At 33.8% G+C, this 72,089-nt stretch overlaps 2 protein-coding genes across 3 annotated transcripts; both read left to right on the top strand.

Annotated features, from left to right (window-relative positions):
* The first annotated feature begins 42,687 nt into the window (after positions 1-42,687).
* LOC100815329 (protein RRP6-like 2) lies at positions 42,688-53,908 on the top strand. Its single transcript, XM_003551051.5, has 15 exons — positions 42,688-43,484; positions 44,944-45,099; positions 45,889-46,047; positions 46,124-46,207; positions 46,422-46,501; positions 46,641-46,691; positions 48,727-48,844; positions 49,559-49,641; positions 49,830-49,875; positions 50,703-50,790; positions 50,879-51,048; positions 52,440-52,505; positions 52,594-52,731; positions 52,824-52,922; positions 53,042-53,908. The coding sequence occupies exons 1-15, from the start codon at positions 42,804-42,806 to the stop codon at positions 53,690-53,692; spliced, it is 2,670 nt and encodes an 889-aa protein (XP_003551099.1). The 5' UTR covers positions 42,688-42,803; the 3' UTR covers positions 53,693-53,908.
* An 11,895-nt stretch (positions 53,909-65,803) lies between these two features.
* LOC100819405 (2-aminoethanethiol dioxygenase-like) lies at positions 65,804-69,807 on the top strand. Of its 2 annotated transcripts, none has more exons than NM_001399824.1 (5): positions 65,804-66,490; positions 67,536-67,657; positions 67,764-67,923; positions 68,238-68,441; positions 69,429-69,807. In NM_001399824.1, exons 1-5 carry the CDS (start codon positions 66,208-66,210, stop codon positions 69,557-69,559), a joined length of 900 nt encoding a protein of 299 aa, NP_001386753.1. In that variant the 5' UTR covers positions 65,804-66,207; the 3' UTR covers positions 69,560-69,807. The 2 variants fall into 2 exon arrangements, with proteins under 2 accessions (NP_001386753.1, NP_001241359.1); NM_001254430.2 differs by having other exon boundaries at positions 69,423-69,807.
* Positions 69,808-72,089: the final 2,282 nt, after the last annotated feature.

Raw genomic sequence — 72,089 nt, 5'->3', positions numbered from 1 at the left:
GAAGTGTTCCGTAAACTTTCCAAAAGAAGGATTCTTCCAGATGACCCTTTGGTTCTTCCAAAAGAACCCTTCTTCCGGAAACCTTCCGAAACAACGTCTTCTAGAACTTCCGGAAGAAGTCTTCTTCCAGAAAGTTTCTAGAAGAGGGTTCTTCCGGAAGAAGCCATCGTTACTGGTCCGCGTTTTAACCATTTTTTTTGGCGTCTTCTACCCTAAGGTTCCACTATCCTAGGCTAAATGCTACAACAATATTGGACATTAAAAGTGGAGGGGAGTTAGGGAGACCAACCTCGAAGGCAAAACGCACCAACAGCGTCTGATCGGAGCAGACGAAGCAGACGGGGCTCGCGGGGAAGAAGAAGCAGCAGGAGAAGAAGAAAAGGAACAAAGAAGGCGTGGATCTTCCGGGAAGAGGAGCGCTTATATTTTAAATTTTTACTTAAAGGGCAAAATGGTCCATTCACTAAATTGCTGGGTGCACCAGTAATATTGCTGGGTGCACCTAGCATGTCCCCAGTTTGTCCCAATGATAAGTTGGCCCAATAAGATTTTATCCTAACCCAAAAGGACACATAGGCCCAAAAGGCTCCTGGGTTGACTATTCTCTGTTTGCATAAGGTTCTATCTTGTCTTTCACTGAGTTGCTTTCTTTTTCCAAACCACCTACCTCCCCATTTTGCTGCTTATTTTTTAAATCTCCATGCCTCTTCTGTATTTGGTACTCCATTCCCTTCAATGCAACTAGTATTGTTCCTATCATTCACAGAGGCTATAGGTGTCATAGACTCCATAAGTGGTATGAAGTGGGCAATACCCAGTGAGTTTTGTACTGTAGTTTCCTCCATATGGACCGCTTGTCGAGGACTCTGGTGTGATTGTTCATCTTCCTTTGCCAGATCGTCAGAGCATTCCGACATCATAGAGCCGATGTCCAACTCTATTTCGCTTCCTTTTACTTCAACGTCAACTAGCGGGGAGGATTCAACTCCATCTCGGCACCCACAGTGGTTAATGAACAAGACGTTTTCCTCTTCCATCCTTACTAAACATATGGCACCATCAATCTTCACTCTAAGAGAGCTACAAATAGTTTGATTAGAAACAGTGGTAATCAGAACTCGTGCATAGTTCAGTCTCAACATGTCCCTCATACTTACATCCAGATCTACCAAGTAGCCAACGCTGTTTACCAACTCTGAGAAGCACTCGTCCCCCCATAACTCAAAGGAATCCCTCTATATCTTAGTCAGGCTAACCTGTTAGCCCACACCAGGTTGTTATTCCACTTCTAAATAGAGCTAAAGATCAAAAAAAGATTATCCCCCTCTTTATTAGCTATTTCATCAACCTTCTCCTCCGATAATACTGTTATAAGAACTGCCCCCCCATATGCCTTAGCTTGATCTCTTCTTAACCCTCAATCACGTTAATATTCATCACCTTATCAAACATTGTTAAATCCTTAAGGGTGTCTGCCCAACTTTGAGAAAGCCACTTATTTTCTTCGGTGCTAACATTGACAACCATGCCTTTCTAACCATCATCGTCCTCTGCTTGTGGTTGTGTTTTTGTTGGCTTTACTTTCCAAACCTGTTTTGGTTGACGTTTTTGAGGTCCCCTATTATCCAAAGCTAAGACCTAAGAGCTTGGCATTTAGATTCTGGTTGACAATACTAGTGCCTTAGGGCATCTTTTTTGAACTATAGGGATGTTGTCATTGTCGCCCTTCTATCGATGCATAACTTCCTTTGTCCTGAATAAAGCTTCCCACTTCTCATGTATTTCGGCAAGTTCACATGAATATTTTTGTCTTCTATCCTTATTGAATCAAGTTCACATTCTAGAGTTTTTGACCCATGAAAATCTTACAAAACCAAACCTCTGACCCCAATGATTTCTTTTCTTCACAATAAAGACCTCCATGATTGTTTCGTATCTTCCAAAGATACTCCCAAATTGTTGTTGTATCCCAAATCGATCCGAAAAGCTCAATAAAAAAAAAATATGTTATAAGGCCTACTTTAGTCGACTTTCTATTGCAAACTGTTGTCCACCCTTCCTCTTCCTCCAGAACCTCCCCTACTACAGGATGACCCCATCACCTGAAGCATGTCTTTTAGAGCTTTTAGCGACATACTTATGGTTCCTGTCTTTCTCCGTCTCGAACTATTTCCCCTTTCCCCTCTCAGGTCTCTCAGTGTCACTTACTCCTACGCTCTCTCGTCACTTAAAATAAAATTGATATGATATTTTTATTGTGTTATATATTATTCTTTTAAATCTTAAAATAATTGTTGAAAATTAGTCATAATTTTTATATTTCAATAACTTATTCACACAATTTTTGGTTAAATATATTTTTTTAAGAAAAGTTTGGTTAAATATTTTGGTGTATATTGTTAAGATAACCACATTGCTGGAAAACATATTTAACTTCAAAAGCAAATACTCACATTACCACATTAACTTTTATCAATATTTCTAATAAATTGATTTACTAATTATAATATTTTCGTATATATGATAATTTCAATATATTTAATTAATTAATTAATTTATTAATTTAAAAATCTATTAGAAAAGGTTTTGACACATGTACAAATATTATTTTTGACAAAGATTAATTATCAATAAAATTACTAGATAAATGTTACCAATAACATTAAAACAAATAAAAAAAATCATTTTAAAAAAAATCAAAAAAGAACATACAACACAACAGTAAAAGAGATCCCACCTAAGATAACACTTTAATAACACTTTAATGATAAACAATTCCTTGAACCTCTCTCTATATATATATATTAAACATACATTTATTAAAATTTATATATATATATATATATAATTTATAAATAAACTAATAAAATAATATTTTTAATTCAAAATAATATACTTCATCACGTATTCCTGCAAAATAAAGTAAAATACATTCTTTATAACCGTTTTCTTATAGTTTTTTAAAGAAAATTATAACTTAAGATTATTTTTTTAAAAAATTAAGCATTAATAAAGATATAGAGATGCTGAATTTTTTAATTTAAAATTTTAAAATATTTATTGTTGCAAATATAAAATTCGATCAACTTTAAATTTTCCATTGATTACTCTAATACTTTTCTACTACCTACATGGGAAAATATTAAGAAAATAGAAATAAATACGCTACCCTACCCACACAGAATAAATTATTGATACTTAAACATTAATTATATTAAATAATTTTTTAGTCATCACACACATATTTTTTCAATCATATGCTTTTTGTACAATAAATTTTTGGATATTTTTTTTATCAAATATCTTAATAAGAAAATTATTTTGTTCAGGATAATAAAACACAACAATATGATCAAATAAAAGGTAATATGAGATTTCAAACACTCAATATCAACTTTTTATATATAAAAAATCGATTTGGGTGAAAACAAATTTTTATTTTCACCGTATTTCCTTATGTGTACATTACATTAATATCCCTAACATGCAACTTGTCTCTATAATAGCGTAAGAGATTTGTTGGGAAGCATATTTCTTTATATATCCACAAAATTTATAATTTAGATTAAATAAGGCATAAAACTCAATGAAGATTCATGTACACAAAATCTATAATTTTAACCTGTTGCGAGATGAATTTGACAACAAAGCTTCTAAACCAATTTGTGAACTCCATATGTTGAAGGTGTAGGTAGGTTAACCTCGAAGCAAGAAAATGTAGAAGAAAGTTTCCAAATAATGAAGAAAAAAATAGAAGAAAAATAAAGTTTCAAAAATGTGTAATTCCACGTTAGTTAAAAAAAACACATCTTAAACCATATTATTTATATAAGGCTAAAATCATATTTGCATTCAATGTGTAGTTTTGATTTGAATACTAAAATGATTTAGATACCAAAATTATGTAATGTGTAATGTGCTCTAATGAATTTGCCTTCATAGACAATTAAGGCTAAAATCATATTTGCATTCTACGTGTAGTTTTAATTTGTATACTAAAATGATTTGGTTACTGAAATTATGTAACATGTAATGTGCTGCAAAAAAAAAAAAATGTAACTTGTAATGTGCTCTGTGTAGTTTTGATTTGGATACTAAACTATGTAATATGAAATGTGTTGCAAAAATCATGAATTTGCATTCAATGACAATTAACTTAGTGTAATGTGATGCAAAAAAATGTAATGTATAATGATGGCAATTAACTTAATGGAAATTTATGATATCACGCTACAAGAAAAATGTCAATTTTCGATGGACAAAATTCGTCGTTAAGGTTACAATTCCGTCAATAAATATGAATTTTCAATAGACTAACATCTGTCGAAAAAGTTGGCGTCAATAAAAACTTATGTCAGCGTTCCATCAGAAAAGTAGGCGTCAGAAAAAACTTCTCGGAGTTTCGTCGATAATTTCCAACAAACTATCCATTGAAAATTATCGATGGATAGTACCCATCAAAAATGTCTAACAGATTATTCGTCGATAATGATGTTTGTTGCTTTCGACGGATCATCCGTTTGTAATGTTGCCTTTTGTTTTCAACTATGTCTGTTGTTTCTAACGGATAATCCATCGATCATGGTGCCATTTGTGAAAGTCATTGTCTCAGCTGGATAATCTCTTCAGAATCTGGTGAACAACTACTTTATGCTTTCCTTTTTTGCATGAGGTTACTATCTCCAACCCCGTAGAGTGATCCCATGGTCTTTCCACCAATAGCTTTGGCCCAACACCTATACCTAATACTCTCTTCCAAAGTTGGGTCAAGAGGGCTAGTCTCTGATTCGCTAACAGATGATGTAGCCAAGACCTAGCTTGAAAATATATTCTTTGAAATTCTTCTTGATATTCAAGCAAAGGTAACTTTTAATAATATAGTAATGTGAATAAAATGAAGGAAAAAAACAACTAAAAAAGCTAACATGTGTTCTCCTAGATCTTTCATCGACAAATTCACCAGTATCCTTTCTTATATGGGTCTGCTAAAAGACCACATCAATATGTACAGAATGACCAAATTTCATAGCTTGCAAATAAAAAGCATTTATGATAAATAAATAAATAAACATGCAATCTTAAAATTATTAAGTTATAAAGAAATATCAAACAAGTTTAATGCATTCACCATGCGAATGGAGCCACCTATATGAAGGCCCCACCCTTTTCAAAAGCTTGATTTATTACGACTTGTGCAGCCTTTGCACGGTAAGCTTTTTTATTCCAATGTTCTAACAGACGGTTCCACATGCCATATCCAAGTCATCTTGGCTTCTTACAAGTCTTTCGAGAATCGCCAAACATATCAGACAATCTATGAATGGCTTTAGTATGAAAATTTCCCCTAATCCTATCCTTATGTTCAGGTTTCCACATCACCAACCTTTATATGAAGAGAAAAAAATGTTGCTATAGGAAAAAATATATATATTTCAAGTCATAAATGAGATGGAAGGGAATTAATCCTCCTCCCTCTCTAGGGTCATCATCAAAATGATCCCTTAAGATGACATTACCGCTTGCACATCCATCACTATCGAATCAATAGTTAATCCATCACAAGACATCTAAGTAAAATTAGCCGAGGGTTGAACATCCCCAGACCCAATCCCAAAGCACAACAATTCAAGATCAATATCATAACAATCCATATCATGCAACATGCATTGCCAAGTGGTCACACTCACTTAGTCTTACACATTTAATCATAACAATCCAAATCATGCAACATGCCTTGCCAAGTGGTCACACTCACTTGGTCTTACAATCATTAAATCATAACAATTCCACATAATAATAATCAAGCAAGCAAGCAATTAAGTACATAAGTTATATCATAATTTTTTATACAATTCTACACAGACACACACTTTCTCATTTGGAATTATGCCTAACCACCCACTTTTAAAGAGAACATTCACATTGATGTAAAAATCCAATTAAGACAAATCATATATGTTTCTCAAGGTTTTTAGATGTAAGGAATTCAGTTTTGGACTCAAAATCTTCCAATTCCACTCCCAATTTGTTAGATTTCAAAAATTCCCTGCACTTAGCCTCTAAAGTTCACAAACTTGTTTACTAAATTTCAAGAGTTGTATAAATACATTTCCTGCAAATTATATATCAAACCATATTTTTTTAAATATGAGAAACTCAATTTCATGGTCAAAATCTACAAAAAAAAAAAAAAAACCAAGTCCATATGCACACTTCGTTCAAAACAGTGCAAGATTTACCAAAAGAGCACAAAACTTGAAATCATGGTTCTATATGTTATACTAACTCCAATGAGGTATATTTTATGTTTAACCCAAGGTTCTTGAACATAAAAAGTTCAATTTTAAGGTCCATATCAATAGATTTCAACTCCAAATTCAAAAGCTACAAAAACAAAACATGAAAATCATATATATTTGCCTTAACTTGAAAATTAATTTCCCAAGGCTTCACAAATCCAAATGAGACATAATATATGCTTTCCAAGGTTTTTGGGATCAAGGAACTCAAATTTGAACCTAAAATTCATAAATTCAATTCACCATAGTTACAGAGTTACGAGATTTGTTTTAAACATACAAAATCATCATATAAACGAAGTTTGAGTGCCTAGCAACATAGTATAGGTCCTAAGAATTGAAATGCTCCTCCCTTACCTCTTTGTTGACTCAATGAAGCAAAGAAAAGAGTGTGGGTTGAGCTAGAAACGTGAATCCTTCCTAGTCATGAAAATGGAGAATGAAAGAGAAGGAGATGAGCATCCAAACTTCAAGAGAAGAAGAAAATGGAGATGAGCATAATAAGAGAGACTCACCTACACCTCCAAGGACTTACACTTCCAACAATGGAGGAAGAGAAGAAAAAAAAAACAAAGAACTCCCTCATTTCTCCTTGGACAACCAACACGCAACAAGGAGGGAAGGGAGTTTACTCTCTCTTTTTTAGAGGGAGAGTTAGGTTTAGAGGAGGCCCCAAATGTAGGACCCCTAGGTTTTTTCATCTATTTTTCTTATTCGAACTAACTATACTTAAAGACTTAAGCTTTAATGACGTAGCTCCATGTGGAGCATGTAGGCCTTGGATCTTATTCATCAATGGAGTCCTTTGCTTCTTGAAGATCAATGGCAGCGAAATGGAGATGGAAGAAAGATGATTGGAGATGCCACTTCAAGAAAAAGATCAGTCAAGAACAAGCTCACCACCATAGGAAGCCATGGATAAGACCTTAAAGGTAGGAGAAGATGAGTGGAGGAAGAAGGAGAGAAGGAGCACGAAATTTTGTGCCTCAAATGAGGTCTAAACTTTGAAGTGTAATTCTGAAATGATCAAAGTTGAAAAAATGCACACACATGACCTCTATTTATAGCCTAAGTGTCACACAAAATTGGAAGGAAATTTGAATTTCTATTCAAATTTAACTTGAATTTGAAATTGAATTTAGGGAGCTAAATTTTGGAGCCAAAATTTCACTAATTATGATTAGTGAATTTTAGCTATGGTTCAGCCCACTAATCCAAGATCAAGTCCAAGATTCTCCACTAAGTGTGCTTAGGTGTCATGAGGCATGCAAAGCATGAAGAACATGCACAAAGTGTGACTATATGATGTGGCAATGAGGTGTAGCAAGCAAATGTTCACCTCCCCCTCTAAAATTTAATTGGATTGGGCTTCTCCCAATTTAATTAAATTTATTTCCTAACACACATCAAATATTCACTTAATGCATGTGAAATTACAAAACTACCCCTAATACAAAAACTAGTCTAGGTGCCCTAAAATACAAGGGCTGAAAAATCCTACATTTCTAAGGTACCTACGTACATTATGAAGTCCTAAATACAAGGCCCAAAAATAATAAAATCTTAATATAATATGTACAAAGATAAGTGGACCCAACCTTGGCCCATGGGCTCAGAAATCTATCCTGAGGTTCATGAGAATCCTAGGACCTTCTTCAGCAGCTCTAGCTCAATCGTCTTGGAGCCTCTTGCTCATGAATCTGGTGACTGGTCCCTTTCTAAGGAGGATTGCATCATCCCCTCCCCTTGAAGAGGATTTGACCTCAAATCTGTTGGTTCCTCCTCCTCAATATCAGCTTCACCTGCAAAAGGAATTAAATCAGAAATGTTAAAAGTGGTGCTGACTCCATATTCTTCTAGGAGGTATAGCCCATCAGTTTGTGGATGACACAATGGTCCTAGGCAAACCATGGAATCTCACAACTTCCCTGAAAAAGAGTTTTGAGATGTGGGAAGCATCATCCACCTTGTGGCATGGTATAAAGTGTGTCATCTTGCTAAACCTATCCACCACCACAAAGATAGAGTCTACACCTCTTTGGGTTTTAGGAAGCCCAAGGACAAAGTCCATACTAATGTCTACCCAAGGTACAGATGGGATGGGTAAGGGTGTGTATAGCCCATGAGGCATCACCCTAGACTTGGCTTGTAAACAAGTCACACACCTAGTGCAATGCTTATAGACATCTTTCTTCATATGGGGCCAATAGAACTTTTCTTTGAGTAAGACTAGCGTCCTGTCTATCCCAAAGTGGCCCATGAGCCCACCCTCACGGCTCTCTTTCACAAGTAATTTCCTAATGGATCCTTGGGGTATGCAAAGTTTTCCCTCTTTGAACAAATACCCCTCAGCCAAATAGAATCCATCTTTGGCCTTTTGCCCACAACTCTCATAAATGGGAGATAAATGTTCTTCTAAAGCATAAGTCCCTAATGTTATCAAATCCTAAAATTTGAGTTCCTAGGGAGCAAAACAATGTGTGCCTCCTAGAGAGAGCATCAGCCACCACATTTGTTTTTTCCTTTTTTGTATTTGATAACATATGGAAATTTCTCTAGGTACTCTACCCATTTTGCATGCCTTTTGTTTAACTTGCTTTGCCCTCTAATGTACTTAAGTGATTCATGATCACTATGAATGACAAGTTCCTTGGAAACAAGGTCATGTTCCCAAGTTTGGACGGCTCTTATTAAGTCATAAACCTCTTTATCATAGGTGGGATAGTTGAGGGTGGCACCATGAAGTTTTTCACTAAAACAAGCAATAGGGTGCCCACCTTGTAACAATACAGCTCCAACTCCCACTCCAGAGGCATCACATTCTAGCTCAAAAGTTATAAAAAAGTCAGGAAGAGTTAGAACAGGTGCCTTAGTGAGCTTTTCTTTGAGCAAAGTAAGGGCTTGCTCTTGTCTTTCACCCCAAGTAAATGTCATATTCTTCTTCACCAACTCATTGAGAGGTGAGGAAATTGTAGAGAAATTAGGAACAAACCTTCTGTAGAAGCTTGCTAACCTATAGAAGCTCCTAATATCTCCCACGCTTTTTGGGGTGGGCCATTCCGGGATGGCCTTGATTTTCTCAGGGTCCACTTGGACCCCATTTCTACCAACTGCAAACTCTAAGAAAACTATATTATCTGCACAAAAGGTACACTTCCCTATATTTCTGTAGAGGGTGTTTTTCCTAAGGACTGAAAGAACTTGCTTGAGATGTCCTAAGTGACCATCTAGGCTCCTACTGTACACTAAAATATCATCAAAATAAACAACTACAAATCTACCTATGAAATCCCTTAAGACATGATGCATAAGCCTCATAAAGGTGTTTGGTGCATTAGTGAGCTCAAAAGGCATCACTAGCCATTCATACAAACCAAATTTGGTCTTGAAAGCGATTTTCCACTCATCACCCTCTTTCATCCTGATTTGATGATAACCACTTTTAAGATCAATTTTTGAAAAGATGTTGGCACCATGCAACTCATCAAGCAAATCATCAAGTTTAGGAATGAGGTTCCTATACTTTACAGTAATGTTGTTGATGGCCTTGCAATTTGTACACATTCTCCACTTACCATCCTTTTTGGGTACCAACAACACTGGCACAACACAAGGGCTTAGGCTCTCTCGGACCCAGCCCTTCTCTAACAATTCTTTAACCTGAGACTCTATCTCCTTAGTCTCCTGAGGGTTAGTCCTATAGGTTGGCCTATTAGGAAGGCTTGCTCCTGGGACTAAGTCTATTTGGTGTTCTATTCCCCTAAGAGGAGGCAGCCCAGGGGGTATCTCTTTGGGAAATATATCACCAAATTCATGTAAGAGTTCTTGGACCTTTGGGGGTAAGGTCTCAAATGTAGGAATTGTGGCAGTGCTAAGGGAGGTTTCCCTTGATAGGAGAAGATAGAAGGATTGTTTAAGAAGGAGTGCTCTTTTGATATCAGCTTTTGTTGTAAAATGAATTTCCTTCTTAACAATCTTCTTGGAGGAATCTTTTTCCTCTTTTTCCTTCGCCTTGGCCTTTGAAGACAAGGCCTTACTATCCTTCTTTTTCTTTTGTTTTTCTAGTTTTTCTTCCTCATCCCTCTTATTTTTCATAGTTATTTGATCTTTGGCCACCTGTGAAGGTGTTTGAGGATGCAACACAAACTTTGTTCCAAGGTGGGTGAGGGTTATCTCATTAGTTAGGTCATTATAGATGATTTTCCTATCATATTGCCATGGCCTACCTAAGAGAAGGTGTCATGCCTCCATAGGAACTACATCACAAATCACTTCATCCTTATATGTTCCAATGGAGAAGGGCACTTTCACTTATTGATTGACTACCATCTCCCCTTACTCATTGAGCCATTGTAGTTTGTAAGGCTTTGAATGGGAAGTGATAGCAAGGCTCAACTTAGAGACTAATCTTGTGCCAATTGCAATATGAACCACTATCTACAATGAGAGAACATGTGTTATAAAAAATTTTACACCTTGTGTGAAAAATATTCTTTCTTTGAGATTGGGTCAAGTCATAAGATTGACCTCCTAGAAGCCTTCTGACCATTAGAAGGTCCCCTTCTTCTTGGGGGTAGATTTCTTCACTAGATTCTTCCCCTTTTGCTTCTTCACTTTCACTAGAGAAAGGTGAAGTAGTAACCTCATCTTGGCTACTATAAATGTTTTGGCCCCTCATAATGATGGTATTCTTGGTGGGGCATTGAAAAGTAATGTGTCCTCTTCCAAGACATTTAAAGCTCTTTATAGAGCTAGTCTTCTCTTGCAAACTAGCCTTAGGGGGTTGTTTTTCTATTGTCTTCCCCTTATCAATTTGGGCTTAGAAGGTGCAGACCCTATGATGCCTTGACCTTGGTCTTTCTTTGGATAAGAGTGAGAGCCATAAGATTTTGAAGTAGGTTTCATTTTAAGTTGTTGCTCTACCCTTATGCAAAGTTGGACTAGGTCATCTCGGTCCCTATAAGGAAGCAGCTCAATTTTGTCCCTCACTTCCATATTAAGTCCACTAAGGAACCTAGCAATACTTGTTCTTTCCTCCTCCCTAAGCCCAACTCTCAAAAGGAGTAGTTCCATTTGTTGTCTATACTCTTCAGCACTCATATTCCTTTGTCTAAGCCTTTGGAGCTTGTCCATAAGCTCCATTTCATAGTAGGAGGGGATGTGCCTCTTCCTAAGGACACTTTTCAAGTCATTATGATACTCTACTAGAGGATCCCCATGAATCCTTCTTTCCCTAACTAGGGAAATCCACCAATAGAGGGCATACCCTTGGAAGCTAAGGGTATCCAAAGGAACCTTCCTTTCCTCACTTGTATGATGACAAGCAAAGAGTTGTTCAACCTTCATTTTCCAATCTAAATAAGCCTTTACATTGTCCTTTCTGTGGAAGTATGGGAGGTTAATGTTAGCCTCTTGAGGCTTTCTTTCCTTTTCTCTCCTATGGGAGTGAGGTCTAGGATGTAACCTATGCCTTCCTCCATAATAGTCACTAAGTTCTTCACTTAGGCTCTTGCAAGAGTCATGATTACTATAGGAGACATTTTTCTTTTCTTAACTCTTATTATTTTTCTTCTTTCTTCTTCTCTTATTTGTTCTCTCTCGTCTTGATTTATTTCTACCCTCTCTTTTCCTTTTTCTTTTCTTTCTAGTTTTTCTTTCCATAACTTGAGGGAACTCAACTCATCTAAGATTCTAGATACAGGATCCTTATAACTAGTACCCTCACCATTAACACTAGATGAATGATAACCTATGTTGGTTCCTAAGTTGTGATTCTTTCATGTTGGGAGTTTGTAAAAGGTAAAAGCTAGGGTTCAAATAGGGGTAGACTTTCTCACTAGACTCTTCACCCCTTGCTTCACCTTCACTTTCACTAGAGGAAGGGGAAGAATTGGTCTCCTTTTGACTACTATAAATGTCTTGACCCCTCATAATCATGATTTTCTTTGTGGGGCACTGAGAGACAATGTGACATGTCCCAAGACATTTGAAGCATTTAATGTTACTAGTCCTTGCTTGGAAACTAGTCTTAGGGATGGATTTCTCTATGATCTTACCCTTATCTTCCTAGGATTTTGAAGGTGCAGGTCCCAAAATTCCTTGGACTTGGTCCTTCCTTGTATAAGAGTGAAAGTCATAAGATTTTGAAGAAGGTTTTATTTTAATTTGTTATTCCACTCATATACAAAGTTGGACTAACTCATCTAGGTCCTTATATGAAAGGAGTTTAACCTTGTCCCTCACTTCCATATTAAATCTACTAAGAAACCTAGCTATGCTTGTTCTTTCCTCCTCCTCCCTAAGTCCAGCCCCTAAAAGGAGCAGTTCTATTTGTTGTCTATATTCTTCGACACTCATACTCCCTTGTATAAGCCTTTGGAGCTTGTCCATAAGCTCACTTTCATGTTAGGAGGGAATGTGTTTTTTCCTAAGGGCACTCTTAAGATCATTTCAATGTTCTACTCGAGGATCCCCATGAATCATTTTTTTCCTAACAAGGGAAGTCTACCCATAGAGGGCATACCCTTGGAATTTAAGGGTAGCCAATGAAACTTTTTTCTTTTCACTAATATGATGACAAGCAAAGAGTTTTTCAACCTTCATTTCCCAATCTAGGTAGGTCTCAACATTATCTTTTTCATGGAAATATGGGAGGCTAATGCTAACCTCTTGAGACTTTCTATCATTTTCTCTTCTTTAGGAGTAAGGTCTACTATGAGACCTAAGTGGTGGTTCCTAAGTGGAACCCTTAGGAGTAGAACCTATACAAGGGACCCTTAGGAGTAGAATCCTTACCATTAACACTAGATGAAGAATGAAGACTCATGTTGGTTCCTAAGTGGTGGTTCTTTCTTGTTGAGGGTTTGAAAACAAAAGGTAAAATAAACTATGGTTGAAACTAACTAAAATAAACACTAAAATAGGTGTGAAAGATAAAGTAAAAACTAATTGATAAAAAGCAAACTATCTAGGCGGTTTGATAATGAAAGGTAAAGAAAATTTAAAGCAAGTTAGACAGTTTCTTATGTGAAGGCTTGGATGACCCTTTGGAGGTCTCAACTGGCTCTTCACTCAGTCTACACGACAAATAGAGGTTTAGGTGGTCTCTTAAGGACTCCCCTTATACCCCTTGAAGAATGTCCAAATACAAGGAATTACAATAGAAAAAAATTTAGCACTCGATTGTTCTATTATAGCAAATTAAATAAAGCAATTAAGGTCTTCAAATTTGTCTTCAATGCTAGTTTGTTTTCTCAAGTGTTTCACTCAAAATTTGGTGAGACTTTGGTTGCTTCAAATCGAATGGTGCTCCTAGGATGGTTAACCTCGAAGACTCAAAAATCTTCCTTCAAGCAATGTACCAATTTCCTCTTCCAATCCTTATCGTAAGCAGTACTAACTTAAACTAAAAAAAAAAGAATAAGACAAGCAAGAAACCAAAAGATGAAATGAAAGCTAAACCAAAAAAAAATTTAACATGACATTAATTCCATTAGATTCAAGGAAAATTAAAATAAAAGGACCGCACTACAAGCCAAGGTGAAACGCAAAGGAAGTCCTAGAATGATACTAGATTATTTTGACAAAATAAAAACAAGATTCAAAGTAAAATTCTAGTTGTCAATTTGGCAACACATCTAAAAGATGAACAACTCCAAGAAGTCAAATAGGCATGTAATACAACTCAAAATAATGAACGATTTTCTAGCAAATCAAGCATACACATTTTTAGTTTTTTATTTTTTTGTTGTTTTAGATGCGTATTTTGACTTTCATATATATCACCTTTTCTCGCTCAATTATTTTACATTTTTGTTCATTCTTTTTCCATTTTTTTCATCTAGATGTCTATTTTATCTAGTTAAAATTTCAGCTCAAAACTCAAAGTATTCAAGCCATAGAGGAGTTAAGAAAATAGTGTGTCAGAACTAACAACAACCAGAATTTCAACCTAAAAATCAAGAGTAGCGTTTATGTTGCTTAAGGCTTGAATGATTACAATGTGTTTGCTTATGCTCAATTTTCTTGGATAATAGAATTCAAAAGAGCTTAAAACTTACTTTGATTCACTAATCCAACCACAACTCAATTTATTCATAGGTTCCATATAGGAAACTTAGAAAACAAGAAAAGTTCAACAACAAGACTACTTCTAGGAATTAATTTATAACATATTATGAACTAAATAACATGCATGAATTAGACCCAAAATTCAAATGATAGGCTAAAAATTACAAGAATATATGAACAAATGTATCTAGAATTCAATTTAGAAAATCAAGATTCAGCACAAACTTAGAACATAATATGATAATTATTATGACTAAACATTACTTTAGGACAACATGAATGAAGTGATTTACACTTAAATTTTTGTATTTTTTTTTCTAATAAATATTTTGCAAGAAAATTGAGATCCAAAGGTTCAGCACAAGATTATGACTAAAAAATGATAGAACCTAAACACAACCCAAAAACATGATTCAAGAGTAGACCTATAAAATTTGAACCATAGAAATGTAAGAACAAGTGTAGATCTAAGATTTAATCGATTTTTTTTAATCTACTCTAGACAGCATCAAACCACAAGACAATGGAGGAGATACATGGAGAAGATGATGAAGAACAAGGAATTAAAGTGAATTGACCAAATAAAAGATAAAGGAAGCAAAAGAACATCACCTAGATGAGAATGTTTTGATACCACATAATGTACCTCCATGTAGAGCTTGTAGGTCTTGAATCTTCTTCATCAATGGAGTCTTTTGTTTCTTGAAGGTCAATGGTAACAAAACAAAGAAGAAGGAAAAGTGATTGGAGATGTCATTTTAAGGAGAAGATGAGTCAAGAGCATGTTGGATCAAGTGACCTCGAAATAATTAAGAAGGGTGGGTTGAATTAATTATGAACGTGTCTTGACTGATTAAAAATTATCCTTCTTACTGTTACTAGATTCAATTAGGTTTTACTACTAAGTTATGAGAAAGTAAATAATAGAAACAATAACTTAGACAAAAGTAAAGCGGAAATAAAAAGTGCACAGCGGAAAAGTAAAGAGTGTAGGGAAGAAGAAAGCAAACACAAGATTTATACTGGTTCGGTCACAACCCGTGCCTACGTTCAGTCTCCAAGCAACCCATGGTTCTTGAGATTTCCAATAACCTTGTAAAAACCTTTACAAGCAAAGAGCCACAAAGGATGTACCCTTCCTTGCTCTCTTTGAACAACAAAGTAGATGTACCCTCTACTTGAAGCGAACCACAAAGGATGTACCCTCCCTTGTGTTTACTATTACAACCAAGAAGCTACCCGCTTCTTACATAGAATTCTCAGACGGTTAGTTCTTTGAATTCAGTGTTTGGGCAAAGAATTCTCAGACGGTTAGTTCTTTGAATTCTTTGTTTGGGGAATCAAAAGAATTCTAAGATGGTTAGTTCTTTGAATTCTTTTGGCAAGAGGGAAAAGGAAAGAATCAAAAGAATTCTCAGACGGTTAGTTCTTTGAATTCTTTTGGCAAGAGGGAGAAGGAATGAAGAAAAAGAATAGCACAAGTTTTTGGCCAATGAACTTTTCTTGAATAAAGAAAGTTTTGAATAAAAACTCTTAGAAGAATGCTTTGAATGAATGAAAGAAAATCTCTTATTAAAATTCGTGCCATGGTCACATATTTATAGTCATTTGATGACTCAAGTTAAAGTTTGTGACTCTTGGCAATTTCTTTAAAACTAGTCACTTTAAAAGTTGTGACTCTTTTGAAAACTAGTTACTTTAAAAGTTGTGACTGTTTTGAAAACTAGTCACTTTAAAAGTTGTGATTTTTGAAAAAATCTTCAGAAACTAGTCACTTTAAAAACTGTGACTTTTGGTAATTTATTTTTCAAAATCAATCACTAGTAATTGATTACCATTATAGTATAATCGATTACACATCAACAGATGTGACTCTTCATGTTTAAATTTGAAAACCAAAATGTTTAGAAATACTGGTAATCGATTACAAATGTTGCGTAATCGATTACATAAGTTTGAAAATGTTTTATCACAAGTTGTGAACGTTCAAAAACATTGGTAATCGATTACATGCTTATGGTAATCGATTACTGCTTTGTAAATCAGTTTGAAAAGAATGTTGGCTACTGGTAATCGATTACTGCCTTTTGGTAATCGATTACCAGAGAGTAAAACTCTTGGTAAAAGATTTTTCTTTGAAAAATTCTCTTGAAAAAAATTGTGCTATTCAATCTTTTCTATTGAAAAAATCTTTTTATACTTATCTTGATGCTTTTCTTGAAGTTCTTGCATATCTTGAGTCTTCTCTTGAATCTTGATTCTTGATTGAACAACTCTTTGATTCTTGATACTTGCTTGACTCTTGATTCTTGACTTGAGTCTTTGACATCATCAAAATAAACTTGGAAAGCTTTGCTTCCACAGAGCAAGCTCACCATCATAGGAAACCATGAATAAGAGTTTGAAGGTAATTGAAGAAGATGACAGAAGGGAAAAAGAGATAGGGGAACAAGATTTTGAGAGAGAAGAGAAAGAATGAGATCTGAACTTTGAAGTTTAATTTCTCAAATCTTCAAAGTTTCAAAATGCACACATAAGACCTCTATTTATAATCTAAATGTCACACAAAATTGGAGAAAAATTTAAATTTTTATTCAAATTTCACTAGAATTTGAATTTGCGAGGCCAAATTTGGAGCCAAAATTTCACTAATTATGATTAGTGAATTTTAGCTATGGTTCAGTCCACTAATCCAAGATCAAATCTAAGAATCTTCACTAAGTGTGCTTAGGTGTCATGAGACATATAAAACATGAAGGACACGCATAAAGTATGACTATATGATGTGGCAATGACATGTAACAAGCAAATGTTCACCTCCCCTTTAGGCTAGTCCAAAATTTAATTGGATTGGATTTCTCCCAATTCAATTAAATTTTTCTCCCAACACACATCAAATAGTGCACTTAATGCATATAAAATTACAAAATTACCCTTAATACAAAAACTAGTCTAGGTGCCCTAAAATACAAGAGCTGAAAAATCCTACATTATTATGGTACCCTAAACTTGTGGGATACCCTCCCTACACTATGGAACCCTAAATACAAGGCTCAAAAAATAATGAAACCCTAATCTAATATGTACAAAGATAAGTGAGTTCATACTTAGCCCATGGGCCCAAAATCTATCATAAGGCTTATGAGAATCCTAAGGCCTTCTCTTGCATCCCTAGCCCAATCTTCCTGGAGTCTCCTAACCATGGCTCTGGTGATGGGTCTCCTTCTTGGAAGGATTGCATCATCACTTCCATTATGTTTTCTAAATCTCCTTGCTTGGCCTAAAAATCTTTAATTACTAAACTATCATTAATGAAGGATATCCTTACTTTGACTTTCTAAACTATAGTTGACTTTTGTAGACTAATAAGTTGACTAAGGATTCTCTGTATCGAAACCACTGTTGCTTAGACTCAAGACTTAAATCTAGGTCACCTTCCTATCTAATGATGGTTTTATGTCTTATATCTATGATTACACTAAGAATAATATTTCTACACTGCTTATCAACAAGCACAAACAATTTCTACTTCAGACTTCCCAACCTGAGAAAATTGGGATGTTGCAATAACAATAACCATGATCAAAACCATAAACCCAAACACTAGCAAGCACATCACCACCAATAGTGGCAACTTCAATGAAACCAATAATTCTTTTAAGAGCAGTAATTGCATGCACTGGACACTTTTACAACCAAGAAAAAAAAACATAAAGCTTGTAGAAATACTAGAAATATAATATGAATGGGATAATAATTAATCAGGTCACTATTATCATTAACTTACCTTAAAGCACTAAAAGAACACATCATTTTCATGGTCTTTCATTGCTCCCCATGTAGGCCATGGATGAAGAAACTGTTACCTGATGGTCATTGAAATAGCTTGTGACGCAATCCTACTTGGTTCAAACCTAAATACAAAAGAAGGTTACACAAAATTTTAAGACAATGAATGAGTTATAATATATGTTGAAAAAAAATTAAATTGTAATTTATTATTACCCTCCACCTCTAGATATAATCATAGAATGATCAGCGGATGAGGGTTCTTCCATTTCCCCGTCTAAATCATGTTCATTGTCAGACAAGTTCTCAAGATTATCTTTAGAGGATGATGGAACATCATGTTGTGATGGTGAGTCTTGTAAGCATTGAGCATGTGATTTTGTTGTGGCTATTCTAATTGGGGGTGGTATGGTTGCAACAATTGATGATGGTGGCTGTGTGGGTGCAACAACTAGAGATAGTATGACTGCAGCAACTAAGGATGGTGATGGTGATGGTGTGGTTGAAGATGGGAATGATGCAACAAATTTGACTTCACCAGATGATCCTAGTGCATCTTTCTGACAATACTTTAATTACATAATGTGACTTCTTCAGCTTTGCTTTCTCCTTCCCCTTATAGCCACAAGAGGATGGGGGTCGAGACAAGTCACAACATACTATTGTCATATATCTATACATAAGAAAATAATATTACAAATAATAAACATCATCAATAACAATCATTATGATCAACTAATATTGTGAACTTCATAAAGAAAAACCTATAATGATCATAATGAATAACTAAGACATTTCCACCACAAAATTGAGAATAAAATAAAGAGTTACCAATAATAGTCATTAAAATTAACTAATACAATTCCATCAAAAAATAAAAATTAAATATTTGCCTGATCTTCTTTAGAGCTTGAGACATCAAAGTCATCTTCTAATTTCCCTTCTTGATTGTCTTCTGCCAATTCTTCTTCTTCTTCTTGTACTTGAACATGTTGTAAGGGTTCTTCAGGCTCATCCACTTCTTCATGATCACCTTCTTGGTAAGACACATCATCAGATTCTATGTGATCCCTTGACTTTGTTTTGATTGCAACACACCAACCACATTTGTCCATTTGTGTTGCTAAATACGAGACATAGTACACTTGCATTACATTATGTACAATGATAAAGGATCAAATTGTTCATATCTTGCATCCATTCAAATATCCACAACATTAAATTTTGGATCCATTCTTGTACCTTTTCTCGATGGATCAAACCAATCACAATAAAATACCACCACTTTCTTAGGATAGGTAAAAGTATTATACTCATGCTCATATGTGTTAAATGGTCTCATAGAAATCATCCTCACATTGTATAAGGCCATTTACATAAATATCATTGTTTATGGTTTTTTTGTCCTTGCACCATGCCTGAGCTTGGAACTTGTACCTGTTGACAAAGTACGTGTGTCATTCTTTAACACATTTGAAAGACTTATTTGATAAATCCCTTAAGTGTTAGTTTCTCTTGTTTAAAGGATCGTTGTGACCTACACATGTAAGACACGTGAAGAGTTATATTTTATTTAACATATATATAACATAAAATTAAAATAAATTGTTAGATACATACTTGTTCCTTGAATCATGTAGGAAAATCAGCATGTATATGAGCGAAAGCATTTTGTTGGGTTTGCATAAATGAACTACCTTAAGGGATTTAAGAGGACAGTGCAAGGTACATGGTTTACAATAATGAAAACATCGGTTCTCATATACTTACTCAAGGTAAAGTTTAACTTCAGTACAGTTCATCAACACATGAACATGGGCTGATTTGTGTTGTTCATCAGTTAACTAGAAGGTTAACTTCTTGTCAGAATGACGGCTGGATTGGTTAAAAATCGATAACATTGGTGGATGTCTTTCATTAGATGTATCCATTTCATTTCTAGTACTCTTCAATGATAACATGAAGTTTTTGAAATAATGAGAACAAAAGTGAGTTGTCTCACGATTCAAGTAAGCTACTCAAATTGATCCTTCAATCCTAGTCTTATTTTTCATCGATCATTTAGAAATGCCCATGAATCTACAAAATGAATAACTAGATGGTAATTGAGAAGTATGATAAATGAAATTCAAATAAAACATGATGACATTTTTAGTACCTCTCAAATAGATACATCCACCTATATTGCACTGGTCCACCAAGTCTTCATATGCAAGATGAAAATGAAGATGCTCCATTGAATCAAAAAATTCAAGAGGAAATATTATTTCCAATTCACAAAGAATTAATGAAATGTTCTCCTCTATCCTAGCTAGGTCATCCTCCTTCAACATTACATAGCATAAATCTTCTAAAGAAATTACTAACTTCAATAAATGGATTTAAAACATGCATTGACAAGGAATTAAATGCAATGGGAAGTACGCACTCCATGAATACATGACAATCATGATTTTTCATCATGTGCATCCTTTCTTTGTCAACATCGGCACATCTTGCTAAGTTAGAAGAATAATCATCAGGTATCTTTAGTTCTTTTACCCAAGAACAAACTAACTTTGCTTCTGCTGCAGATAAAATGCATTTTGCTTTTGCCTTTAACATCTTTCTATTATCTAATGGCTCCAACAACAAGTCTGGTTGCCTACAATACAAAGTTAAATCCTTCGTTGCCTTCTCATTGCCTTGTGTCTTATCACTCACATTCATCACAATGTTAAATATGTTGTAAAAAAAAAATCTTTATATGCATAACATCAAGATTGTGCCTCAACAAATTATCTTTCCAGTATGAAAGATCCCAAAACTTACTTTTTTTGTCCAGTTATGCCACTCCTCATGTCCTTCTATTGTTGTGACACCATGTTAGTCAATGAATACGACTAACTTTTGCGTAAGAAATCTATGGAAATTGTATCTAACTCCTCCCATTTATGGTCATTTTGTAGTGTTGTAATTACTTTTTGTTAAATATAGGCAATAAGTACTTAGTACTCCCATTTTGTGCATTTAATAATCATTCCCTTTCAATTTCAGGTTAATTAGGCAAGTTTGTGAAGTACTGATTTTGATCTGCTCGCTAAGCCAATCTGTCGGCTTAGCGAGCCATCCGCTGAGCGCACCACTCTTGCGGCTGAGCACGAGGAAGAATCTAGAAGAAGGATGAGTTGTATATGTGCGCTAAGCGGGAGCTCATTCCGCTAAGCACACCGCTTGCATCCATCCGCTAAGCAAGAAGATGCGCGCTAAGCCAAAATTCACTTATGTGCGCTAAGCGAGCCAGAATCGCGCTAAGCGCGAGAGCACCAACGAGACCACCTATTTAAGCTTGAAATCAAAAATGGAGGAGGAGTTTGGGCATTTCTCAAAGCTTCTGCATGTTTAGAGATTTCTAGAGAGAGAAAGGTCCAAGTTTCGTAGAGTTTTGAGAGCTTTTGCTGTGCGAATACTGGAAGAGAACTGAGCTTGAAGAGGAAGCCATCCTGAGAGCATGAGATGAGTTTGTGAGTGATTGTAAGGTTCTAGAGGTGGAGGAGACATCCCCATTACTTGTATTTCTTCAATCCTTCATTTTTCTCTTCTCTTTGTTGTAAAGGAAGCTTCCTAGATATGGAGAGCTAAATCCTCTGTTGGTTCTTCCTTGTAGGTACTTGATGTAAATACCTTTTTATCTATTTATTGATGTTTTGTGTGTTCTCTGTGCTATCAGTACGTCATTTTAGTATGCTTTTGTCTTGATCACGTAGATGCATGCTTTGTTAGGATCATTCAACAGTGGAAATTGGTCTGATTCTTAGAACTTGATAGGATAGGGCTAGTTTATCATATTATCACAAGGGATCGGGGTACGGTAACCTAGTTGTTTGTATGTTTGTCTTAATGCAGTTCTAGTCAAGTTTAGTCCAACAAGAGGGATCTGAGGACGTTGCTTGATCAGGATTAGGCTAGACTATCACGAGGGATTGGGGTTTAGCAATTCAAGAGACACCATAGAACACATGAGCATTGTTAAGTAGAGAATATACTTATAACATCAGGCACCTAATAGGAAGACCAACACGTTGTCTACTTGTCTTTACACATCATTACTCACGTGATTTTCCTTTTTAATAGTTAGTTTACATACATGTTCATAGTCCACACATATCTTTTCATACAAGGCATCTATTTATTGAATATAGCTTTACCAAGTAACACAAGTTCCCCGAGAGTTCAATACTCGGTTCTTACCGTTTTATACTACTTTCGCAATCCGGTGCACTTGTCGGGTTCGAACACACCACTTTTTGTAACTTTAGGCAAATTCCTGACTCTACATCACACTTGATGAGGTGTCAACCTAAGTGGTGGCCCATCTTGTTCTTCTTCCCCCTTTTTGAAGGTTTTTTTGTTCGTTCTAAATGGATGATCATTGGGTAAGAACCTACGATGCGAGTCAAACCAACAACTTTTCCTCATGTGATGTAATCTAAATGACTTGTTATGTTCCACACAATGTGGAAAGGCAAATCTAGCATGAGTTCTTCAACCAAACAATATGTCATAAGCAGGAAAGTCATTAATAGTTCACATCAAAGTTTCCTTCATCGTAGAATTTTGCTTTCTTGACATATCATATGTCAAAACACCACTCTGTAACTTCTTCAAATCGTCAATCAAAGGCTCTAGATAAACATCAATATTAGCCTTCAGATTGCATGAGTCTGATATAAGGAAACTCAAAAACATATAAGTTTTAGACATGCACATTTCAGGAGGAAGATTGTATGGTGTAATAATTATGGGCCAACAAGAATAAGGTGAAGATGATGCTTGGATATACAGATTAAATCCATCAAAGCATAAACCAAGTCGGATCGACAGCAAAATTCGAATGTACTTTATCAAAGTGCTTCCAAACCTCACCATCAGATGGATGACGTAACACTCCAAACCTTCTTATGTTTTGATGGTGCCATGTCATTTGTCATGCAGTTTGCATTGATGCAAACATTCTTTGTAACTGAGAAATTATAGGCAAATAGAACATTGTCTTAATCAGAACTTGTTTTTTGATAATTAATCCTGTGTTGCAGTCATGATACCTTTTAATGAAGGAATTCTTTGTGGCCCTGCAACATTTGTGTGAATCAATTGCAACTTTATTAACGCTCTCCATGTTGCCTTTGGAAAAGGTTTTCTATTTTGCTTTCCAAATTGACAGGCCTTGCAAATTGAAATTTGATCATTAAGCTCAGGAACATCGAGTGCCAACCCTTTTTCAGTTAACTACTGCAACCCTTGTTGATGAATGCCCGAGCCTTTTGTGCTAGATTTTTGTGAGATCTTCCTTGAGCGAGAAAACAGCTCGCTCCTCCTCCAATGGATTTAGAGTAAAACTTTTCCCTTTCATTTTCACCTTGAAAATATCTTGACCAGTTGCATCTTTTATCAAGCAATATTTGTCTTCAAAAACAACTTTAAATCCTCTATCAATCAATTGACCAACACTTAGCAAACTTTGGTCAATTTCAGTAATGAAGAGAACGTTAGGAATAAGCTTTGTGCCAGCATAGCTTATGATTGCAACTGTCCTCTTTCCTTTGACTAAGATAGAATCGCCATTTCCAATTCCGACTTTGGTGATATTGGTTGGCCTCAAATCTCTGAAGAGTGCTTTGCCAAAAGTCATATGGTTGGTACAACCACTATCAATCAACCAACTTTCACTTGATTCACTACTCAAGTAACAAGCGGCCACAAACAGTTGATCTTCCTCCTCTTGATTAGCAGTCTGAGCTCTTTCACCTTGATGATTTTTGTTGTGACAAATCACAGCTTCATGCCCCATTTGGTTGCACTTATTGCATTTTGCATTTGGTCTCTTCCAACATCTGAATGGAGGGTGACCCATTTTGCCGCAATACTGACAAGGTGGGTAACTTTTATTTTTACCATTTCCTTTGTTGTAATTATTTGCTCTGCTTTCATTGCTGGTTGGACGATTTTTCTTGTAGTTTTTCTTTTTCCAAGTTCCAGCTTGTTGGCTCTTAGCTGGTAGAGCACCTTCAACAGCATGTTCTTGCCTCATCAATCTTCGTTGCTCTTGGGCTTGCAAGGCATGTATCACTTCTACCAAAGTGATCTTGGACAGAACCTTTGTGTTCTCTAATGAAGCAATAGATGCTTTGTACTTTTCCGACACTGTTACCAGAATTTTCTCAACAATTCTAGAATCAGCAAAATCACTTCCCAACAACTTTATCTTGTTGGCGATACTCAACAATTTGTTCGAGTATTCTTTGATTGTCTCAGATTCTTTCATCCTTTGCAGCTCAAATTCCCTCCTTAAATTAAGTACCTGCATACCTCGTATTTTGTCGTCCCCTACATATTCTTCCTTCAAAAATTCCCAAATTTCTTTGGGTGATTTGAGAGTCATGATTCTAGTCTGGATCATTTTTGAAACACCAGCAAACAAGCATGACTTTGCCTTTGCCTTCCTCATTTTTCCTTCTTTGTGATTTTTTATTTGGGCCATGGTGGGATTTTTGGGCAGCGGTTGAACAACGTAATTCTCTTTCACAGCATCCCATAAACCCAATCCCTATAAATACAGTCCCTCTAGATAAGACTGCATTCTCACTGACCATAGGTCATAACCTTCGCCATCCAAGAGTGGAAGAGCGACTTGAGAGTAATTTCCTTCACCTTCCATTTCACAGGTCTCGTAAGAAGATAGCTCTGATACCAATTGTTGGTTTTTAGAGAGTAAATGCAGTAGAAAAACAGAGAAATAAGATACTGAAGAATATATAATTTGAAGGGAAACAAATTGGGGAAATATATTATTCAGCTACCAATATAATACATTTATAATAGTTGTAGAAAATAGAAAGAAAAAAACCTAACTTAGATAAATCATAATTACTTTCTCCTAAAGTTTAGGAACAACTCTCTAATAGTTGCAACGACTACTTTGACTAGGAAGATTTATTCAAAAATAGAAAAAGTGAAAAATAATGATCCACTTGCAGTCCAAAAGCAGTTTCTTAACATATAGGTCCTATCACTTAAGTTTATGTATGTTTTTTCCCTCTTCTAATTCAATAAAACATTGAAGAAAAACATGATAACTTGATCATACCAATATATAGTTGTGACCAAGGCAAAACATTCAATATATTAATTTAAAGCATCCATTTACCATATTTATGTCAGAAGAGAGAATAGAACGTTTTTCTGCTTGGAGAAATATAATCTTCCAATTAAATTCATACACACAACACAACAATTAATTAATTAATCAATTGCAATTTCAAACACTCAAACACATACATAATTGATTGAAAAGAGATATTGTGAGATTGGAAACCCTAAAAGAGAATATGAATATGAAACATACAGCAACGAAGTTAAAGTCGCAATAAGGAAGATGGTCTTTGCTAGAGAAGAACACCGAGTCCATGATTATGATGTAGCAGAACTAGGAACTCAGCTATGGGATTCAAAGTTCTTGGATAGACAAGGGAACTCAATGAAATGAATGAATTTCGATGAGCATGGTGGTCATGCTTTTCATTATTAGAAGAAGAAATTACAAGGAGGGGGTTGATTACAGATTCTATTTAAAATGTTTCCTTACTTGACAATTACTACTTATAGTTCTCAACCTCTAACTGCCTAACTGCTTTTTCTGTTGTAGATGAGTATATCATCAAAGAAAACAAGTAAGAACCTTCTCAAGTAATGCCGAAAAATTGAATTCATCAGCCCTTGAAATGTGGCACGAGCATTGGTAAGCCCAAAGGGCATCACCAAGTATTCAAAGTGGCCCGCATAAGTTCTGAAAACAGTTTTGTGAATATTAATTGCATCCATTTGAACTTGATTGTAACCAGCTCTTAGGTCAATTTTGGAAAAAATGGTTGACCCATGCAACTCATCCAGAAGGTCTTCTACTAATGGTATAGGGAATTTGTTCTTGACAGTTGCCTTATTGAGATCCCTATAATCCACACAAAGCCTCCAGGCCCCATCTTTCTTTCCCACGAACACCACTGGACTTGCATAAGGACTGTCACTCTTCTGTATAATTCCTGACTTTAAATAGTCCTGAATCAATCCATCAATAATGTCTTTTTGTTGTTTAGTATACCTATAGGGCCTCTTGTTGACAGGGTTATCTCCTTGCATTAAAGGAATCTTGTGATCATGGCCAACTCGACAAGGGGGAAGACCAGATGGTTCCTAAAAAACATCTATGAATTCGAGCAACAAACTATTAATATCAGGTGGCAGTACCTGTTGACTAGCATGAGTAGTCAAAGAGTGGAGCAGGGAGCCTTCAACTGCAGATTGCAAACTAATCAGAGAAAGGTGGACACCATAAGAGATAGTTTTATGAAGATGTTGTTTTTGGGCAATGGCCAGATTGGTAGGAGTAGCTCCTCTCAGGACATGTCTTTTTCCATGGACAAAAAATTCCATTGTTAATTTGTTGAAATTCCATGTGTTGTCCCCTAATGTTACCAGCCATTCAATTCCTAATACTAAATCACAGCAACCAAGAGGTAACAACATCATATCAGAAGTAAAGTTGGTATTTTGAATTGACCAAGAAAATTTTGGAACCTTTGAAGAAATCTGGACTTTATTTCCATCTGCTACAGTTACAGAAACAATGTCTATAGCTTTTGTTTGACAGCCCATCTTCTGAGCTATGTGTAAGTCCAAAAAGTTATGAGTGCTTCCACTATCTATTAAAATATGGAGATGTTTCTTTCCATAATAACCAGTGACTCTCATGGTTCAAAAATTAGCTACTCCAGTTAATGCATTCACAGAAATTAAAGGTTCTGAATCAGGTTCAGTAACCACATTAGCATCAGGTTGTTGAGGTCCAGGGCCTTCTTCTTCATCTTCAATTTCCAACACATGGATCTGCAATCTCTTATGCGTAAGGCCATATTCAAGTGTAAATGGTTCATCACAAAAGTAGCATAGGCCTTTCGATCTTCTTTCAGCCATGTATGTGGGAGTTAGGTGCTTAGGTGTTTGTGGTTTGGTAGAGGGATTGATGGTTAAAGGATTGGTTGATCTAGGAGGGTTTGGAAGTAGGGGTGGTTTAGGAACAAAGGAAGATTTCTGGTTCTTGACAAATGGTTTGGCTTGTGTATTGGAGAAGGAAGATTCATACATCTTTGCAAGGGAATAAGCCTTTCGAACAGAATTTGGCTGAAACATTCAAACAATCATTTGAACCTCTTGTTTTAATCCTCCTAAAAAGCAGCTAAGTTGATGCTCATCAGAAAGATCCACTCTTGATACAATTGAGTCAAACTCCTCATGATACTCTATGATGGATCCTGTCTACCTAAGCTTCATTAAATCCGCCATGGGATCTTCACAAACATCTCCAAAACGATCAAGTAACAAGATCTGTTATTCATTCCAAGAAGGAAAATTCTTCAATCCTACAAATTTTATGTAAGCACTATGCCACCGCAGTGCTTTTCCTTCGAAATGAACTACTGCTAAACGTACCTTGAATTCATCAGGTGTGTTATCAACCAAAAAAAAGTTTCACACTGGATCAACCACTGTTTTATTCCTTCACCATTGAATCTTGGAAAGTCCAACCTAGCCAACCGAGTCCCACAATAATAGGGGTTGGATCTCTCACCTCTAGGTGGATTGCTTGCTGCTGGAGAATCTTGTTGCCTCTGCTAAAACATTTCGTGTATTGTTTATTGCATGGAAGCAGCGAGCTCGACAAATCTTGATTCCATTCTGCTACTGAGACGTTCTTCCATTTCATGAAGGGAAGCTTGACTGCGTGTGTTCTTTGCCATTGCTTGATCACCAAGGAAGGAACAAGCTCGATGATACCAATTGATGTAGCAGAAGTAGGAACTCAGCTATGGGATTCAAAGTTCTTAGACAGACAAGGGAACTCAATGAAATGAATGAATTCCGATGAGCATGGTGGTCATGTTTTTCATTATTAGAAGAAGAAATTAGAAGGAGGAGGTTGATTACAGATTCTATTCAACATGTTTCCTTACTTGCCAATTACTACTTATAGTTCTCAACCTCTAACTGCCTAACTGCTTTTCTAACTAACAACAGTTAACAGAATTGAGTCTAACTAACTAACTACCTTCCTAAGCCTGTATCAGATTATTCCTAGCTTCGCTTCCTATGTACTAACTCCTATAAATAATTTTTCTACCTCATTAACAGCAAAACTGTTGTACGACCAAAGAAAGCAGAGAGGAAGTCTCAGACTCTCTCCCTCACTCAAACAACTTAGAACACGGAAGCAGAAAAGGACTTATCATGGCAGAGAGGGTGTTGCTGGGCCAAAAGGGAGTAGGTTTTTAGCACTAAGCAAAGGAGCGAGGGAGTTTTATTTTTGGAGAACGAGGGCCCAAGGCAGTTTTCTTTTTTTTATCACTTTATTTTTTATAATTTTATATTTGTGATATATATTTAATATAAGTCAGTTTTAAACTAAAATACAAAGAATATATTATACACAATTGGTAACTTACTACTTTACACATTTTACTAACTTCTCATTATAAGAAAATTTAGAAAGACAACATTAATAATAATTATTATTATAATATATTTAAAAATATTGCATAAAATACATTGAAAGCTACATCTTTCATAAGTATTTTTTATTATTTGTCCTTAAGGTATTGGTTAACAAACTAAAAGGAGGAAGATTTGTACTCATATGTGTAAAATTCCATTTCCATTGTGCATGACTTTTTTACGCTATCATATGATTTTCATAATAAACATTTTCTTATTTTAGTTCCTTAACTAATGTCCTAAAGATACTCCTAAACAAGATCCTTTTTATTTTTATCACCTTAAATTATGTCTAATGAACAATAATAGTTAAAGACATATTTCCTTATTTACTATAATTAATTGTTTTTTATTTGTTTCGTAAATGGATCTTTTAATTTTTTATTGATAAATGTCATATATCAAGGGGTTCTATCTCAATTGGTTGAGCGGATATGCGAGTGTCATAAACTTTATGGTATCATGTTCAATTTGTACAGATAAAAAATGTTAATTCATGTTTATGAAATATATTTTCATACTTTATATATCTTTAATTTGTTTGTAATTATTTAATTATATATAATTTATATGTTTTAATATTTTATTATTTCATGTTATATATACACTTTGTTGTTTTAACCTAAATTGTTAAAAACTAGTAAATTTATTATTTACTTTTTTAGCGCATTATTTGAGTTTGTTAAACACTAATAATGAAGTATACTATTTGATAACTTTTTAATTAAAGTTCATTCAAATCTGAAATACTAAATTAATTATTAATTTTAATCATAGTAATATTAAGTAGTGTAATTTTATTTATTATATATGTCTATACATATAGTATATCAAAACATAGTTTAATATCAATGTCAGATTAGAAATTAGAATATAAAAATCAATGGTTATTGGCAAATTAAAAATTTAATCCGACGGCTCATGGAAGTTCAAGCTTCCTTTACATATAGATAAATAGATGTCAATTAAAAAGGTTTAAAATTGTATTATGAAAAAAAAATTAAAAATAAAACATATTTCTAAACACATAATTTAAAAGGAATAAAGATTATTAGAAATTTGAAATAAATAGGAACAAAGTTTTAAAATGATTATTAAAAATGATCCTAAGTTATATATTATATTAAACTATATTCTTAAGTTATATATTATATTAAACAATATTCTTAAGTTATCTTCTAACCAATTTGATCTTAAATTTCAATGCAATCAAATCAAATTCAATAGTTACACTACTTAGTAATTAGCCTTTTAGGCTAGCCATTTATCAAGAGTCTTGTTTTTTAGGCTAGCCAAACTTGACCTGTTTTTGGCCTAACCTAGTCTAACGACCTACCTATTTAAAGTTAACCATGTTAATATCTCTACATAGTTACATCTTTATGACCTATTAGGCTTAATAGGCTTTTTTATAAGTTCAATAAGTCTAACCTATTAATTATCTAAATATACTTTTTTTTAAAAGCCCAAGTTTAGCCTATTAATTAACTAAATATTCCTTTTTTTTATAAGTCAAAGCCTAATCTTTTAATTAAATATAACGGGTTTTAATTAAAGAGGTCAAGCCATAAGTCCTAATAAACCACTTGGCCTATTCTCATCCCAGGACTCGGGTGATATATTTCATGATGAATTTTGTGGCATGTGGGTCCAGATTGTTTTTCAAGTGAGAGCAAAAAAATAGTCTAATATTTCTAAGATGAAAATTAATAAAAGCTTTATTAAGATCATATTAGTTTTAGAAACAATAAAAATTAAAAGGATAAAGAAGGTAAAAATAAATTAATAGTGCATATATTTATCAATTTATGATGCAATCTTACCCCGCAAGGGCATTGGATAGAAGACTCCAAGAAGATTGGGCCAAAGATGCAAGAGAAGGCCTTAGGGTTCTCATGAGCCTTAGGGTAGATTTTGGGCCCATGGGTTAAGTATGATCTCGCTTATCTTTGTACATATTAGATTAAGGTTTCATTATTTTTGGGCCTTGTATTTAGGGCTTCATAATATAGGTAAGGTACCTTAGAAATATAAGATTTTTCAGCCCTTGTATTTTAGGGCACCTAGACTAGTTTTTGTATTAGGGGTAATTTTGTAATTTCACATGCATTAAGCGAATATTTGATGTGTGTGTTGAGAAATAAATTTAATTGAATTGGAAGAAACCCAATCCAATTAAATTTTAGAGGGGGAGGTGAGCATTTGCTTGCTACACCCCATTGCCACATCATATAGTCACACTTTGTGCATGTCCTTCATACTTTACATGCCTCATGACACCTAAACACACTTAGTGGAGAATCTTGGACTTGATCTTGGATTAGTGGGCTGAACCATAGCTAAAATTCACTAATCATAATTAGTGAAATTTTGGCTCCAAAATTTGGCTCCACAAATTCAATTTCAAATTCAAGTGAAAGTTGAATAGAAATTCAAATTTTCCTCCAATTTTGTGTGACACTTAGGCTATAAATAGAGGTCATGTGTGTACATTTTTTTGAAACTTTGATCATTTGAAAATTAAACTTCAGATTTCAGAGCTCTCTTAGAGCACAAAATTTTGTGTTCTTCTCTCCCTCTCGCTTCATTCATCTCATTCTTCCTTCAAGCTCTTATCCACGACCTCCTATGGTGGTGAGCTTCTTCTAAACTCATCTTCTCCTTGAAGTGATGTCTCCTCTCTCTCTTCCTTTTCCATTCCGCTGTCATTCATCTTCCAAAAAGCAAAGAAATTCATTGATGAAGAAGATCATAGGCCTATAAGCTCCAATGGAGCTTACATCAATTTATTTTCTTTTTTATCTTTATAACTTTTTTCAATCCTCTTTCTTAAAAAATTAACTTATGGGAGAAAAATATCTTTAATATTCAAGTAAAAATATTTAATATATTCAAAAACCAAATACATGAATCAAGGGAGGGTTTAAATTCATATATATATATATATATATATATATATATATATATATATATATATATATATATATATATTAAATAACTTATATAATTTATTTAAAATTAGAATTTAAAAATTAATTCTTTCATATTTATCAATTTATCTGAATTTTTATATATTTGAATTTTCATTTTTAAATATATCTTAAAAACCTTTTTAATCAATAATAAGCATAGTACAATTTAATATATATATAACAACATTAATCATTCAAATATGTTTATGTCTTTAGTTATTTAATGAGTCGTTTTTATTATTATCTCATGTGTTTAATAACATTTAATGGGCCCTTTTTCTTTTTTCAGCGGATTTTGTTTATTACCAGCACAAAATTCGTTGGAATGCTCTGGCAGTAATGCTAACTTTTCCAATGGATATTTATCCATCAAAAAAGTTTTGTCACAAATAAATATTTTAAAAATTCATTGAAATTCCGTCGGTAATAGCCTTCGAAAAAAGTTCAAATTTTCTACACACCATAATTCATTGGAAATTTCCATCAAAAATAGCAACATTTCCGATGGACGAATATCTGTCAGCATAGTCCATAAAAAATTTTAACTTTTCCGACGGATTTAGATCCATCGGTCCCATCGACACTTTTCTTGTAGTGTCAATATCATCACATGTAAAATAAATATACTTAAAATTTTAAGATAAAGAATTTGCCTCAATTTTGTCATCCATTTTAGTTGAGTTCGCCTTTTCCTCACCCAATTCATTGTTATCGGCACAAATCTAAAATTTTACAATAAAATTAAACAATATAAATACTTAAAATTAAATGATTTTTTTTTAAAAAATAACTTCATTATATTTTTGAAAAAACCTCTCTGGAATGAATAGCCTTGAATTGGGCTACTAAATCTTGATCATGTGACATTATTTGGGATTGTTCTCAATCTTGCTATCTACTACGAAGAGAAATTAAATATTAAAAATACCTCTTCAAGGACCAAATCCAGATAAATTTCAACCGCAAAATTGTTCATAATGGTAAATCTTCTAGAAAACCAATTAGATAAATAATTTTAGAGATATACATATTAAATATCCTAATATGAATGAGACGTGTTGTGTTGTGATGTGATGTTGGACGACAAAGTGGTGAAATGACATGAACTATGTTTAAGTTTTACTTTGTTTAAATGATATTTATACCTACATGTTGTCTTGTTTCTCTCCATTAGTTTGGAATGTGATAACTCACTCCTCGTGTGTTGTTTGTGTTTGGATCCTGTGATGATCTCGAACTTTGTGTTCATGGGAGCAGATGACTAGGTGAATTGCTTTAAGGAACCTTGTGCTAAAAAACATCAGGACACAATGCTCTGATAGGATGTGACATTGAGGCATGAGTTTTTTTTAATTACATGATGTTTTGAGCAAAAAAAAATGTTCCTGACAAGTTTATCTGGTAATTATGAAGTAAATGTGTTTTAAGAACTTTTAATTAATTATGATTTCTTATTTCTTTTATTATTAGTACATATATGTATGGGGTAGAGGGCATCACAACACCTTCACAGTACAAAGTAGCATGGCAAGGCTTCCTTTTGCATGCAGAACACAGTTTGGTTGCGCACAAAAATCGAGATTGCTTATTGACTACCTTTGGTAAAAAAAAAAGAAAGCACAACAACAACAAAAGCATGAAACAGGTAGCATGTAGGTGACCATTTGTGTGTGGCATATTAAGAACACACAACAAATGGTAATTTTTGGGAGTGTAGCGTATTCTTTTTTTGTGTGTAGATGAAGTTTCCTTGAAGAGGTAAATGTTGATGCTCATTTTTTAATTTAAACTTGAGATTCAAATTCATTTGTGTTCCCACAGAATTTTAAACATCTCCTTCTGTTATATGTTCCTGTATAAATATACTTTGTTTTAGTTTGCAGAAATTCGTTTAGGAGTTCTCTTGCATTTGCTGAAAATCGATTTGCATTATAAATATACTCTCTTTTAGTCTAAGCTCTGCTGTTTTTTAGTTTAGAAAATGGAAAACAAATACAACTTAGTAGTTGAGATCAATGCTGAGAAAGAGAGTTGGAGAATCATGGTTAGCATGGTCATCAAATCTCGAGTTAACTCGCTAACTCTTACGAGTTTACGAGTTCACTTGTCCTTTGCGAATTGACTATTGAGTAAACTCTTTTTTTAGTAGACTCTGGGTAAATTCTATAAACTCTAAGTAAACACGGTAGACTCTCAAGTTTACCACCGAGTCAACGAGTTAGCAAGTTAAAAAAATTAGACCAAAATGTAAGTCATTTTTTATTGTTTTCTGTCTGTTTAGCATTCAACATACCTTCATTTAGCGTGTTATTCTCAAATAAAAAACTCTCACCTTTAATAATATCAAACCCTTGTTCTCTAATAACATCAAACCCTTGATGAGAATGATCTATTACTACTAGAACCTCTACAAGTTATTGTCTAGCGGTAATGTATTATTACTAGACTTGGTTAGTTAAATATTTTGAACTTTATAATTTACTGTTTTGCTTTATTATATTGTTTAAATGTTTAATTAGTATATTATTTATATATATTTTGTTATTATTTTTATATGAAGTAGACTCTTACGAGTCTGCGAGTTGAGTCTCTGGAACTGTCATGAGTCTGCATAAACTCTCGAATTTGATAACCTTTGATACAATCCTCCCTATGAAGGGACCAATTACCAGAGCCATGAGCAAGAGGCTCCAAGAGGATTGGGCTAGAGCTGCTGAAAAAGGCCCTAGGGTTCTCATGAACCTCAGGGTAGATTTTTGAGCCCATGGGCCAAGGTTTGATCCACTTATCTTTGTACATATTAGATTAGGATTTTATTATTTTTTGTCATTGTATTTAGGGCTCCATAATGTAGGTAGGGTACCCTAGAAATGTAGGATTTTTCAGTCCTTGTATTTTAGGGCACCTAGACTAGTTTATGTATTAGGGGTAGTTTTGTAATTTCATATGCATTAAGTGAATATTTGATATGTGTGTTGGAAAATAAATTTAATTGAATTGGGAGAAGCCCAATCTAATTAAATTTTAGAGGGGGAGGTGAGCATTTGCTTGCTACACCTCATTGACATATCATATAGTCACATTTTCTGCATGTCCTTTATGCTTTACATGCCTCATGACACCTAAGTACACTTAGTAAAAAATCTTGGACTTGATCTTGGATTAGTAAGCTGGACCATAACTGAAATTCACTAATCATAATTAGTAAAATTTTGGCTCCAAAATTTGGCTCCACAAATTCAATTTCAAATTCAAGTGAAACTTGAATAGAAATTCAAATTTCCCTCCAATTTTGTGTGACACTTAGGCTTTAAATAGAGGCCATGTGTGTGTATTTTTCAACTTTGATCATTTGAGAATTACACTTCAAAGTTTGGACCTCATTTGAGACACAAAATTGCGTGCTCCTTCTCCCACCACTCATCTTCTCCTTCCTTCAAGCTCTTATTCGTGGCTTCCTATGGTGGTGAGCTTCTTCTTGACTCATCTTCTCCTTGAAGTGGCATCTCAAACCATCTTTATTCCTTCTCCATTTCACTTCCATTCTGTAGAAGCAAATATGATATGAAGTTTTGATGATGCCAAAGATAAGTGTTTCTCATGTTTGATCTAAGTCAAGAATCCAGAAATTCAAGATAATTGATGAACTTAGTTCCTAGAATCTAAGGAAGAGCATTCTTTACTTGATGATGCAAAAGGTTTGGCCAACGGATATTTTCCAAAAGCTTTATGAGATTTCATAAAAATGATATTTACTCTCTGGTAATCGATTACCAAAGGCTATAATCGATTACTAGTGGCCAAAATAATTTCTGAAATGCTCTTACAAAATTTGAATTTAAATTTTAAGACTATAATCGATTACACAAGGCTTGTAATCGATTACCAGAAGTTTTAAACGTTTTGTAATAGCCTTTAGAAATTTGAATTTAGATTTTAAAGACTGTAATCGTACAACTTGTGTGTAATCGATTACTAGACATGAAAATTCAAATTTCAAATCTCAAGAGTCACAACTCTTCAGCAAATAATTCTTTCAGAAAATAACTCCCAAGAGTCTCAACTCTTCAGAAAATAACTCCCAAGAGTCACATCTGTTCAAGAGATTTTTGAATGGCCATCAAAGGCCTATAAATAGGTGACTTGAGACACGAAATTTCTAAGAGAGTTTTTCTAAACAGAAATGTCTTATCCTCTCAAAAAGATTCCTTGGTCAAACACTTGTATATTCAATAAGGAATCTTGATTGATCTTCAATTGTAATATCCTTCTCTTAAAGAGAGAAACTTCTTCTTATTCTTAAGTTGTAAGGATTTCTGAACACAAAGAAAGGGGTGTCCCTATGTGGTTCAGACTTTGTAAAAGGCATTTTACAAGATAGTGGAAATCTCAGGGCGTGGCCAAACCAATATAAAAACTGAGTTTGCATTCTCTCTTCCCTTAAGCTTCTTTTATTTATTGTTATTTATCTTTTGCTTTAAAGAAGTTTATTTTGAATTATCTTTTGAGTAATTCATATTAAGGGTGCATTGTTAATCCAAAAAGAAAGAGTGGAATTTTAAATTGAGGAATAATTTTTGTATCTTAATTCAACCCCCCTTCTTAAGATAACTGAGGTCACTTGTCTAACACATTCATCTTCAAGAAGCAAAGGACTCCATTGATGAAGAAGATCCAAGGCCTACAAGCTCCACATGGAGCTACATCATGTGGTATCAAGAGCATATTCATCTAGGTGATGTTCTTTTGCTTCCTCTATCTTTTTGTTCGGTCAATTCACTTTAATTCCTTGTTATTCATCTTATTCTCCATGTATATCCTCCATTGTCTTGTGGTTTGGTGTTGTTTAGAGTAGATTCAAAAAAATAAACCAATTAAATCTTATATCTACACTTGTTCTTACATTTCTATGGTTCAAATTTTATAGATCTACTCTTGAATCATGTTTTTGTGTTGATTTTAGGTTCTATCATTTTTCAATCATAATATTCTTGTGCTGAACCTTTAGATCTAAATTTTCTTCCAAAATATTGATTAGAAAAAAAACACAAAAATCTAAGTGTAAATCACTTAATCCATGTTGTCTTAGAGTCATGTTTAGTCATAGTAATTGTCACATTATGTTTTAAGTTTGTGTTGAATTTTTATTTTGTTGATTGAATTCTAGATACATTTGTTCATGTATTCTTGTCATTATTAGCCTATCTTTTGAATTTTGAGTTTAATTCATGCATGTTATTTAGTTCATAACATGTTCTAAATCAATTCCTAGAAGTAACCTTGTTGTTGAACTTTTTTTTGTTTTCTAAGTTTCCTACATGATGCCTATGATGAAGTTGAGTTGTGGTGCTGAGTTGTGGCTGGATTTGTGAATCAAAATAAGTCTTAAGCTCTCTTGAATTGTGTTATTCAAGATAATTGCGCATAAGCAAACACAAATTGTAACTATCCAAGTCTTAAGCAACATAAACACTACTCTTGATTTCTAGATTCAAATCACTGGTAATGGCAGCTTAAATATACGAACTTGTAAAATTACTGGGAATTGGTCACTATGAATTTTGAGCTAAAAGTTTTACTGAATTTTCTAGACATCTGGACCAAAATTATAAAAAAGAACCAAACAATTTGGATTAAAGGAAAAAATAAGAAAAATCACACAAATTGACAGAAAAACCAATGTCCAGGAAAAAAAAGTGAAAGGGAAGTGCGCTTGTTGTTTTGGCTCGAAATTTGTTCTATAATTGGTGCCTATTTTATACCAATCTTAGTTCTGAAATTTAAATTGAAAATTAGTGTGAAAACAAGTTCCAAAACTAGAGATTTCTTGAGTCTTTTTTTTTATTTATTTTTTACTCTACTCTAGAGCCATTCTAAGTTTCTCTTTGAGTCCTAGCTTGCTTTTATGTGCTTTTCATTGCTTTAATTGTTGAATAATCCTTGAAAATTTGTCTTGTTAAAACTCTATTGGTTTAGCTTTCATTTCATTTTTTTGGTCTTTAGTTATTGCTTGTCTCTTTGTTTCCTTGTTTGTGAGTTGCCATATAGGGAATTAGAAAGAAGGATTGGTGCCATCCCTTGAAGAATTTGAGTCAAGAAGCAAGGGTAAACCACCTTAAGAGCTATTGGACTAAGAAGCACTCCAAATTGAGTGAATCACCAAAGAGAGAACAACCACCAAAATTGAGGACCTTTTTGTAATTTTGCAATTGACAATTTACTTACTTTCATTGTTGTCAAATTTTGTAACAAAAAGGTCTTTCATTGGAAGTAAGTTGGGAGCCTCCAATAGGTCACCCTACTTTCATTTGTGTGCAATAATTTTAGGCAAGTTTCTCTTAGGATTGTGAGTGTTTTCATCCAAACACTCTTAGGATTCGCCTAGTTTACATTTCTTGCACTTTAATTTCTTGCTTACTTTCATAGCTTATTTCCTTTACTTCCATTGTTAAACCGCCTAGATAGCTTGCCTTTTACCAATTAGTTTTTACCTTATCTTTCACACCTCTTTTAGTGTTTATTTTGGCTAGTTTCAACCATAGTTTCTTTTACCTTTTGTTTTAAAACCCCCAACAACAAAGAACCACAACTTAGGAACCAACATGAGTCTTCATTCTTCATCTAGTGTTAATGGTGAGGGTTCTACTCCTAAGGACCCCTTGTATAAGATATTAGATGAGTTGAGATCCCTTAAGTTGTGGAAAGAAAAACAAGAGAGAAAAGAAAAAGGGAAAAAAAAGAGTGGAAGAAATAAGTCAAGATGAAAGAGAGAAAATAAGAGAGAAAGAGAGAAGAAAAATAATGAAAGAAATGAAAAGAGAAAAACATGCCTCTTATATTAGTCATGACTCTTGAAAGAGTTTAAGTGAATAACTTAACAACTATTATAGAGGGCACCATAGTTCACATACTAAACATCACTCCAAAGAAGAGAAAAAGATAGAAGGTCTTAAGAGGCTAACATTATCCTCCCATATTTCCATGGAAAAGATAATGTTGAGGCCTACTTAGATTGGAAGATGAAGGTTGAACAACTCTTTTCTTGCCATCATATTAGCGAAGAGAGAAAAGTTCCATTGGTTACCCTTAACTTTCAAGGGTATGCCTTTTATTGGTGGACTTTCCTTGTTAGGGAACAAAGGATTCATAGGGATCCTCCAGTAGAGTATTAGAATGATCTTAAGAGTGCCTTAAGGAAGAGACACATTCCCTCCTACTATGAAAGAAAGCTTATGGACAAGCTCCAAAGGCTTAGACAACGGAGTATGAGTGTTGAAGAATATAGACAACAAATGGAACTACTCTTTTTAAGAGCTGGACTTAGGGAGGAGGAAAGAACAAGCATAGCTAGGTTCCTTAGTGGGCTTAATATGGAAGTGAGGGACAAGGTTGAACTCCTTCCATATAGGGACCTAAATGAGCTAGTCCAACTTTGTATAAGAGTGGAGCAACAGCTTAAAAGAAAACCTTCTTCAAAATCTTATGGATTTCACTCTTATCCAAGGAAGGGTCAAGCCCAAGGAATTTTGGGGGCTGCACCTTCAAAACCCAAGGAAGATAAGGGTAAGACTATAGAGAAATACATCCCTAAGACTAGTTCCCAAGAAAGGACTAGCAACATTAAATGCTTCAAATGTCTTGGGAGAGGTCACATTGCCTCTCAATGCCCCACAAAGAAAACCATGATTATGAGAGGTCAAGACATTTATAGTAGTCAAGAGGAGACTACTTCTTGCCCTTCCTCTAGTGGAAGTGAAGATGAAGTAAGGGGTGAAGAGTCTAGTGAGGAAGTCTACCCCCATGAAGAAGGTGACCTCTTAATGGTTAGAAGGCCCCTTGGAGGTCAATCTTGTAATCTATCTCAATCCCAAAGAAAGAACATCTTTCATACAAGATGCAAAATTTTAGATAAAACTTGTTCTCTCATTGTGGATAGTGGATCTTGTTGCAATTGTTGTAGCACAAGATTAGTTTCCAAGTTGAACCTCATTATCATTCCCTACCCAAAACCTATAAACTTCAATGGCTCAATGAGCAAGGGGAAATTGATGCAATCTTACCCCGCAAGGGCATTTGATAGAAAACTCCAAGTAGATTGGGCCAGAGATGCAAGAGAAGGCCCTAGGGTTCTTATGAGCCTTAGGGTAGATTTCAAGCCCATGGGCTAAGTATGAGCCCGCTTATCTTTGTAAATATTAGATTAAAGTTTCATTATTTTTGGGCCTTGTATTTAGGGCTCCATAATGTAGGTAGGGTACCCTAGAAATATAGGATTTTTTAGCTCTTGTATTTTAGGGCACCTAGACTAGTTTTTGTATTAGGGGTAGTTTTGTAATTTCACATGCACTAAGTGGATATTTGATGTGTGTGATTGTAAATAAATTTAATTGATTTGATAAAAGCTCAATCCAATTAAATTTTAGAAGGGGAGGTGAGCATTTGCTTACTACACCCCATTGCCACATCATATAGTCACACTTTGTGCATGTCCTTCATGCTTTCCATGCCTCATGACACCTAAGCACATTTAGTGGAGAATCTTGGATTAGTGGGCTGAACCATAACTAAAATTCACTAATCATAATTAGTGAAATTTTGGCTCCAAAGTTTGGCTCCACAAATTCAATTTCAAATTCAAGTGAAATTTGAATTTCCCTCCAATTTTGTGTGACACTTAGACTATAAATAGAGGTCATGTGTGTGCATTTTTTTCAACTTTGATCATTTGAATATTAAATTTCAGATTCCAAAGCTCATTTAGAGCACAAAATTTCGTGCTCTTCTCTCCCTCTCCCTTCATTCATCTCCTTCTTCCTCCAAGCTCTTATCCGTGGCCTCCTATGATGGTGAACTTCTTCTAGACTCATCTTCTCCTTGAAGTGACGTCTTCTCTCTCTTCCTTTCTCCATTCCGCTGCCATTCATCTTCCAAGAAGCAAAAAAATTCATTAATGAAGAAGATCCTAGGCCTACAAGCTCCAATGAAACTTGCATCAGAAATGATAGTTAACCAACATATAATAATAATAATACTATATACATACATATATATTATAGAAATACTATATACATAGCGATACTTTTTGTAAAATTGCTTTATTGCACTATTAATTCAGACAATGATTAATCCACAAATAATAATAATAATAGTAATATATAACACAATTTTTCAACTTCATAACAACCCATGCAAATAAATTACTGATATAATTCCTCTTCATTGCATAAACTTTATAAATATCATATTTTAGCTTCATTTTGTGACTTTTAGTCTTTGCATAATTTTTCATTTTTAATATATAAAGATAAAGATTTGTTTTGCTTGGTTTGGTCTCCAAAATAAAAGGGATGAAATTTCTCATGGTTCCTCCATTCTCCCATTTCACACTTTTATGACCACATGGTTTCAACTGTAGGATTTTGGACACACGTAAATGATTTTTGGTAAATCAGATTTTAAGGGATTTTCTTATTTGTGTTATCTTCTTACTTTTGTTTATATTTTATTTTTTTCTTTCAATTAAAATTGTCAAGTTTGATTTGTATTATATATATATATATATATATATATATATATAAACTTGTTGGCATACAATCAAAATTACCTCTCAATTTTTATGATGTATTGCAATCTTACAAGCAGAAAAAACATGTAACAATAGAATGTAGTAATTAGATGATTAACTTGTTATAATAATAAAAAAAGATGTTTAACATGTTGTGGGACGAATTTGACAACAAAGCTTCTAAACCAATTTGTGAACTCCATTGCTAAAGGCCTAGGTAGGTGATAGTCGAAACAACAAAATGTGGAAGAAAATTTCCAAATAACAAAGAACACAAATAGAAAAGAAATAAAGTTTCAGAAATGTATAATTCCACGTTAGTTTAGAAGAACATATCTTAAACCACCTTATTTATATAAGGCTAAAATCATATTTGTATTCAACGTGTAATTTTGATTTAGATACTAAAATTATGTAACGTGTAATATGTTACAAAAAGAATAATAAAGTGTAATGTGCTCGCATGAATTTGTATTCATAGACAATTAAGACTTAAATCATATATGCATTCAACGTGTGGTTTTGATTTGAATATTAAAATTATGTAACATGTAATGTGTGCTGCAAAAATCACGAATTTGCATTCAATGACAATTGTGCAACAAAAAATTATAACCTGTAATAATGACAATTAACACAATGAAACATGCTCCTCATGAATTTGATTTTCTTCTAGAACTATCCCCACTCATCTTCTTTTATATTCCAAAAATATCCCATCCTTCTCTTTTTATATATATAAAGAATTTGAATACTAAGATTATGTAATGTGTATTGTGCTACAAAAATTATGAATTTGCATTCAATGACAATTAACATAGATAATGTGCTAAAAAAAATAACTACAATGATGATAATTAACCTAATGAATTGTGCTCCTCGTGAATTAAGATACATCTTATGAATTTGATTTTCTTCTAAAATTATCTCCACTCATCTTCTTTTTTATTCAAAAAATATTTCATCCTCCTACTTTAAAGATAAAAATAAAGATTACGAACATATATAATGTAATGTGTATCTTGCTACAAAAATTATGAATTTATAATCAATAACAATTAACATAGTGTAATATACTACACAAAAATATAGGGTGTAATGATGACAATTAATATTATGAAATATACTCCTCATGAATTAAGATGCTTCTCATGAATTTGATTTTTTTCTAAAACTATTCCCACGCATTTTCTTTTATATTTCAAAAATATTTCATCCTTCTCCTTTTTATATAAAGATAAAAATAAAGATTACCGGCATATATAGTGTGAATAATTAAAATCAGTCAAATAAAGTGTTCGCATTTTAATGCATGATCAAATTTTCATACACACTTTTATCGCCACTTGCTCTCTCACACCCAAAACACGTGACATAAACGTATATAAATACGAACTCAGTTTCGCACTTATAATTTTTTCTCACTTCAAAAAGCAAAACGCAGTGCTCGACAATGGTGGCGACGCTTCTAAAATCCTAAAACCCTAACCCTAACAAAAAAATCCCCAATCTTCGCAAGACTCGATGAACGTGGATCACGATCAGCCTCCCTCGGCGACGAAGGCCCAGGCGCTGCAGACCCTAACGGCGGGTCCTCTATCGTCGTCGGTGGCGAAGCTCGCTGCGTCCTCGCGGTGCATCCCTTCCGACAAGGACTTCCACTTCTACCGCAACTTCGAGGAGTTCAAGGTCCCCGTCGAGGAAATCGCTCGGGAGTCGCGGTCGATGCTCGAGGCCATCGGCGCTGCGGCAGCGCATGCGGCGTTCCCTGACAACGACGTCGACGACGACGCCGCATACGACTGGCTGGTAAACGCGAATGACGACGTTTTGGAGCGGTTCGACGCGTCGGTGGACGAGTTCCGGAAGGTTCGGCAGGAGGAAGAGGAGACTGGGCGTCCGGCGATGCATCCGATGGAGGAAGATGGGTTTCAATTGGTGACGGGGAAGAAGAAGAAAGGGGGGAAAGGGAATGTGACTCCGGCAGCGACGGGTTCTGAGGTGGCGGCAGTGGCGCCACCGGGAGTTACGGTGGCAACTAAGGATAAGAAGACGATGGGGCCGAAGTCGAAGGTTCCGTTTCATATACCAACGATTAGGAGGCCGCAGGATGAGTATAATATAGTGGTTAATAATGCAAACATGCCGTTTGAGCATGTTTGGTTGCAGAGGAGTGATGATGGGTTGAGCTTCATTCATCCACTGGTTAGTTTCTTAGTTCATTTCGCTAGCGTTTGTTTACACAGCTTGGTATTGTATAGCTTTGTTTTTTTTTTTTTTTGAGTTTGAATTTTAATTATGAGTTGATGCATCGCTGCCATATTAAGACTTTATAGGATGTGATTGTGATGGTTGGATTCGTTTTTAACGACTTGGCAGTGAGTTATTAGTATCAGCATAAAATCTTTTGTTGTTTTTTGTTATTTTTTCCTTTTTGTTTTGGTTTTCTAACAAATTTATGTTAAGTGAATTTTTTTTCAACTGTCTGATTGCAATCGGCCATAATTTAATATGATTTTTTGTTGGCCACTCATATATTTGCTTATGCTTAAAGGAGCTAGTTTTCACAGGTAGGTTATTCTTCTCTGTGTTTTCATTAAGGTAATTTGTGACTTTGGTTTGAGACTTGGAGTGTATATCAAGTCCATTAGGCAAGTTAATAACTTGCTTGACAGTAATGTTATTTCATGGATGCATGTTGTTAATTTAATATTTTAATATTTGGTTCTCAACCCCTGAAACTGGATTGAATCATAATCTTAGAAAGTTTGGTTCAATCCCAACTCCATTGCCTATATGTGGAGAGGTCTAATAAGTGGACCTAGCATGCCTTGATAAGAGAAGGAATTTGGATACTCTTCTGTTGTTAACTAACATGATGTGGTTCTGTTGGGAGAGAAAGAAACAATTTTTTATTTTCATTCAACTATGACCTACCATGATTAGTTGTAGGACCACAAATTATATATTCTTTTTATGTCTTTCTTTCTCCAACCTGACCCTATCCTGTTAACAACAAGAGAAGATCCCAAATCCCATTTGAGAACAACATTAGTTAAACTGAATTGTGCCCACTTCTGCCAGTTATAAGTTTAGTTGCATGGTCTCTTGAATCAAGAGGAGATAACAATGGCAGTTGCATGTGGGTGTTTTTTTAGCATCCTTAAAAGCAAGTTCAATCATGCTGACTATTTACATGTTGGTACATGGTATGGTATACTTGAAAGCAATAGCTTAGGTTTAATGATATTTTCTGTATCATGTTGATACCTTTTCATTCTTGTAATTTTAGATGAACCAGGGTTATGGATTCAATGAGCCTTGTTGAAAGTCTTTTGATGCATGAAGGGGTAAATCATTTTCAAAGGGGTAAATGCTATTTTTGGCATTGAAATCTTGTTAGAAATAACTTTTGGTTGTTTGATAGCCTTCTACATCTAAGTCCTGCTTTTCTAGCAATTAAATCTCCATAGAATAACTTTTTATAGTCTTATTTTGTTTTGCATTAGTAATCTCTATCCCTTGTGTGCGTGTGTGTGTGTATGCAGGCGTATTGATGGAATTTTCTTATAATTTTGATTATCTTTTGTTCTGTGGAGATGTTTTTATTTTATCATCCTTCTCTATCTTTTTGTGTTAATCTATTATTAATTTATTATTCCAGGAAAAGCTATCTGTTTTGAATTTTGTTGATACAAATCTTGGGGATGTTGTGCCTGTGAAGCCTCCCTCGATAGAAAGCACCCCTTTTAAGCTCGTTGAGGAAGTCAAAGATTTAAAGGAGTTGGCGGCTAAGCTGCGTTCTGTTAATGAGTTTGCTGTAAAACATGATTACTATTCATAAAGTTTTACTTATAAATTACCTCATGACCAGTTACATAATTTGCTTCTTGCATCTTATATGTGCAACTGCAATGACACATGAAAAAGAAATCTAAATTCCCATGGGTTTACCTTAGAAAAGATAAATCTTTATTCTAAGTAGTGCAAATTCTGAAGCTACTCTATCCAACTTCAGAGAGAAATACTAAAACTAATTTTTTAGATTATTAATTTTTGTCAAATAACATATTTAATCATCATATATCCTTTGAACATTTTTCAATTAAAAAACATCTTTTCTTTAAGGCTCATACTAAGGAGCACAATTTGGACAGGTTATTAAGCTCTAATGATGTGTCACACATGAAATTTCACTGTATAGTAGTGTCATTTATGAGCCTTCATCTTATAGCTTAAACTTTTAGATTTGGTCATTGACAAAAGTAAATTGTTATCATGTCATTTTTCTGGTTTACTCTTAACCTGAAAGTTATTCAGGTTGAGGTAGCAATTTGCTTAACTTGTATTGCTGCCATTTTGTTTGGAGTTATGTTTCTTTGTTGATTGTGAGGATAGATTTTAATATCTCAGTTTTATTGTTTTTGTACTCTATAGGATAGGATACAGTTCTTGAACATTTTGTTTGCCTTTAGATGCTCTCCTTTTTTTATTGCTTTTGATTATTGGGCTGATATTCCCCTTTCTTGTAGTCACTCCCTCCATTACTTCCATTCATTGCATTCTTTTGACTTATTTATGTATAATGACTTGAAGTTGAAATGTATAGGTTGATTTGGAACATAATCAATATCGGTCTTTCCAAGGTTTGACTTGCCTGATGCAAATTTCAACAAGGACTGAAGATTTTATTGTTGACACATTGAAACTTCGCATTCATATTGGACCCTATCTAAGGGAAATCTTCAAGGACCCTGCCAAGAGGAAGGTTAGCTGCACATAATTGGTTTTTCTCTTAATTCAACTTATTTGTCTCATTCTGTTGACATTTATGGGTTAATTAGGTCATGCATGGTGCGGATCGAGATATTGCATGGCTTCAACGAGACTTTGGAATTTACATTTGTAATTTGTTTGACACTCACCAGGTTTGTTTAAATGCTCTGGCTATTCAATATTTAAAGTTTGAAACTATTTCCTTCTAATTTATCAAGGCAGAAAACTGTACTATCAGTTATTTGGTTCATACTGGCTCTGGCTCTGCATGTGAAATTTCAGTGTTTTGGTGTTCATATGTATTTGTAATGTTATTGCTGAAGAATTTATTGCACTAGACTAATCTATTTTGATTACCTTGCTTAGGCTTCAAAGTTGTTAAACTTGGAGAGAAATAGTTTGGAGCATATTCTACATCATTTTTGTGAAGTTACTGCAAACAAAGAGTATGCTGTCTTTAGTTCTTCGCTTTAATTTTTTGAATTAACCCATTGAGCTTAGATGCTTTACTAGTGCTTCTGGCATGATTTTTCCATTTTTCCCTTAAATAAATTCTGGAAGCTATACATTAACAACTTCTTGCAGATACCAGAATGCAGACTGGAGACTACGTCCACTTCCTGATGAGATGATAAGGTATGATTAACTTTTAACTAGTCAGATTTGACACTTGATTCATCATTTTTTTCACCCTTTGTCTTCTTTTTGCACTATTGGATTTTAAATGTGTTTGGTTTCCTAAAATATACTGGAGCTAATTAATGAGTAACCTAGTTTTGCGTGATTGTTTAGCATACTAGGAATCTATAGAATCTGGTAATCCTTGGTTTGATTGTTTGCCAGTTCCCTTTGTATTTGGGTGGTGTTTACTTGCAACTGACCTGATAGTATAACAATGATAACCTTATCCTATTAGGTGAGGTCGACTTCATGGATACAATGCCATTAGGCGCAGTTAAAAGCCGGATTTTCAGGGTTATCATTTACCATTAGGATTGCTTTTATGAATTCCTGCAATGTTCATCTTGTTCTTTCTCTATTCCTTTTCATAGGGTTAAAAAACCATGCTATCTACCCATATGGGTGCCTTTACACATGTGCAAATCACTTTAACCCATTTTCTGTCATCTTTACCTTGATAGGTATCTTACTAATATCTCTTTGTACACAATCATTTCTTATCCTATCCTTTGTTGTGTATTACACATTTATATCAACATACTCATTTTTGCTACTCCCTTATTTCTTGTTTTGTTAAAGCGTAACAATCACTACTAGAGTATAGCTAGCTGTATAGTAATACAAAAAAACTTTTCTTTGAGCTTGGTAGGTACTTTATAGTCTCAACTAGCTCCTCCAAATGTCCTCCATTTTAACTGCCCAGCTTGTATCTTCTCTGTGACATTTTCATTATTTTGTAGATGTTGATCCTAGATATTTAAAATTGGAAACTTTTTGTATGACATCTTTTCTAATTTTTACCTCCTTAGTCATTTTCTTGTTTCTTGCTAAAATTGCAATGCATATTCTCTTATTCCTACTCAAGCAAAATCTTATGCTTCAAGTGTCTGTCTCTAAAGTTCAAGTTTAGAGTAAACCCCTTCCTTGATTCCACAATAAAAGTATTTTTATGGGTAATCTTTTGTATGTCCTTGGTAAGCACACCGAAGACTATTTTAAACAAGGACTCAAGGCTGAGCCTAACGTGAACTTATTTCTACAAGAAAATCTTTAGTCTCACCTCTAGGAGTTCTTACATCGACTGTTACCCCACCATTCATTTCTAGTATATAGTCCAGATACAAGTCACTCAAACACGGAATTGTAACATTTGTATTTGTATGCATAGTTAATAGCATGCTATAGCGTGCAGCAATAGCATTTTAGCTTTGTGTCATGATTCATGTCATGGCCTGGCCACAGTGGAAGTGGAGTTTTGTCATTTTTTTGTAGTTGTGTTTGTATTTGTATGCATAATTAATAGCATGCTATAGCGTGCAGCAATAGCATTGTAGCTCTGTGTCATGACTGCCATTTTTTTTTGAAGTGGTGATAGTGACCTGAATTGCAAAATGAAAACACAGAGGCACTATAGTTTACAGATCATTGAAATTGAATCCTTGCTTTGCTTCCTTTTTATTTGATTGCCCCTTAAGTTTTTGATGTTAAGTTTTCCCTGTTAAATTAAAAATATGCTTCAACATGCATCATCATTCTTCAGAAAATGACACACTAGGTTGCTACTCTGGGCCTTCACAGCTACAATAATTCTTGATCATTGTCAAGAGTATTATTAGAATCAGAAGGCTTTTCACTATTTACTTTGAGTCTCACCCGTTGTTTACCAGCTTGTAATTTATGTTGTTCAGTTCTTCTCTCTTGTTTTCCATCCGATCTTTGTTCTTCTCTCCTCAATCTTTATCTCTTTATTCTTCTCCCTTTCGTCTGCAGAATACTACCAGCAGTATAAATGTATTCTAAGGAAATTAAAATTTTCACAAGCATTGCTGATTTATTCTATTACGACAAACCTTGGGTTTATTTCCCCTCCCAAAAAAAGAAATTAGTTTACTTGTTTATCTTGGTTTTAGCTTGATGATTACTGGCACACTGTCATGGGCAATCTAATTAGTAATTATTACAATCTAATTAACTGTTTTTGTGATGACAGATATGCCAGAGAAGATACACACTATCTGTTGTATATATACGACTTAATGAGGATTAAGTTATTTGCCTTGTCTAAGGAGTCTGAAAGTTCTGAGTCTTCAGACACTCCTCTGGTGGAGGTAAGTATAACTATCATCTACAACAAAAATGTCTCTGACTGTGGATGCTATTACATTAAATTTTTAGATGAATTTGATTTGGTTGAACTGTTGAAGTTTAACATGTTTCTTTCATGCTTTACTGAGTTTGGAAATTTGTTTGTTTTAAATTTGTTAGTACTTTGTTTCTGTCACCTTCAATAAGTTTACAACGTTTAGTAATTTATGATTGCTTTAAGTTCTGTTTGTTAAAACTTTTACTAATTTAGCATAGTAGAAGGTAACATTTATGTTTATCAGTTCTTCCTGCTTTTTTCTTTATGATATTCATTGTGGTATGCATGTTTTGAGAAAGCCTTTCTCATGGAAATAGTTTTTTCTCCGTTCAAGAGTTATCTTAGGAAGCTGACTATAAAGCCATTTTTAGTTGGTGCCTATTAGAAATTAAACTAACTAGATGACAATGTGAACTATCATTCATTTCCACAATCCATAGGGTGCTCTTTAATCCCTGTAGGACTGCTTTGTCTCATTTGTTTGAACATTTGCACATGTTACAATAATGTGAAATGTGAAGACTGACTAGACCTGACCTTCCTTTCTATACAGATAAAGTTTTTTGGGCATTAGTTTTTGTTCTCAATCTTTAATCAAATTGAGATACAATATGACCGAATGGTTGGCTCAATGAACTTTCTTTTTGGTTTTTGACTGGAATTTCCCTTAAACCTACAGGTCTACAAACGCAGTTATGATGTCTGCATTCAGCTATATGAGAAAGAACTTTTGACAGAGAACTCCTATCTTCATATATATGGGTTCGTCAATAGCATTCTTTCATTAGTTATGCATTCTATGCCAGCAGCAATTGTTCACCAAGCATTTTTTGTATATCTTGATTACTTTTCTGACTCTTCTATATAAAGGGTTTATTTATTAAGTTCTGTTTTGCATGTAATGCATGCCAAGAAGTGTAAAACAAAGCTTAATTACTGTTTCTCTTTAGGTTGCAAGGGGCCGGTTTCAATGCTCAGCAGCTTGCCATTGTTTCTGTAAGTTTACTTCCTTTTAATTATTTGTAGCATCAATCTTGAATTACTTAATACTTAGAGGCAACAATATCTTGCCCCCTTTTTTTTCCCATCAAACACCATTCTTGCCATGAATATGAAAAATGTTTTCCACAGTTCTTCTAAGCAACACTTTGCATTAAATTTTGATACATGATTTTATTAAGTATTGTGGACAATTCTGTTGTCTTAATCTAGAAGCCATTATTTTCTCGTGAATCTCATTTTGACCCAAATGTGGTGAACTTATTCCCCTGGATTTTTATAGATTATTCTTTGTTAATTATTTCTCTTTATTTTATAAAGTTTTACTCCCTTAACATCACTCTGACCACTTTCATTGTCATTATCGAAATCTCAATTTAGCTATTGATATTTGATACCATTTCTTACCACCTTCATTAGTGTCATTATCACCTTTGTTTCTGTTACTTAAATAATAATACTACAGTTTCCAACTACTCTGTCATCTTAATCACCACTAAAATTTCTAGAATAGTTATCTTGCTGTTTCATGCTGGTTTCTATCATGAAACAGTTTGGGTTAGACACAAAGAAACTCTAATCTAATGGCCTTCCAAGCATAATTCATGTTTAAGTTTTTTACTTTTTTCTGAATCAATCCAAAATAGCTTTCACCTCCAAAAAGTCCTGATACAATGTCAGGATTTTGTGAGTGAATGCCCAACTTCAAACACTAAGAATGTGGCATGTCACATATTGCATAATTTGCATTTTGTTTTGGATTTCGTTGCTCTCTATTCTTAACATCTATTGTAGTTTATATACTCTGTTTTTCTGGTTTGCAGGGGCTGTGTGAATGGAGGGACATTGTTGCCCGTGCAGAGGATGAAAGTACAGGATATGTATTGCCAAATAAATCTGTTCTTGAAATCGGTATGAAACTTGTGCAAATTCTGTGTATCTTAATATTAGCAATTTGGATGTATGCTCATAATTTAATTTGTATTTACTTGTTTAAAAGCTAAGCAGATGCCTCTTACTACAAGCAAGCTACGGCGATTGGTGAAGTCAAAACACCCTTATGTTGAACACAATCTTGATACTGTTGTCAGCATCATTAGGCATTCAATCCAGAATGCTGCTTCATTTGAGGAAGCTGCTCAACAGTTGAAAGAAGCACAAGCTGTCACTGTAAGTAATATGTTTACAATTACCATATGAATGTTTGGGCAGAGGATATATTAATTTGTCAGCTGTGGTCTGGTAAAATATTAATTGTTATGAAGACAACAAGTTACTAATATGGGAGCTTCCTGTTTGTTATTTGTGCAACTTTCACAATTATTTAAAGGTTGTGTGTATAAAGTACAAAGCACTAACACTCATTTATATTTACAATCTTTGTTAAGTACTAGTGCGTTGCAAGTAATACATGCCCAACCCGGTAATACAATTTACCCAGTAATACTATGATTCATAAGAGCCATAATACATAGTAACCTTGTATTTAACATTACAATGTTCTAACACTTTCATTTAACAAGATCTAGTAGTTTGGTACAGCTAGTACAAGTCCAGCCCAATATTAGATGATAACTGTTGTAATGGGACTCCTGACACACATACAACCCCTAATCTTTTAGCTTGTTACAAAGAAACACAATGACTGTAACCTCATGGTTTTTATAGTGGCATGAAATTATTGTTTCCACACAATGTTAACATATAGTTATTGGAACTCTTAAATATATCTTTTGTTTTATAATCTATAGGCTTTATTCATTTAAATTCAATTTATAGTAGAAATAACATTTTTTGTTACAATACTATCACTAAAAATAGGACGTTTCAAGTTCATTGTTTAAGTATATTAAACATTAATATAGAAGTAAGGTATAGTTGAAGATTTGAATAAGTGAGGAAATTTTCTCTCACTCTCTCTCATCTCATTAATTGCTTTTGAATGGCATATATATAGGGTACAAAGAGAAGAGAGAGACAGCTTACACATACTGACCTAACCCTGCTGTCTCCTCTGAAAAGTAAGCTAGCTAAGTAACCATACATAGAATAAAACAAATATTCAACAGGTATTTTAAAGCATTTAAATTTGAAAAGGTCTCTAATAAACTAGGATTATGATAATTGGCCACTGCTGTCATTTGGATCCTTGGATCTGTTATAAATGCTGAGTCAGTTTCAAAACCGAAAAATTTGAGTAAGCTGAGATGTCTAAATAACTACTTAGAGAGTTTTAAAATTTTCTACTTCGTTTTTCTCCTTATGGGAGGAGGGCGAGCCCTGGTGCAGCGGTAAAGTTGTGCCTTGGTGACCTGTTGGTCATGGGTTCGAATCCGGAAACAGCCTCTTTGCATATGCAAGGGTAAGGCTGCGTACAATATCCCTCCCCCATACCTTCGCATAGCGAAGAGCCTCTGGGCAATGGGGTACGAAGAAGAAGAAGTTTTTCTCCTTATGGGAATTAATGCTACCAGCTTAATGGGTTGGTATTTAAATTTTATTCGTCTTAATTTCTGATTTTTGCATGTTGATTAAACTGTGTGATGATGATTGTTGTGCAGGCATCAGATGTAGTACCTGTTACAGATGGAACTGAAGATCCCCCATCTCATACACGGCATTCTAAGGTTGGAAATGCAACTAAAATGTTGGAATTGAAAATATCAGCTATATCAATATTCTTGAGAAGTCACCATTTATTCTTTCGACCTTCAGGAATCTTCTCAGCATCAAGCTACAAGTGTACCAATAAAAATTAAGTCCAATAGTCTTATTTTTGAGCCACCAAAGGATAGTCTCACAATTGCAGAGCAGAATAGGGATGCAAATGTTGGTGCACTTTCTACAGCAAAGGTTGCAAAATTTCTGTGTTTTAATATTAGTTCAATGTTTTAGCCTCCTAGTGATGAGCATTGATCTAAATTATATTGCTAATTTGTTGATAGGGGAATGGAGCAGCTGTTCAGGTGCTTAAAAAGCCTACTGGTGCTTTTGGGGCACTCCTGGGGAGTTCTGCTTCAAAGAGGAAGCTTGGTCCTGGTAAGGTATGCTTTCGTCAAACATCTCAATGAATGTCTCTAAATTACATACGTGATGCAAAATATGGAGAGCTCCATGTCTGTTCTCTACTTATCCATGCCACTTTTTTGGGGCTTATTCTTAGGGCAAGGAAGAGATCAAGCTAGAGCAGATTAGATCTTCTGTCAGTCTTCCTTTCCATTCATTTTTGGGTAGCAGTGAAAAGTCAGAACCTACAGAAGAAATTCCTAGTGTAGCATCTGAAATGTCAGAACCGCAGAAACCTGTTTCTGATGTAGTTTCTGCCTCTCCAGTAGATGAGATTATAATGCTAGAATCAGATACGGGTGCAAAGGATATGGAGCAGAATAACCTAGAAAACTCCAATGAACACAGGGAGAAAGATTCTGTTGTGTCCACTTCGGGAAAAGAGGATGAAGATGAGCCAGTATCACTGTCAGAATTGTCATCGAATTTAAAAAAATGCTTTCATTCAAATGATCAAAATAATAAAATCAGACAGCCCAAGAAAACTGAACAGCCCAGTGGCTTAGTGCAGCTGAAGCCATTTGATTATGAAGCTGCAAGGAAACATGTTAAGTTTGGAGAACATAAAAAGCATGCATCTTCCAAGGGTTCCGATGGTCATATGGAGGTAGTAGAGGACTCCGGTAGCAAGAAGCAGCGTTCGACAACAGGACAGGGACAAGCTAGTGATTTGAGTAAACAATTGCCACAAGGTAGAAGACGTCAGGCGTTTCCTGCTTCTGGGAATCGTAGTTCAACATTCCGCTGAGACAATGAAAATAGATTTTATGTACAAATTGACAAAGCCATATTTTCAATTTAGCAGTGTTAAATCCAACATGATCAAGATATATAATTTTGTGATTTAGCATAGGTTGTGTCATAAAAGCTCACATATTTTGATTATAATTTTTGTTCATTACTTGAGCAGCAACAGTTTTTTTGCGCCGATCAGCTATTGAAGGTGAAAATATTTGAGGGATCAGAAAAATATGTTAGACATTGAATTGTATTGTATTGGTTTGAAAATTCCAATTACAAGGTTAAATATGCTTTGCATTTAGACTATGGGGTTTTTCCGTTGCATTTAAATCTAGAATTTAATTTTGATAAACAATAGTTGATTTTGCTTTATTATCTATTCGTGTAAATATTAGAAAACAGTTGAATATAATAATTGAGGTTAAACAATGGGGTGATTTGTATCCTTTGGTGATTTTTTTGGCTATAGTTCGTTAAATTTATTTGTAAAGAAATGACAAGCTTAAGCATTTAATTGGACATTCTCATTTAGTTTAAACTGGTTTTTAATGAATGTTAAAAACTTTCAATTCAGTCGCAGAATTCTTTTTTTTTAGGAATTTAAAGGCTTAATTACAAATTTGGTTTCTAAATTATTTTAAAAGATTTAACTTGATCCCAGGTTCAATTTGATCCCAAGTGGTTAGGGTTTAAATTCTGATTGTCTTGGATATGAGGTAAATTATATTGGAAGGAGAATGTTCACCTTATATGCACTCATGTCGAGGTCACCATAGAAGATTCATCATTGCATTTGATAGAGATTATTCCGTACTAATGTCATAGTTACAAAAGAAAGATTCCATTTGATCCTCGAGTTTTCTTTTAAAATGTACTACTTTGATCCTTTCTGTCCAATTAAGCTGATGCTTTTAGAGGTGCAAATTTCCACAATTTTTACTTACGATCAGTTTGCACTTCTAATGAGGTCAGTTTAATTGGACGGAAAGGACCAAATTGATGCATTTTAAAAAAAATTGAGACCTAAATAGAATATTTTAAAAACTTGGGAATCAAATTGAATCTTTTAAAATATTTGAGGACCGAATTAATAATTAAGTCAATTTTAAAATGATTCATAATAAAATAATTTGTTTGGATAAAATATTTGAAAGAGAATTAATTTTTTGATATTTATATGAATAATTTTAATTAAAGATTTCAAATTCTTTAAAAAATTCTTTGATTTGAAATTCTTTTTTAGAGACGCTTACTCTTACTCACTTTCTCATTTGGCACTCACAACTAAAGGTGGTCAAGGGCTTCTATGACAAACATCGACACGAGCTGTTTTTCACTGACGTCGGCCAAGGCTATGATTTTGCCAACGTTGACTAAGAATTTTTTTGGCCGTCGTGGGTTAGGGCTAATTTCTCATAGATGCCAGTCATAAGAATTTTTCGCTGATGTTGACCAAGGATACTTTTTGGCAGTTGTCATCTAAGTTTTTTCATTTGATGTCAGCTAGTGATGTTTTTGGCTCGACGTTCTTTTTTTTTTTTTACTGACATCGTCCAGGGCTATTTTTAGTAGACGCTGTCTAGGGATTGTTTGGCCAACGTTAGCTAGGGTTTTTCTAACTGATGTCAGTTAGGGATTTTCTGGGTGATGTTGGTTAGATTTTTTTGGCTGACATTGACCATGACTATTTTTTAGTCAACACTTGCTAGGGTTTTTTCAACCAACATCACCTACAGATAATGTTTAGTCGATATCGATATGTTATTTTTAGTCGATGTATGATAGGGTTTTGTTTGCCAACATCGACTAGGGTTTTTCAGCCCACATCGATCAGAGCTATTTTTAACTAACATTGGTTAGGATTTTTCGGCCGATGTCAACTATATTTTTTTGGTTGACATCGACTAGATTTTGTTGGCCTTCATCGGTCATGATTATTTTTTAGCCCACACCTGGTAAGGTCTTTTAAGTCAACACTAGCTTGGGTTTTTGTTTGGCCAAAGCTATTTTTTAGTCAACATCGGCTAGGGCTATTTTTTTAGTCGATGTATGTTAGGAATTTTTGGCCAACATTGACTAGGATTTTTTGGCTGATGCCAACTAGGGATTTTTGGTTGACTTCGATTAGGTTTTTTGGTCGACATTGGTCATGACTATTTTTTAGCCAACATTGATTAGGGTTTTTGGTCGACATAAGTCATGACTATTTTTATTTGATGCTGCCTAAGAATTTTTGGCTTACATCGACTAGGATGTTTTGGCCAACATCGACTAGAGATATTATTTATTTGACACCGGCCAGGGTTTTTCTGCTAACATCGGCTAGGGTATTTTGACCAACATTGGCCATGGCTATAGTGGAAAAAAGTGTTTTTTTGTTTTTTTTTTTTTTTAAATTTTGTTGGTTTTTCGTTAGGTTATACAAACATATAGCAATTTTAAGTTTAAACATCCTTTTAGTCATAAATATGATCTTGTTTGTTTTTAGTCTCTCCTTTTAAAACATTTGACTTTTGGTCTTTCACTTTTGAAAACAGGTTAAAGTAAATGCTAACACTGGTTGTTAGTTGAATTTAATAGTGATGTTGATTTTGGATTCACACTTTGTGGCGATGTTTAATCCACCATAAAATAGACTTTAGCCTAAGCCTACTTCTGTTGCTTGTTATGATTACTTCCTCATTGTTTCTTCAATAAACATTCCAAATTTCAAATAAAAAGGCTTAGACACATGATAAAAATATGAACCAAAAAGAAAGTCATTGTCCCCAACACTTTTAATCCTTGAAGCTGATAGACAAGGCACACAACATACAAGCATTTCTTATGTGCAACCATGGCCATCTTCATGGAACCATCACTAATAAGCATCACCCAACAACCACCAAACCCAATAGCAAATAAGCCTCACACCACCCACATACTTGTCACTAGTGTTAAACCCACCATGACAACCATTACCAACCACAAGCAAAAAGCATCAATGGAGACTTATCCCGCAACTCATCACTCAGATTGTCATTTCCTTTTCGCTCATTGCTTCTTTATGTTTCTCATGGTCTCTTTCTTCAAGTATTTTGTGTTATTTATTTATTATTTGGTTCCAAATCCTCAAATTTGCAAATTAAGGAAGAGGAAAAGTTCATTGTTGTTGAGGGAGAAGAGGTGGCGGCATTAGTGCTGCCATGCATGATAGTAAGCAAGGTTGTGTGTGAAGGAAAGAGAAAGAGGACAAGAGGAAGGGGAAGGCGAGGGATGTGCGAAGAAAGGATGGTGGTGGCAGTTTAAGCACGACAAAGGGGGCTCAATCTTTGACGAGAAAGTTTGTGTGGAAGAGTGAGAGGGAAAACGCGAGAGAGTTGAAGAGGTAAAAGCAAGAGAACTACTCATTCGACCAAATAAAAGAGTGAATATATTCTTGTTAAGAGTGAGAATAATTTTGTTCTTGTTAAAAATCACCATAAAGTGCGAATCCAAAATTTACATTTTGTTGTGGTTAAAAATTAGCACAAATTGGTATCACTGTTAAGTTCAACTAACAAAGTTAGTGTTGGGATTTATTTTGACAAATGTTCAAAAATAGAGGACCAGAAGTTGATATTTTTAAAAGGAGGTATTTGAAACGAAAATGACCATATTTAGAGGGGCTAATAAGATTTTTAACCCTAACTTAAAATACAATGAATTTTTTATCTGAATTAAAAATTGTTAGTTTGATTGTTTGTGCCAAGTTTTAAATTGAACATATACAAGTATATAATAACAAAGTTGTTGTTTTTATATTCCCTTCTTTCCTATTTATAAGACTTAAGTTTGAAATAATGATTGTTTCTTTTTATAAGGGTCGATCTATAATGTTTCTTGCATTAATTATTTTTAGACTAGAAATATCCCCCATTAAAAGAAGAAAAAGAATGTACTGACAAAAAAAAAATAGAAGAGAGAGAAGTATTAATGACAAATATAATTTTGAAAAAAAGTTATAAATTTAAGACAAATTTATTGTTTTAAACTAAATTAATTAATCTTGATGAATTAAGTAATTGAATCTTATATATAGGAACAAAGAGAGTATATTTTTAAAATATATATTATGTCAATTTTGATGTATATCAATAGAACAAAAATCTCCCCAACTTCTCTACACCAAGAAAATAAAAAAATGGTGTGGTGGACAGAAAGAATAGGTCATTGTAAGAAATGACTAGAACCATGTTGAATGATAACTTAACTCCTAAAAATTTCTAGGTTCAATTGAAGCTGTAAACACTCCATGCTATTTACAAAACAAAATATATATTAGACCTATCTTGAAAAAGACTCCTTATGAATCGTGGAAAGGCCAAAAACCTTACAGATCTTATTTTCACCCTTTTGGATGTTATTGTTTCATCTTGATCACTAAGGACATTCTTTAAAGTTTGATTCTAAGTATGACAATGGAATATTGTTAGGATATTTCAAAACATCCAAAGCATATAGAGGATATAACTCTAGAACTTTAGTAGCACAAGACTTCATCCGCATGAGTTTAATGACAATAAGTTGATAAAGAATTATCAAATATGGATAAGTATTTTGTAGATACAAAGTCGGTTGACAACAAGGAGAAAACGTTCAATGAACTTGTAAATGTTGATTTGAAGAATTGAAGATTTAGTCTTAAGTTTTGGTTTTATGATTTTGCAATGCCAAACATGTTTGAAAAGATGTGGCATATGTATTGAAGGTTTTAGACTAGGCATGTGTGGAAAATATTATTTTAATTTTTGTTTATCTATGCTTAGTAGAGTATCGAGTATGATTAAAGATGGATTAATCTCTAAGTTTCTTAGAAGCAATGACTTCAACACAATGTAATTAATTACAAGATTATGTAATCAATTAAAAAGTGTTAGAACAAGCATATGAACTGACTTCTATTTGAAATTTGGCTAAAATCATCAAATTAATCAATTACTAGTTTTCATAATCGATTACAATGCAAGTTTCATAAGAAGGAAGACTTTGTGCTTCGAGATAATCAATTACCACATTTCGTGATCCATTAGTTTGAGTTAAAAACTTAAGGAGCTCTCTGTAAGACAAACTAATCAATTATTACATTTCATAATCGATTATTCTTGATTCTCAGAAGTTCAAACTAGTCTTTGTGAAACGAGATAATCAATTACCACATATAGTAATCGATTATTGTAACACCCTGAAATTTCGATAACTGAAAATAGATGTTTGATGTAATTCTTGCATTGTTCGATTAATTTGGATTAGTTGAGATATTGTGTGAATTATCTATGTGTGATTGCTTGGTGTAGATGTTAGGTTATGTGGAGTTTGATTGACCTGTGTTGTAAATGTGAGATTTCGAGTTTGACCCAAAAATCTATTTCGATAAAACCATGATCTTGGACTTGTTAACCGTTTGATAACCTTCAAACTTGAATTGTAGGTTCATGACTCATGTTTGCATGTTTTGACCGTTGGGATTTTCCAAATAATAATCTTTGGATAGCTTACTTAGCGAGACAAGCCCGCTAAGTGCAATTCCAACCCAAGAGAGAAATTCGCTTAGCGAGACAAGCACGCTAAGTGTAATTCCAACCCAAGGAGATAATTCACTTAGCGTGGAAGGTGAAGTTTCGCTTAGCGAAACGAGCTCACTAAGCGAGATCTGTAGATTATAAACATGGCCAACAATGTAAAAATACGCGTTTTCACCTCCCTCTCTCTCAATTCACGCCCAAAAACCCTAACACCTCCTCTTTCAGCACCCACGACCACCGGTGGCCGCCAGGAGCCGCAGTTGCTTGTCGTCGGAACACAACACGAAGATGAACGCTTTAATCAGAGTGAAATCTTCAGAATGCACCTCGAGGATTTGGTAGAGAACAGAGCTCTCAGCCCTTCTTTCGTGGTTTCTTCGAGGTAACCATGATTTCCTTGTCTTCTCCTAGTTAGTTTGAGCTTCTCTTAGTACCTCTTGTGATTTGGGTACCGTAATAGGATGTTTTATACTTCCTTTGAAAAACCTTTGAAAATGAGACGTTGTAGGAGTTACCCTTTTATAAAATTGATGTTATTTTCATGATCTTCGCTGAACCCAGTCATGTTGACGTGATCAGAATTTCAAAATGATGTCTCTTTGATGTAGACCCCGAAACACCCCTTAGACCTTTTTTAATTTGGATGGGTATTTGACCCTAACTGTTGATATTAACCTTGTCATTGAAATTTATACTAAATTGTCTTAGGTTTGGTATATACAGCTCTGCGATTGGACCGACAAACATGAACGTGAGAGACCTCCGAGCGACGCAGAGAGGAGCTGATGGAGAGATATCGATAGGTGATAGGAGTTTATTTTTGGTTTATAGCTTTTGTTACCATAGTTGGGGCCAGAGAACCCAATTATGGGGATGCATGTTTGTCCTTGTGCATGTTGATTTTCAAGAAAAACCAAGTTTTTGACTAGTGAGATGTGTTATATTAGTTATTAATGAATGAAATTGAGAATGATATTTGTTGTTGTATGAGACTTGTGTTGTCTGAAGGCCTGTAAAATGTGAATCCTAGGCACAAAATTTTATATGTATATATGTGGAATGCGATTATTGATGATGTTGATGACATATATATGAGATGATGTTGATGCTTATGATAATGTTGATATGAGATTATGTTAATGTTTATGATAATGCTGATATGAGATGATGTTGATGTTGATAATGACATTGAGATGAGATGATGTTGATATTGATGATGCCATTGTGATGGATGTATGGTGTGTATGTACGCGGGGGGTGCAGTGACTAAGTTGGATATCCCTGGAGGGGAAAATAGAGTGGTTAAAGAATTCTAAGCATCCCTGGAGAGGGAAAAAGATTACTTAGAATCTTTAATTATCCACGATCAATGTATTGACGGTGCCTATGTTTCATACTTCATATTGCATGAAAATAATATAAACTTTGTCAGTAAGTACTTGTAGTTTTTCATGAGGAAAAAACTTGTACTTGGGGGATGTCACTTGGTTTGGAACTTCCTTAAGACTCAGGCTGATCACCATGGGGAGGAAGTTGCCTATGCACGACAGGGTGACCTCGACACTTGCTGCCTAGCTTTCCTAAGTAAGAGTGTCGCGTGGAAACATTGATTACTTAAAGGGTGTGATTTTAATTGAACCTAAACTATGAATTAGTAAAGATTTTTGAAAAGAATCTATTCAACCCTCCTTCTAGATTTCCAACTATTCCAACAAATGGTATAAGAGCTAGGGTCTTGAAAATTAATCAAGGTTTTATCAAAATTCTTTGATTATTATGGAAGTTGCGCCCATTAACAAACCTGCACTCTTTTGTGGTCTGAACTATCCTTTTTAGAAAGTTTGTCTGAAATTTTTTAAGGAATATGTTAATAGAGGTATTTGGCATGCTGTGGTAAATGGTTATACAATTCTAACTCATGTTGTTAATGAGAAAACTGTAGAGAAAACATTTGAATCTTGGACTACAAAATAAATTAGAAGAGGAGAGTATGATTCTAAAGTTGTGAATATCATTCACTCGTTCTTGAGTTATAATGAATTTTTTAGGGTATTAGCATGTACTACAATGAAGGAGATGTGGGATCTTATACAAGTGACTCGTGAAGGTACTCCGGAGGTTAGAAGATCAAGGAAGAACTCTCTTATCTAAGAGTATGAGGCATTCCGAATGTAGCAAGGAGAAACTATTGGAGATGTCCAAAAGAGATTCACTCATATAGTGAATCATCTCAAAGGCCTTGGGAAAGTGTTTGAGTAAGAAGAGCTGAATGTAATAGTATTAAAATTCCTTAATAGAACATGGCAATTGAAGGTCACTGCTATTTTAGAGTCCAAAGACCTCACCTCCATCACATATGTTGAGCCATTTGGGAAATTAAGAGAATATTAAATAGACATGACTAAGATGGTTGAAGAGGAAGCTAAGGAGAAGAGGAGTAAAGGCTTAGCACTAAAATCCTTCATACCATATAGTAATGAGAGCGATGAAGAAAATGCAGAATGTTCCAAGAGTGAAAATCTAACACATATATTAGAAAGTTTAAGAAGTTCTTGAACAAGAAGAATCTTGAAGGAATATCCTTTCAACAAAAGAAGAATTTTAAGAATAATGACTCAACCTTCCCTGACTTCACTTGTTTCGAGTATGGCAAGCCGGACCACATAAAATCTGAATGCTCCATCTACCTAAAGAAACAACAAGGATGAGAAAAGAAGGCAATGAGTCATAGCAAGAGGAAGAAGGCTTACATACCGTGGGAGAAGAATGCTTCTAGCACTTCAAGTGATTCTAGCAATGAAGAAAAAGAAAAATTCTTGGTATAGGTAGCATTGGAAACTCACTAACTACCTTGATAGAGAATATTTTGTATGTGGATGGATTGAAGTATAACCTTCTAAGCATTGGCCAATTATGTGACGAAGGTTATACAATTTCTTTTAATGAAGATTGTTGCACTATTAGTAATCCAATCACAAATCAAACTAAGTTTATTGGTAACTGCATTGGAAATACGTACATGCTTAATGTAGATTGTGCTTCATCATCACGCTTGACATGTTTATGGCTAAGGCATAGAAGGGTAGCTCACATTCACATGAATCATTTAAATAAACTTATCTCTAAAGAGTTAGTTAGGGAAATTCCTAAGCTTAAGTTTGTGAAAGATGGTTCATGTGATGCTTCTCAAATGGTAAGCAATCTAGAATTTCTTTCAAAGCTAAAAATATGATTTCTACCTCTAGATCTCTTGAACTTTTGCATTTAGACTTGTTTGGTCTTTCTAGAACTATGAGCATAGGAGGGAACTATTATGCATTAGTGATTATGGATAACTATTCTAGATTTACATGGACTTTGTTTTTACCCTTGAAAAATAATGCTTTCAAAGCTTTTCAAAAATTAGCCAAACTAATTCAAAATGAAAAAGATTTGAAAATTAAAGCTTTAAGAACATGAGGATGAATTTTAAATGAGGAGTTTGAAACCATTTGTTAAAAGAATGATATTAATCACAATTTTTTTACTCCAAGAACTCCTCAACAAAATGGACTTGTGGAGAGGAAAAAATAGGTCTCTTGAAGAATTAACAATAACAATGTTAAATGAAAACCATCTACCTAAATATTTTTGGGTGGATGTGATTAGTACAACTTGCTATGTTCTTAATAGAGTGATTATAAGACCTCTCTTGAAATTGACACCCTATGAGATCCACAAAGGTAGGAAGCCAAATATATCACATCCCAATGTCTTTGGTTGTAAATGCTTTGTTTTGAACAATGACAAAGAATAAATTGACAAATTTGATGAAAAAGATGATGATGATTTCTCTTAGGATACTCATCTACTAGGGGCATATAGGATTTTCAATAAGAACTCATTAAAGATTGAAGAACTTTTCCATGTTGTTTTTGATGAGCCTAACCCCCCAAAAGGAGGGAAAGGTGCCTGTTTTTTATGATGATGTAGGGAGTCCAAGAAAAGCATCTCCAAGGAGTGAAGAGGTGATGAACAATGAACCTCAGGAAGGACCCTTATCATAAGAACTTCCCATGGAATGGAGAACACCTAGGGATCTCTCTATAAACAACATCATTAGAGACATTGAAATGGGGAGTGACTACTAGAAACTCTGTAAACTTGTTTTGTGAGCACATTGCATTTGTGTTACAAGTAGAACCCTTGCTTATAGAAGAGGCACTAAAAGATGAGTTTTAGATAATGTCAATGCATGAAGAGTTGAACCAATTCAAAAGAACTGATGTATGAGAATTGGTACGTTATACTAACATGAACATCATTGGCACTAAATGGGTGCTTAAAAATAAATTGGATGAACATGATTTGATCACTAGAAATAAATCTAGGCTAATAGACAAGGGCTATAACCAACAAGAGGGTATAAACTTTGGTGAAATCTATGCACCAGTAGCTAGATTAGAGGCCGTGAGATTGCTACTTGTTTATGCTTGTGTTATGAATTTCAAATTATACCAAATGGATGTAAAAAGTGATTTCCTATTTGGATACATTGAAGATGAAGTTTATGTTTCTCAATCTCATGGTTTTGAGGATTACAAAAATCTAAATCATGTGTACAAGTTTAAGAAAACTCTTTATTGACTTAAGCAAGGACCAAGGCAATGGTATGAGAGACTTAACAACTTCCTCCTTGAACAAAAGTTTGAGAGAGAAAGAGTTGATAAATGCACTTTTCATTAAAAAGTACTTTCATAATATTTTTCTTGTGCAATTTTATGTGGATGGTATTATTTTTGGTTGCATTAATAAATCTCTTTGTGAAGATTTTGTGCACATGATGCATGAAGTTTTAAATGCCAATGATGATAGAGCTAAAGTATTTTCTTGGTCTTCAAGTAAAACAAATGGATCATGAAACATTTCTCTATCAAACAAAGTATTTAACAAATTGGACAAAAGCAAGGAAATTCTCAAGAAGTTTGATATGGACAAGAGAAAGGAGGCTCCAACTCCTATGACTACAAATTGCTATCTAAGTGTGGATGAAAAAGGAAAGTCTATTAATTAAACAAAGTATAGAGGTATTATTACTTCCCTACTTTATATGACTACAAGTAGATCAGACATCATGTTTAGTGTTTGTATGTGTACACACTATAAATTTAGTCCCAAGGTGTCTCTCTTCTCAGTTGTGAAAAAGATTATAAAATATTTTAAAAAAAACTTTAGACGTTAGCCTACGGTACCTTAACGATGTTGAAATCTCCTTTGTACGATACTTAGATTTAGACTTTGTCAGATATAATTCATGGACGAAATAAAAATAATTGATTATTAGATAAAATATATATTTTATTTTATAAATAAATTACAGTATATTGATAATTTTAATTTTTTTAATAAGAATTAAAAATATGTATACTGTGAAAACGAAGAATTAAAAATAAAATTTTTTTTTATAGAAGCTAAAATAAAAATACGTAATATTTTAAGATACACAAAATATATTAAATTCTTAGACTTTATATTTTTTCAACTGAGAGAACAAATCCTAAGTTACGACACGTAACTTCTTTTTACAGTCCGCAAATTATGTCCATGCGCGTTACACAGCACATCACATTGATCATTCATCCCCTTTAATGACAGATCTAAGAAAGCTTTTATTTATTAGTTTCCTTTTTTTTATAATATAATTATAACTATCACAGATCTAACCAAGCTAGCTTTAACTACAAACGGATTAAGATATTACCCCAACATTTATTTAATCAATAATGATGTTTTTTTTAAGGCTAAGTATATTTTTTACCGGATACAATTCTATTTGAGTCAGATAAGATTATGATGTGTGATAAAAAAATTTCTCTAAATATTTAACACAACTGCACATATATGACTCAAACTGAGATATATGATCAACAATTTCACATTAGTCGATTCATTACTTAATGATTAAATGATTTTCTTTTTTATACCATGATATTGGTGTATAGTATCCATCAATTTTTTCATTGATGATTAATTTCTTTAATGAGATCTCTTCTTCTTTAGTAAGATCTTTTCTTTCAATCACATTTTTCTTATACACAAATTCAAAATCTTACTTAAGAAAACCGAGTTTAAGACCCCGAAGTTGAGAAATGATCTCCCTCTTATAATTAGTTCGCATGACACCTTTAATATTCTCAAACTCCCTGTAGAAACCAGCAACGGTGAATAAAGAAAGAAAGCTTACAAATTACACAACCAAGGGGCTGTTTTGGTAAATCCACATTGTGTCGCCGTCTCAACTCAAAACAAGGGGTCGCTCTAACCGCTAGTTCCCAAACAAAATCTATGGGGGGCGGGAAGTGGATCCAAATACTGGTTTTCCTTTTCATTTATTTTTATTTTCTCCTTTTATAATTGATTGCTTAGGACTTCCAATAACGGTTCACATTTGTCAACCAAAGAAAAAGCACTATCCCATGCTAAATGGCCCATGGTTTTCCATCTTTGGATATATTTCATTATTTTAGTATTTTTCTTTTCTCTCTCTACGTGTCTATCTTTCTTCAAATATATATTAACATGACATCCAACTTTCTCCCACAACATTCTCTAACATCCCCAGAAATATCATATATCGTATCATCCTTAATATAAGCTTTATTTTGTGTCAATTTTGCACTGTTTAATTTCTACAAATATCAAAGATCCCCCTTCCTCTTTTAGTCAAACCATATTTCATATTTGCACCAAATTTTTTTTACCAAGATTTGTAAGATCACAATTCACAAGCCCCAGAGAAGAAAAGGGAAAATAAATCCTTGAAAGTTTCATTTTTGACAAATACAGTTGAAGCAAAATTGAATTAGGTAATAGTTATCCTTCAAGGACATAGGGAGGGCTATATAAACCTTTCTTCTGATGTTGGTGTGAAAGTGGCTTTGTGAAAAAGGACAAAGGCTTGTTCAGCGATCATAACATTGAAGATTTTGTATTCACACGTATGAAGAGGGATAATAATATTGGTGGTGTCTCGATTGAAATGGAGCAGGGTGGAGACAGAGTTGGACATGTTAACAAGGTTATTGGTTATGGGAAAAGGGTCATTGTTAAGAAGAGGAAACCTTACCATCATCATCATCGTAGGATTCATAATAAGAAGACAGTGCCTAATAAAGTCCCAAAGGCACTTCAGGAGCTATTTGTTTCATGCAGGGAAACATTCAAGGGTCCTGGTGGTACTGTTCCCTCACCACAAGATGTTCAGAAACTGTGTCACATTCTTGGTACGATTTCTTTCTATTTGTGCTTCGAATCTTGTAGTTTCGGTAAAACTTAATTTTAGTTCTCCAACTTCAACTTTTATCGATTCGATCTTTTTGAACTTTACAAAAGCAGTTTCCTTCCCTCTTCACCGTGAAAAAGGTCTATGAGAAAGGTTGAAAATCACTGTTTTTCTAAAGTTTAAGGACCCAATTAATCAAAATTAAAATACAAAAACTAATACTAATTTTTATTGAAAACACATGGGACTAAAAATATATTTTATCTTTTATTTTTAGCCTAACTTCGATGTGCTTGTATACGAAAATCTGGGAATTTTGATGTATACTGCCTATAATCAGCCAAAACGTCAAAGTAGAATGCCCCTTTACATAAATTGTTTTTTTTTTAGATGGAAAGTGTGTGCCCATTCATATTCCTTAGCTTTTGCACCACACTGAGGATTCAATTCTTTTGTCTTCACGCCGTAGTGTTCTTTTTTTTAAATCAAATTTTCAATTTTAGTTGTGTATATTTTGTTCCTTTTTCAAATTGATAATATAACGTCAGTTTTCTTTAGTTATTGGGTGTTTTGTTCTAATAGAGATATATGGTATTCAAGTGATTCCAGTTCCTTTCTTAAAAAAAAAAAGTGATTCTAGTTCCATCCACTTAGGACGAGTCAGTGAGTGATTGGTACTTTTCATTCTTTCATTCCCTTTTAAAAAATTAAATAAATTCCAAATTTCAAGTTTTAGCACAGGAAAAGAATGAAAACATTTGAAGTGTATTTGTTGTTTAACAATATGGTGAATGTGAACACTTCAAGAAAACAATTTACCGCTCTTTTACTTTTTTCTTAGGGGAAAATATAATACCAGTTAACTCTTGTCTAAAAGTTGCACAAATTGATATGCATTTTGTGCACAAACTAGCATTTGCAAGTCATATTCTATTATCCTATACTTAATGTGTATAGGTATTTAATTTTCTTCCTAAATTCAGGTTCTTAATTAATTCCTATTTGCCTCATCATCTGAAGTGTTGTTGTGATGCTTCAATAACCAGATAGCATGAAGCCAGAAGATGTAGGGCTAAGATCAGATCTGCAGTTCTTCAAGCCTGAAAATATTGTCAAAGAGAACCAAAGGGTCACGTGCACAACCATATATAGTTGTGAGAATTTCTCGGTATGTCTTGTAACCTCAAATTTTAGTCATTGTTCACCAAAGCAATTCCTAGTTAGATGTGTGTACTTAATTTTAAAGGGCATTTTTTTCTCTTTTGTGCATGCAGCTCTGCCTCTTTTTCCTACCTGCAAAGGGAGTCATTCCCCTCCACAACCACCCAGAAATGACTGTTTTCAGTAAACTTCTTTTGGGTCAAATGCATATTAAGTCCTACGATTGGGTTGATTCTGAGGTCTCTCATAATTTGTTGCACCAACCATCTCAGTGTGAGTATCATATCTCTATCAAAATTAAATTAAATGGTAAAATATGTTTTTAGTCCTTATATATATATATACTGTCTAGTTGAAAATCTTACTTTTAGTCTCCAAAAAATTAGCTAGTAAGCTCAGGAACTAAAAATATTTTTTTTATAAAGTTCATAAATTACGCAAATATCAAAATGTTCAGGAGCTAAAGACAAGATTCATAAAAAATATAGAGATTAAAAACATATTTTACTCTAACTTAAATGAATCTGAATTCATGGGATATATTAGTATTTTAAATTTGACCAATCATGCACTTGCTGTTTTTGCAGTCAGATTGGCAAGGTTAAAAGCTAATAATGTGTTCACAGCACCCTGCGACACTTCAGTTCTGTATCCACAAAGTGGAGGCAACATCCATGAATTCACAGCTATAACTCCATGTGCTGTGCTTGATGTCCTTGGGCCACCTTATTCCAAAGATGATGGCAGGGATTGCTCTTTCTATAGAGATCACCCTTATACTGCTTTTCCAAGTATGCAACACTTTAACTTTTGACAACAATTATATGTCAATGTTTATAATTTAGCTTGTACAGAATGACATTTTGAGACAAATGGTTAGTTCAAGGTTAAAGCAACTAAAACTTGAGTTTAGGCCAATCAATATTTGTTATTAGTTTTTTAAAGTAAAAAATGTTACACATTACCTATAAGGTCTCACATATTACTTGTTTTCCTTTAAAGTAAAAAAAGTCTTTCAATTTTTGCTTTAGGTTTCACTTTCTGTTGGACTGATTCTGTATCACATGTTTGTTCCTTAAAAACAGCTTTTATTATTAAGGATTTTTTTTTTTGGTCGAGCGCACAACTTCTCTTAAGGAAAATAAAGTAATAAAAATTTAACCAAATGCTTAAGACTTGTTTGTTTTACTTTTAAAATCAATTTCTCCAACCATGCAAATGTTTCATTATAAATTTATGGCTAAGATTAATTCAGACACATATTTCAATTACATTTAAATGTTCATAATCAATTCTATAATTAAATACTTAGAGGAAGAATTACACTATTCATAATCTTGTTCAATTTTATAGGATTGTTTTCTATGGACTTATTTGACTCAAACAAAAATAAATCAAAGTCCAATATAGTTTATGGGTTTGCAACCTACAAACAACCTGGTTTTTATGGTATGTGTCTTGGATTCCCTAATAGGAAACTTGTGCTTTTTTTATTTTTTATTTTTTTCAAGTAAATTGGGCCTTAAAATATTTCTATTGCTTGGATATCTTTGGTTATAAAGTTTGCAACCATAAAGCTGTGACCTCACGTGGCACAGTAACCAGTAGTACTAAATTTGGAAGGAAAAAAAATCCTCAATTAAACATGAGCTACACGAGGTGGCAGCTCTTGATTGGATCCAAATTAGTCCAACATGAATAAGAATTTACATCAACTATGCTATGTTCAATTGTTCATTATTGTTGAATCTGACAAATTATGATTTTGAAAGCTGCAGATGGAGAAAGTGGTAAGGTGAAAGAAGAGAATGATAGTTACGGATGGTTAGAAGAAATTGAGATGCCAGAAAACTCTCAAATGGATGGAATTGAGTATTTGGGTCCTCCAATTATAGAGACTGCCCTATAGATAAGATCAACATTTGACACATATTCCGTAGCATGTCCTCTTAGCTGTTCTTATTGTGCATACCACAGGCATATATAAAGAAATTTTCCACCTCTCTCAATGTGTTGGTTTTTGTTCTCTAGCTAGCGCTTAAATTTTACTATGTTTAAAATAAAGCTCTAATACCATTATTTTACTGTTAGTTGTTACATTTTGGATGTTGTACAACCAAATTTACATTATATATATGAGGCTGATTCTAAAGGAAAGAAAAACTGTGGGCTTGAGTTTGTTTACCTGTCAAATACTTTCGATTTTTTTTATTAGGCTTGGTTCCGGGTTGTATGGTTAACGTTGTGTACACTTGACCAAGAATTTGGAAACAAGCAGTGAACAATGTTGACTTGTTTAAGGAAACCATTAATGTGGGAATTGAAACCTTCCCCAATACAAGGTCAAAGATATGCATTTCTCGGGACATTTTAATTTTGGCTAAATTTTCTATTGAATATTACAAAAAACAAAATGGTGTCATTGTCATTGATAAAGGGGATAGAAAAAAAGAGAAAAGAAAGATAGCTTGATTAAAATTCAACACGAGTCCTTGTAGAATATTGTTTATGTAGACAACACAATGTTTCGAGTTATATTCTTATACCTCTCCCTTTTTATAGTCTATACTTTAGTTTTGAGAAAAAAGGGAGACTAGGAGATTCTCTTTTCAAAAAGTGTAAAAGAAATATGAAATGATTTAACTTATATTATAAGTTTCAGACTTTTTTGAAGGAAAATATAAGTTTGAGACTTAACCAGTCTTTATAATTATTTTTATATTCATATATGTATTCTTCTATTATTGCAATCATATATTTTCTTATTAAGATGTATTATGAATTTTTATTTTAACTCAAATTCATATTCTTAATTATATATTAGATTAATTCTTTTATTGTTTTAATTTATATTAATCTTTAATATTAATTTTAGAAACTGATAGTTTATTAATTAAATTAATTTCAATGTCTTAAAAATAAAAGAAATTCAAATTTATCTATTTTATATTTTCATTTATATTCTTTACTGTCAACAAAACAATATTTTCTTAAATGCAATTTTTTTAATTTTTCTTATCGATCTATTTATTTATGTGTGTAAATTCATACATTGTATAAAATACTTGTTAATAGTATTAAATAATAAAATAAACTACTCAACTAGATTTACAACCTGTTGCACGGATTTATTAAATTGTTAACACAATAATTTTTTAAAAAATATAAAATTTGACTGCAAGATAAAATTTAATAAATTTGATATCATTAATATCTATATGGATTCCAATTTTGAAAAAACGTACGTAATATAAAACTAATTAGTAAAAGAGAGTTACTTATTATTTAAAAAATATTTTCCTCACGAAATCATGATTTCGTTATTTAAAATGCACAATGGAATCATGATTCCGTTGTTAAATGACATTCACTCCCATTCTTACAATGAATTCATGATTCCGTTGTATACATATATAACGAAATCACGATTTCATTGTATATTTTTTTCCTCCCAAACATATCAACGAAATTGTAATTTCGTTGTTATATCTTTTGTCACCCCCCTTAATACAACAAAATCATGATTTCGTTGTATACCTTTTTCACATCATAACAAAATCTTGATTATGTTGTGATAAAAAAATTATCAGCAACGAAATCTTGATTCTGTTGTGGTGGTTTTTAAAAAAAAATGAAAAAAGAAGAATAAACAAAACCACATTTTGTGTTTTTTTAATGTGTTCTTTTTTTTTAATTGATTTAACACTTCAACGTTGTATTTATTGACCATTTATTGTTTGAGAGTGTTTTTTTTTCTGAGACATATTGGCTAAACAACAATTTTTTTGAGATTTATTTACAGGATACTCCTTTTTTTTTAATCGCATACCAACCGTATTAAATATAGACCCAATCTAAATCATTTATATTGTCGATTCGATCTCAATTGTTGGTTTGATATGAGTCACAAGAGAATAGTAGATCATCTAATATAAATAGCAGTAGGGGTTTGATGCAACTCAACACCTGCTTGATATTCACCACATTGCTTAAAACATGTAGAGTGTATCTGCTGTTATGTTTGTGATGGTGACATGATTTCATCAACTGAAGGGATATTGTTTGAATGTCCTAAAGTCGTCACAATAAGTGAGAACATATCACTTTATGTCTTAAGGAAAACAATTATGGACGCCGTCAGAGGTTGCAAAATTTCACTTGATCTTTTTTATCATCAACCAGTTTACATAGGTGATAGTTGTGTTGAAGAGGAGTATATGGAGCTTACACGTGACAAATATTTTTCATCTTTTCAGAATTTAGTAACAAAAGTTTGATTCAGTTGAATGCAACTTTTGGCTGATCTCTAGATGAAATCCTTGCCCTGATGTGCAAACCAAGGAAACCAAGATCTACTAATGAGATCATTGCTCTGATAAGTGATAAATTTGTGTAGTCATGTTTTTACTTTATCAAAATTGTACAATGGTTGTTTTTTA

This window comes from Glycine max, chromosome 17, assembly GCF_000004515.6.
Source record: "Glycine max cultivar Williams 82 chromosome 17, Glycine_max_v4.0, whole genome shotgun sequence".
Taxonomy (NCBI): Eukaryota; Viridiplantae; Streptophyta; class Magnoliopsida; order Fabales; family Fabaceae; genus Glycine; species Glycine max.
The sequence above is the reverse complement of the archived record's forward strand: the minus strand, read 5'-3'. Positions and strand labels throughout refer to the sequence as shown.

Bases quoted from the DNA above. Each gene is read 5' to 3' on its own strand.
- LOC100815329 (XM_003551051.5), top strand. From the start codon at position 42,804: ATGAACGTGGATCACGATCAGCCTCCCTCGGCGACGAAGGCCCAGGCG. The intron at 45,100-45,888 runs GTAAAACATGAT...TGAAATGTATAG, and splicing joins GTTCTGTTAATGAGTTTGCT to GTTGATTTGGAACATAATCA. The intron at 46,502-46,640 runs GTATGCTGTCTT...AACTTCTTGCAG, and splicing joins GAAGTTACTGCAAACAAAGA to ATACCAGAATGCAGACTGGA.
- LOC100819405 (NM_001254430.2), top strand. From the start codon at position 66,208: ATGAAGAGGGATAATAATATTGGTGGTGTCTCGATTGAAATGGAGCAG. The intron at 67,658-67,763 runs GTATGTCTTGTA...TTGTGCATGCAG, and splicing joins ATAGTTGTGAGAATTTCTCG to CTCTGCCTCTTTTTCCTACC. The intron at 68,442-69,422 runs GTATGCAACACT...TGATTTTGAAAG, and splicing joins CCCTTATACTGCTTTTCCAA to CTGCAGATGGAGAAAGTGGT.